This window comes from Sus scrofa, chromosome 15 (assembly GCF_054392235.1).
Source record: "Sus scrofa isolate SSC_HxYL_T2T_F1_AM1 chromosome 15, Sscrofa_HxYL_maternal_Yorkshire_Landrace_v2.0, whole genome shotgun sequence".
Taxonomy (NCBI): Eukaryota; Metazoa; Chordata; class Mammalia; order Artiodactyla; family Suidae; genus Sus; species Sus scrofa.
The window spans coordinates 19,318,247-19,390,335 of NC_139397.1; positions in this window are offsets into that span (position 1 = coordinate 19,318,247).

A 72,089-nucleotide genomic window follows, 5' to 3' on the forward strand; every position below is an offset into this window, starting at 1 on the left:
GATTAGCAATGAGATCCTCCTGTGTGGCACTGGGAACTATGTCTAGTCACTTATGATGGAGCATGATAATGTGTGAAAATAGAATATGTACATATGTATGTAACTGGGTCACCATGCTGTACAGTAGAAAAAAATTGTACTGGGGAAATAATTTTAAAAAAAGATTTAAAAAAATAAATAAAGTTACCCAACTGTAATTTATAAGATGCCTTTTATTTTATTTTAGTATTTTATTTTTTGGTCTATTTAGGACTGCACCTGCAGCATATGGAGGTTCCCAGGCCAGGGGTCGAATTGGACCTGCAGCCTGCCAGCCTACACCACAGCCACAGCAATGCCAGATCCGAGCCTCGTCTGCAACCTATACCATAGCTCATGGTAACACCAGATCCTTAAACCACTGATCTGAGTGAGGCCAGGAATTGAAACTTAGTCCTCATGGATCCTAATCAGACTCATTTCCACTGAGCCAGTACAGGAACTAACTATGATGTCCTTTAAATTATTAACTGTTATAAGATTTTAACAGAGCTATTGTTTTGAAACAAGATAGAGTTTTGTTTTTTAAACTCCACTGTATTGTTAACATTCCAACATATTGTTTTCACTAGCCATGATGCTTCTGTTGTATTGCCAAATAGTCTATGGTCAGAATTATTTGTTTAAAGGTAACACTATCATCTTAGAATTTTGAAGGTGACTTTGGTGTTTTTGAATTTCCAGAACAACTTTTAAATTAAAGTATTTGTGTAGTCACTTCTCAGTTTCTTCATTTTTAGTAAGAGAATATTAATTTTTTTTTTAACTGGAACACTAGCCATGTGTTTTCTTCAACATGAGCCCCTCAAAGGATTAAACATATCCTCAAAGGAAAATCTGGGAAAATTTAAATTGTGAAGGTACAGTGGCCTATGTCCCACTTCTTTGTCTATTTAGTTTTTACTTGCTGTCACAAAGGGTGCCCACTAGATGGTGTTAAAATCACAAGCTACCTACTTTGATTTTATTTAAAAAAAAAAAAAAAAAAAAAAGTTAAAAGGAGAGTGCTTAGGAGGTTTCAGAGGTTGTATGTTGCCAATTTTTTATTCACCAGAGAAGAAGCAAGACAAACTAGAACAGTATTTTCCATGCAACTTAATTGTATGTAGTTATGAAGCAAAATACCTTTTGGCCTTGAATTATTTTCCAATGAGCTGCCTTCAAAATTAAGCTGTTTTGTCAGGATAAATATCGAGTAAAATGATTATGAATCATCGTGGCAAGTTTTAATACAAATCAGAAAGTAAATTAATCCAACTCTGTCTGACTCATCATGCTTTTTTTTTTCCTTCAAATACAAATGAAGAGTAAACAATGTTTTGGTAATTTTTAGGTTAATCATGTAGAACTGATTACTCAAGAAGAATGCTATTAACATTTAGTCAATTTATACCCTACAATATGACAAATTAAAATTAATGTTCCTTTTTTTAAGATATCAAATGGGTCATGATTTTAAGAAAAATGAGAATTGCTACAGAAAGCTGGTAATGTTGTCTCTGGGCCCAGTGAATTGAGTTACTTGTGAAAAACCCACTGAAAAAAGTCAAATAATTAGAGTAAATACAACTCTAATTTAGGTAAAATATGTCTATACTTTAAACAGCTCATCTTTTAAAATGTAACAAGGAATAATAGTCAATTCTCAATTCTCAATAATTCCCTGTGGAATATCTATGGTAAAATCTTAACATTAGCTTAATAACAAAAGAAAGATTTTCTTTTTAGATTGAGTATATTCTCCTGATAAAGCTCTGTTTGATAATTTCTTCAATGTTTATAATTAGTTCCCTTTAGTGTTCACTTAATTAGTTCATTTCAATACATTTCCTGATGGCATATGCATGTAAAATATATAACTTTTAACTTTTGAATCTGATCTAAAAAATGCATACTATATATTATAATGTAAATTTAATATCTTTGATGAATATAGACACAAAAATTCTCAACAAAGTTTTAGCCATCCGAATTGCCCATCAAACCTCTCTGTAACTATCGACTTGACATCTTTCTACACCTATGTATACCAAATGCTTAAAAGGTCCCTCTGAACCCCTTTCCTTTAAAATACATTTAATAATAATGATGACTATCATCTAAGAGTCATATACTGACAGCCAGTGACTTTCTCTGCATTGTCAATACTGTCTAGAGATAATTTTTTATGATCTCCTGCCCGTAAATCATTTTGACAAATCTTCCTTTTATATTATCATATGTATTTCCCATGATGTCTGCTTGAGCATTTTCTATATGTTGTCACTTTTAGTGGTAAATTTGTCCATCTCTGGTGGCATGACTACTCCTCCATAATTTGATTGATGTAGGTATAACTTTAAAGCCCTTTGATTATCTACATTTTATTCTAGAACTTAACAGGGATAAATCTGGGAAGTCTCTTTTTGATATAGGAGTAAAGCTCTTTAGGCAAAACTTCTGTTGGTATACAGACCTACCAACTCTGGACATATCTCCTCAAAAATCTCTGCTCAAGCTCTGTTACTTCTAAGTAGATTAGCAACATCCTAGATACTGGGCCTCAACAGTTTTACCTTAGAGGATGGACTCTGCTCTCTGTTCTGACTTGACATTGCAGTAATACTCACAATTTTTTAATAGCTTTATTATGATGTACTTTTAAAAATATACAATCTGTACTTTTAAAGTAGCTAATTTAATTTTTTATCATATTCACAGTTGTACAGACATTACTACAATTTCAGAACATTTTTACCACCCCCAAAATAAATCCCACACCTATTAGTAGTCAATCCCCACCCCTGTAGACTTGGTCAAATTCTTATACAGTATCTGTTTCTATACATTTGCCTTGACATTTGATATACATGGCATCATATAATCCATAGTTCTTTGTGACTGGCTTCTTTCAATTAATATAATGTTATAAAGGTTTACCCATATTATAGAATGTAGCAGTACTTCATTCTTTTTCCTAGCAGAATAATATTGTTATATGGGTATATGAAATTTTATTTGTATACTTATCTGTTTGAAGATATTTGGATTGTTCATAGTATTTGTCTATTATAAATAATGTTTCTATAAACACCTGTGTACAAGATTCTGTATAACTGTACACATCCTCATCTTCTCATTTCTTGGTTGTATGCTGGGGAGTAGAATTTTTGGATCATATGATAACTTTGTATTTAACATTTTTCAAGAACTGCCAAATTGTTTTTCTAAATAGCTGAAACATTTTACATTTCCATCAATGTTAGAAGATTCCAGTTTCTCCACATCTTTTCCAACACCTGTTGTTATCTGTGTTTTTGATTATAGCCATCCTAGTGCATGCAAAGTGGTACCTCAATGTGGTTTTGATTTATATCTCCCTGATAGGTAAAGAGTCATCATCTTTTCATGTATCTATTGTCCATTTATATATCTTAGAGAATATCTATTCAAATTGCCCATTTTCAACTGAGTTGTCATTTTTATTGTTGAATTTTAAGAGTTCTTTATATATTCTTGGCACAAGTCCATTTTAAGATAATGAGATGCAAAAATTTCTCCTTATTCTGTTCTTTTCACTTTCTGATGGTGTCCTTTTAAGCACAAAAGTTTTTCATTTTGATGAGTTGTTATTGATTTTTTTTTCCATGAAGACTGACCAATCCTAGGTCGTGAAGATTTACTCCTTTGTTTAGACCAATGATACATTTTGAGTGAAGTTTTCTGTCTAATCCTCTTATTATAACTTCTTTTTTTATAAGATAAAGAGATGTCCTTTCCTAAAAAAAAAAATGTGTTATAATGAATTGGTCAGTGGAGATATAGATTTTAAACCTGGTAATATCTGCATTACTTTCTTTTCATTCTAGGCCAGTAGCTTTATAAGTTGTCTAATTATATATATTATTTTTAATCTATGGATTGCAGAAACCAACTGAAACCTTTCTAATATTGCCTAGAGATTTCTGAAATATGAAATACAATATAGTTTTATTATTTTTTTTGAGGATACTGGATGTTTGAATGGATATGATTGGATTCAGTTCAAGACTTTGCCAGGGCTGAGGGGGAGGTGCTATAGGTCACAAGATGCCAAGTTTCCACAAAAAGATAGTAATACCACCTTATAAAAATACAGGATAGATAATTCCAAATTATAGGAAAAGTTTGCTCATAGACTCACTCTTCCAATGTCTTCTCATAAACTCTTGCTTCTTATAAGATATGGATTATTTTAGCAGTTTGCGTAGGGCCTGGAATGTAAAAGAACTTTGAAATGTGGTGTAACTTTTTGTCAACGTTTCTGCTTTGAGTAGTAATTGAAATATAGCATTGTCACTCCTCCGATATCGCCAGGTATTATTAGGTCATACTGACTTCCAAGATAGTGAAAATAAATATGATTCCTATCATTTCCAAGTTATACCTGAACCCCAAATGAACTTAAGCAATTGGTCAGAGATCCTGGCCATGATCATGTACAGCTTGTTCATCCCCAACTGCCAAAGCAGAGTACTTGCTACTTATTGCTGTTACCAAGGGACCCTGAGATTCACTACAAAAATCAGGCATTTCTTTTTCTCAAAAATTAAAATATTGAATATTTTTCTATATAGAATGTATTAACACCTTTAGTACACATTGTAAATCTTATTATCTAAATGTTTTCAGTTGTTGAGTAAAGAAGCCATGCCTTATATGTGTTTGTATGGTAGAGTCAGCCGAAGCAAATATCACAATGCCATATAATATGGGTAAGCAACTGGCTTTATTGGAGAAATATATATATTTTTTGTCTTTTTAGGGCTGCACCCCCAGCATATGTAGGTTCCCAGGCTAGGGGTCAAATCACAGCTGCAACTGCCAAGCTATGCTACAGCCAGAGCAGGGCAGGATCTAAGCCACATCGTCATAGATACTAGTTGGGTTCGTTACCACTGAGCCGTAATGGGAATTCCTGGAGAAATATAATGTAAAGTTAACTTAAAAGGAGGCAAATAGTCTTTGGTTGACTCTTAATCCCAAAGAAAGAAAAATTGGGGCTACGCCATTGTTGGATGCTCAGTGGAGTGGTCCTCCAGGAGAGAAATCCAACTCCATTCTCATTCTCATTCTTTTTTTTTTCTTTGTCTGTTTGCCATTTCTTGGGCCGCTCCTGCGGCATATAGAGGTTCCCAGGCTAGGGGTCCAATGAGAGCTGTAGCTGCCAGCCTACGCCAGAGCCACAGCAACGAGGGATCCGAGCCAAGTCTGCAACCTACACCATAGCTCACGGCAAAGCCAGATCCTTAACCCATTGAGCAAGGCTAGGGATCAAACCCGCAACCTCGTGGTTCCCAGTCAGATTCATTAATCACTGAGCCACGACGGGAACCCCCATACTCATTCTTGTGGAACAAGAGTAAGAAGACCTTGGATGTGGGTCTTTAGCTAGCAGTTACATTTTTTATAAGAACTCCAGCTGTACAGGGAATTATCTGAGGATGCTGGTGGCTAGCCCCTGGTGATCCCAGGATAAATTTCACTCAGACTTTTGGGGAAAGGAGGTCCTTGCTCCAGTCAGGCAACCTTAACTATTGGGATATTTTACTAGAAAACACTTTGTATTGAGCCCTGGTATAAAACTCATTGCCAGTAAGAAAGTAGTTTGTCAGCAAATTCTTGCTGAATACAATATGCAACATCCACATATGTAAAATAAGGTAACTGTATTCCTTTGCATCTACCCAAATGAAAGACTAGAAATCTTTTTTATATATTTCCTATATAACAGTGAATTTGCTGTACTAAACTTCACTATACTTTATTATTTAGATGTTATTATCCACATATCATGAGGTTCAATTTGAGGTTAAATAAATTGTCCAATATCAGCTGGTTTAATTTAGAAGATCTGTAACTTAAACCTAGATATGCCTCATTCCAAAGCCCACATACCCTCATTTTGATTTGTCAAAATAATTTCATAGACTCTATGTAGCTTCTTTCAGTTTTGAACAGCAAATCCTTCATTTTTGCTCTACCATTTCTTCACCATCACTTGAACACAGGTTTCCTATTTCTTTGTTACCAAATTCAGGATTATAGGATTGGTAGAGTGGCAAGAAGAGCTATAAAATGAATAGGGATAAAATGGCTTTCTGTTCTGTTTTATCTGGAGCAAGTTTGGAATCTAAATGTAGGTTTCAGTGAGTATGGAGTGCAGAATACCATACATAGGTAATATCTCTTAAGTTTTGAAAAATTGTTTCAGGAAACCCTATAAGCCAGAGTGCTGGGACATGTTTATGTGAAAGAAACTCATAGGCATAGAAAGGAGGAGAGATTGTCTTAGTTACTGTATATTAATCTGTATATTGTGAATCATTACAGTCTGTACTCTGTTTAGCCAATATCTTTTTGGTTCAAGCCAAATATTGCTTAGATGCATAATGAAATAACAAACAAAACATAACTGTTCTACTTTCTGTTATTTGGTTGAGAACTATACTCAATGTTTCACATTCATGTCTTTCTTACTCGCACATCTTAATAATTTTGTACATCTCTACATAATACTGATTAAGATTGATAGTTACTTTCAAATTAAATTTTATGACCCTTTAGATCTAAGGGCATATTTTGACCTTCTCCATGACTTCTCCTTTGGATTCAGTGCCCAAAAAACACGATCATGTATTTAATAACTACTGACAATTTTGGCCAAAAGATATAGGCTGATCATCTGCTCAGAGGAGAAGAGTATACAATACCTGTGTGCTTTAATTCTGCATCTAATATCAACCTCTAGCCTCATTAGGCAGTTGACTTATCTATTATTTTATCTGTAGTACCTGTTTGGAACCTGAAATCTAGCATACTCACATAAATGTGTTGAGTGATTGGACTTTGCAAGTCTACAACTATAAATTGGTTCCTACTGGGTTTTGAAATGATTTTTATGGCATTTGGTATAGTTCGGCATCCTATAAAGTGCTTGACATGGAGCCTGGTAACGCATATGTCTTAGTGCCTTCAATTTTAACTTGTTTAATCATCATACCAACCCTATGAAGTAAGTATAGTCAATATGCTATTTCATAAATGAGGAAACTGAGACAAAATAGGTTTTACATGCAAGGCCACAGAGTCAGTAAAGGGCAGAGGATCACAACCCAAGGGGTCTGGCTCTAGAGTGTATTCCCTAAACAAAATATATCCTGTGGAATAAATTTTAACTTTTACATTCTTTGACCCTTCAGACCAGGTTGTTTTAACTTTTGGCTAAAGAACAGTCTTTATCTTGTTTGGAAATCTGTGAAGTTTCTAACTTGGCCAAATATCTTCTTAGTTTCAGACTCTCTGAGCTTTCTTGATGGCTTACATGCTTGTCTGAGTTACTGATACGCTGCCTTCACTTGACCTCTGGAGGATGTATATTTCTTACTCTGACTTAAACAACTGAAGATTTATGTCTGGCCTTTTATTCTCAAGGTATCCATCAATATTTTTCTTACTGTAGACCCCCTAAATACTCTTTGGCTATTAATATTCTGTCTCTGCATCCATCCATCCCACCGACAAACCATCCATCTATCCATCTGTTGTGGAATATCATCCTCTCTACCCTTTTTCTGGAGTCCTGTAACATTACAGTTATTCACAGGTTCAGTAGTACAGACCAAGATAGTGTGACTCGTTTTTGGTACCAGCATGAGTTATCCATATGTGCCTCAGGATAATGTCCTTTAGCCTCTAGCTCTAAAGAATATGGGGAGACTAAAGAAAAAGGATATTTCCTTTTTTTTTTTTTTTTTTTTTTTTTTTTTAATGGCTAAACCTCTGGCATCTGGAAGTTCCCAGGCTAGGGGTTGAATCAGAGCTGCAGCAGCTAGCCTACACCACAGAGACAGCCACAGCAATGCCAGATCTGAGGTTCCTCTGTGACATATGTGGCACCTCTTGGCTATGCTGGATCCTTAGCCCATCGAGTGAGGCCAGGGATTGAATTTGCATCCTCATGGATGCTAGTCGGATTCTTAACCTACTGAGCCACAACGGGAACTACATTTCTTTTAAAGAAGGTCATGTTAAAATGCAGAGGCCAAGGTACCCATTAAAACAAAACTTTTGACTCTTCTATCAATAATAAGATTTCACATTTGAATAAAGTTTTCAGTTTATAATTTAACAAAACCTTCAAAATTATTTTTGGCAACAAGCCCTGTGAATAGCATGATTATTGTCATCAGTGATTAGAACTAAAGGTGGGGTATCTCTTAAGAAACTGAAAATAAGGAAAGTATTTTTCTCTCCAAGTACAAGTTTTTAAAATCAACATGCAGAATCACCCATAAGATTCAACTCAAACTTGTTAGAATACATTTCCATTTTTAAAAATGTAGTGCCAAAATGGGCATCAGTGAGCCATGAAGATCAAATAATTATTCAGAATTCTAGAATGCTAGAAATAAGTATCATTCCAAGTATCATTCAGAAGAGAGAGACATTAAAATATGGGCTTAGATTATTACAGTCTCAATTTAACTAACTTATTTGTGCCATTCCCACATTCACCAAAAAAAGCTAATTTTGATTTGGCTTACATGTTGGTCTGCCTATAGGAGAGTAAGGACTCATCGATCTGCTTCAAGCCTGCTGGATTATGAGAGAGTTATTATATAATTGGATATTTGGGGGTGTAAGTAACAGAAATCTTCTTGTGCCAGCTTAAACAAAGAAACAAACAAACTAAATGTGAATATATGAGTTAATAATGAAGATGTGCTGCAGGAAAAATGTGTGTCTTTGAATTTGTGGGGATGCATGCAGACAGGTCTCAGAAGTGGCCTAAAATGAGAAACTAGAAAGCCGCATAGTACCCATAAAACCCTTTCTCTTCAGCTCTTATTTTTCTTCACCACATGGATTCTTCCTTTTCAATTTCTATAAGCAATTACTTCTGTTTTTCTAGGCTACATGGGAATTACAAGATGACTGTATTTCCCTGGCATACATAGTTTTACAGTTCACCATACATCTCAAAACTAATCTGTTTCTTTTCATTTTATCATTGAGGTGTAATTGACTTTTTACTCAAAGGTCCATGGACTGAGGGTCTTCCTCTTGTGCCCCTTAGATAAGGCTCTGTGTAGCTTACCGAAGACCCTTTCTTTTTGGTTTAAAATGACCAATCTGGCCTTAGCCTGGGACACCAAAGCAACCCAGTCCTGAACCCTAATAAAGACATGTGCACCAAGTCCTGCCACTCTCTTTGCCTGCACCCTGCTTTGATCTCTCCATGTGGGTGGCATGTTCCTGTATATCTGGGACCTATGAATAACAAACTCCTCTATTTCAGTTTCTTGCAGTCTTTTGTTGAATCCTGGCTCACCGTCTGACACCCTAGAGCTTTACTTAACAAGTAATTAATTTAACAAAGTCACAATGGGTATGAAATTTAAGATCAGCTTGTCAAATTTCTATAGCAAAGGACTTCTTGAATATTTATTGGAATATGTAGAAATTCTATATCATTTTGGGGAAACTTAACATGTTAAAAATTTTATGTCTCCTGGCCAATGAGTATATGTCCCTCCATTTTTGGGGGCCTTCTAAAAAAATTCTTTCAGTATGAGTGTGTAGTTTTTAGTGTACAAACTTGTACACTTCCAGCCACATTTATCCCTGCATATTTTATAGTTTTTAATCTATCATGTATTTTCTATTCTAATTTTTAATTCTTTGTTGCTAGCACATAGAAATTCAATTATTTTGTATATTGATCTTATATCCTGCAATGGTACAAATTTCATGTAAACGTTACTATAGCTTTTTGGTGTTTCGCTTACATTTTCTTCATAGTTTTGTTACCTGTGAATAGAGACCGCTTTAATTCTAACTTTCCTATCTAAATACTGCCTATTTCTCTTACTTTCAGTATTTTCATTGGTGAGAAATTTCATTAAAGTGTTGAAAAGGAGTAGTGAGAGTGGACATACTTTTCTTCCTGATGTTAGAAGGAACATATTCAGTCTTTCAATATGAAGCATGATGACAGCTGTAAGTTTTCTGTAAGTGTTCTCTATCAGGGTTGGGATACTTTCTTCTATTTCAAATTTGCTCAGAATTTTTTTTTCAGGAATAGATGATAAATTTTGTCAAAAGCTTGTTCTGATAAGGAGAGTATGTTTTTGTTAATGTTTGTGTTCTGTGGGTGGTGGTTTTAGCTTGGTAATATATTTAATGATAATGATTTGTTTTCTAATGTTAAATTAACCTTATATCTCAGAGATAAACCCCATTTGACCTTGATGTATTATCCTTTTTATATATTGGTGGATCTGATTTGCAAATATTTTCCTAAAGATTTATGCATCTTTGTCCACAAGGCCTACTATATTACTCTATGGTTTTCTTTCTTGTAATACCTTTGTTTTCCATATCAGAGTAATGCTGGCCTCTTCTCTTTCTTCATCATGGGGGGAGGGGATCTCTCATTTATTCACTACTATGTATACTGTTATTTGAGTTTTCATAAATTCTTTTTATCATGTTGAAGAAGTTTCTTCTGTCTTTAGTTTTCTGAATATTTTTATTATGAAAGGTGTTGGTTTTTGTCAAATGCTTTTTTTGCATTAATTGATTTGATCATTTTTTTCCTTCATTCTATTTATGTGGTATATTTCTGAGATAAATTCTACTTTTTAATGGTCTATACACCTTTCATTATGCTGTTAGATTCAGTTTGTTAGCATTTTGTGAGGGTTTTTCCATCTATATTTATTTCTTGTTATGTCTTTATCTGACTTTGATGCTAAGGTAACGCTGGTCTTGTAGAGTGAATTAGAAAATCTTCCCCCCACTTTTTCTATTTTTTGGGAGAGTTTCAATAGAATTGTCCTTAATTCTTTAAATATTTGGTGGAATTTGCCATTGAATCCGTCTGGTTCTGGGCTTTTCTTTGTTAGAATTTTTTTTTGTAAAAATTATTGTTATTGATTAAATCTCTGTTTATTATACATGTATTCATATTTTCAATTTCTTCTTGAAATCCGTGTTTGTGGCTTGAGTATTTCTAGGAATTTGTCCATTTCATATAGGTCATCTCAATTATTGCAAATAATTGTTCATGGTATTCTCCTATAATCTTTTTTTCTTTCTGTAAAGTCAGTAGTAATGAACTCATTTGCATTTCTAATTTTAGTTATTTGCATATTTTTCTTTTTATTAATTAGTCTAGCTAAAGATTTGTCAATTTTTTGATCTTTGAAAAGAACAAACTTTTAGTTTTATTGATTTTTTTATGGTTTTCCTACTTTTTGTTTATGTCTGCTCTAACCTTTATTAGAAAGATTGGAAAAAGCCATTTTGAGTTTCTGTCTAGTCATTTTACGTAGAGCCACACTGCTCACACCCAGAGTCTGTATATTTAGAAAAGGATCTAAGCTTAGGATTCCCTGATCAAGTTCCCTTTTTGTTTTTCCTGAGACACCTTTTAAAATAACCACTTGGATTTGAGCCCGCGAAAAATTAGTTATTGCTGCCCCAATCACCTTATAGTAATAGGTGCTTGCTATCCTGCTCCCTTATCTCCTTCTTGCTAGTGGCCTTGGTCAGAGGACTGCCCTTCTTCTGGCTCATTGTGCCTCTGTTCTGGTGTCTGTAAATAATAAAACAGTGATTTTATTTCCTTTGTGTGAATGTATTGAAACTATAACTTTAGTCAAATGACTCCTGAGTTTCACTTCCCTAAGGCTTAGAGGCTGAGGGAACTACTTGCCACCCCCATGTGGATAGCTTATGCTTCCTCATTCAATAGGTCATAATTTGCACATTCTTAACAACATACCAGCTCCAGGTTTTCCATTATAATCCTTCCTTCTGATCACTCTGGGTTTAGTTTGCTCTTCTTTTTCTATATCAGTTAGATGTAAAGTTTTGCTATTGATTTGAGATTTTCTTTTCTATATGTTGGCATATAGAACTATGCATTTTCTTCCAAGCACTTTTTTTCTGCAACTAATAAATTTTGTTATATTCAATCTTCATTTTTGTCTGTTATGAAGTATTTTCTAATCTTCCTTGTAATTTCTTATTTGACCCATTGGTTGTTTAGGAATGTGTTTAATTTCCACACATTTTATAATATTTCAATTTTCTATCTGTTATTGCTTTATAGTTTAATTTTATGATTAGAAGAGATATGTTTATAATTTCAATGTTTTCATATAGAAATATTTTTGTAGCCTAACATATTCTCTCTCTTAAATAATGTCTCTCATGTGTTTGAGAAAAATGTATATTCTGCTGTTGTTGTGTAGAGTATTGTCATTACAACTGTAGATCTAGTTCATTTATGATGTTGCTATATTGTTTTATTGATCTTTCTCTAGATATTCCAAGCATTGTTCAAAATAGAGTGCTGATTTCTTCGACTTCTATTGTATAGCTGCCTATTATCCCCTTGAATTCTATCAATTTTTGTAAGTTGTTTTATCAATTAGAGTGTTAAAGTCCCCAACCGTAATTGTGTATTTCTCCATCTTGTCTTATCATTTTTTGCCTCACACATTTTGAAGCTGTACAGAAAAGTACTTGCACATTTAGAATTAATTTTTCTTAGATTATTGACCCCTTTATTACCTTATGATGTTTCTCTTTCTCTGGTAATATTCCTTTTTCTTAATGCTATTTTACCTAATATTAATATAACTCTTCTAGTTTCTTTTTGGTTTTTTTTTTGCACAATTTTATTTTCCACCCTTTTTTCTTTCAATTTATATACATTCTTTTTTAAAGAATGCTTCCTACAGAAGGCATGCAGTTGTGTCTCAGTTTTTTATACAATCTGACAATCTCTATATTTTTACTGATGTGTTTAGACTATTTATATTTAGTGCTCTTATTGATATGGCTGTATTAAAATCTACCGTCTTGTTAGTTGTTGTTTGTTCATTAACTCAGAGTTCCCATCATGGCTCAGTGGTTAATGAATCCAACTAGGAACCATGAAGTTGCGGGTTCGATCCCTGGCCTCGCTCAGTGGGTTAAGGATCTGGCTTGCCATGAGCTGTGGTGTAGGTTGCAGACATGGCTTGGATCCCGTGTTGCTGTGGCCCTGGCGTAGGCCAGCAGCTACTGCTCAGATTAGACACCTAGCCTGGGAACATCCATATGCTATGGGAGTGGCCCTAGAAAAGACAAAAAAAAAAAATTATTACCCATATGCTTTCTTTTTTTCTTTTTTTTTTCTACTTTCTTTTTAAAATTAATTTTGTATTTTTATTATTCCATTGTATCTCCAATATGGCTTTATTTAAATTCACATGATTTTAAAAAATTTTAAGTGTTTGCCATACAGTTTAAAATATTGTTTTTAACTAATCATATTGTATATGTGTATACATTATATTGCCTCATGAGTTGTGTACAAACTTCACAATACTATTCATTTCTCCTTCCATCCCTTATAATATTTTGTCACGCATCTAACTTTGCAATATATTTAAAATGACTATATATATAAATTATGCAGTTAGCTTTTTAAAACAATTAAAATAAGAAAAAATCTTTTTATATTAATTTCCACCATTCCTTTCCCCATATTTTCCTTTTTTTTTTTTTGCATCTGGTTACAAATTTCTGCCTTGTATCATACTTTTTCCTGTAAAATCTGCTTTTAAAATTTTCATGATTCATGTCTTCTAGCAATGAACTTTCTCTCTCTCTTCCTCTCTTTCTTTTTCCTTCTGAGTAGGTCTTTATCTCTCTCTTATTTTTTAAAGATAATTTTGCTGGCCATAGATTTTACTGTTGATTGTTTAAATTTTTTTTCTTTAATATTTTGAAGATGTTATTCCATTGTCTTTTGGCTTCCATAGACTTCATTTCTACTAATAGCAAATAATGCTAAAATCAGCACTTATAGTGCTCACTATGTTTAGGTACAGTTCTAATAGGTTTCAAATGTTAATGACTTTATTTTCAATGTAATTTAAGCATGTGTTTAACAAAGTGAATGTAAATGTCTTGTATACTTTTTTTTTTTTTTTTTTTGTCATTTTGCAATTTCTTGGGCCACTCCCACAGCATATGGACATTCCCAGGCTAGGGGTCGAATCGGAGCTGTAGCCACTGGCCTACACCACAGCCACAGCCACAGCCACAGCCACACGGGATCCAAGCTGCATCAGCAACACCAGATCCTTAACCCACTGAGCAAGGCCAGGGATCAAACCTGCGACCTCATTGTTCCTAGTCGGATTTGTTAACCACTGCGCCACGACGGGAACTCCAAATGTCTTGTATACTTCTTAAAGGAAGAAACATGTACACATATACATGCAAACATACATATGTACATGTTAAAAAGAAAGATACAAATTTACAACAAAATTACATGTAATAGTGGAAGACTAAACACTAATTCCATAAAAGTTGAGAACAAAATAATATGTCTATTAAACATAATGTTGGGGGTCTTATTAGTGTGATTTGGCGAATAAAGGAAATATAAGACAAATTGGAAAAACAGAATTAAATCTGTGCTTATTCACAGAAAATGTAATCATCTATGTATTAAATCCTATAACATATGCAGAAAATACAGGAACTACGAAGCAGAACAAACTGCTACTAATAAGTTAGTTTAGCAAGATCACAGGATATTAGGTCAATGTATAAAAACCAATTGCAGGAGTTCCCATTGTGGTTTAGTGGGTTATGAACCTGACTAGTATCCATGAGGATGGGGGTTTGATCCCTGGCTTAACTCAGTGGGTTAAGGATCTTACATTGTTATGAGCTGCAGTGTAGGTCACAGGTATAGCTCAGATCCTGCATTGCTATCTGTGGCATAGGCTGGCAGCTGTAGCTCTGATTCAGCCCCTAGCCTGGGAACTTCCATATCCCACAGATGCAGCTGCACCCAGAAAAAATAAAAATAAAAATAAAAACTAATTGCAGTTCAATATAGTAGCAGCAATTAATCAAAAAAGTTAAACACTAATTTAAAATAGCAAGTAAAATCATAAGATTGATTTTTAAAAGTATATACATAAGACATTGGCATCTATAAAACAGTGCTAGAAGAAATTAAAGAATTCTAGATGAGAAATAAACAGTATTCATGGATTGGAAATCTTAACTTATTAACCACGAAATCTTACCACATGGATATGTAGATTTGATGTGTTGCCTACCAGATTTGCAGCACATTTTCTTATAGAAGTTGACAAGCTGATTCTAAAATTTATATGGAAATGAGAAGTCCTAGGATAGCCAAAACAGTTTTGAAAAAGAATAAAATTGGAAAATAAAAGGAAATGAGAGATAAATGACTAATGTAAAAAATAGCCAAGATATCTACTGTTAAAACTAAAGATTACTTATTAATTTAGAAAATGAGCGGTTGTTGATCTCAGTGAAATTATCTTTTGTAAAATATTTGTAGGGCTGAAATCAGATTATAGTGGGTTGCAGATTTAAAGGCAATTGAAAGGAAGATAGAGTGATTTTTTTTTTGAAAAATTTATGTGGAAAGTGGAGATGTGTTCAAAATAACAATGAGTATAACTGTAAAATTTATTATGATAAAGTTATGAATATAGAATGTTTCATTATTTACTTTTTATGCTGAGGACTGCGTAAAATATTTTAATTTTCAGTCAATACAATATTTTGAGGCAGACTACATTAATTATTTAATTTTTACAAATAAGAAAATTGAGGCATAGGAGTTCCCGTTGTGGCGCAGTGGTTAACAAATCCAACTAGGAACCATGAGGTTGCGGGTTCGATCCCTGCCCTTGCTCAGTGGGTTAACGATCCGGCGTTGCCGTGAGCTGTGGTGTAGGTTGCAGACGCGGCTCGGATCCCGCGTTGCTGTGGCTCTGGCATAGGCCGGTGGCTACAGCTCTGATTCAACCCCTAGCCTGGGAACCTCCATATGTCGCGGGAGCGGCCCAAGAAATAGCAACAATAACAACAACAACAACAACAACAAAAAAGACAAAAGACAAAAAAAAAAAAAAAAAAAGAAAATTGAGGCATAAAAATACTAAGTAGCTTATCTGTATTTTGAGAGCTTTGTTTAAAAAAATAATAGTCTTCCTCCATTCTTTTTCTCTCCCTCTGTCATAACTCAGGGATATGCTAATTAATTGAATAAAAATTCTTCTTTTTTCTTTTTTGGTTAAGATAGATGGAGCATGGCATCTTTTATTCAAAAACATTTTTAACATCAAGTAAAAATGTTTACCTACTTATAAATGCCATTTGAAGCATAAATGCTAAAGCCAATTTGGAGGAAATATTGGTATTATCTTCTGAAATTTAAATGCTCATTTTCTTTTATTTTTTAAAAATTATAGTTGATTTACAATGTTGTGCCAATTTCTGCTGTACAGCAAATTTGCCCAATCATATATACATATGTATACACACACACACACACATTCTTTTTCTAGTATCATTCCCCATCATGTTCTACACCAAGAGACTGGACACAGTTCCATATGCTATATAGTAGCATGAATGCTCATTTTCTTTTATCACATAGAATATTTCCCCAAAATGGTTGCCCCAATGTAATGATGGCGTTTCTCCATCCAAAGTAAAATCTATATTTCATTCCCTAGCAACTAGACAGCTGAAGCCTTAAAAATCATACTGCAAACACAAGCCGTCCCTGTTGTACCTTGTTTGAATTCTGACTCAGAGAAATCATGAACGATAATAATTATTGTGTTTAGCCATGATGTTTTGAAATATTTTTTTTTACTTGACTGTATATAGTTAATTGCCTTTGTTTCAGCAATCCTACATTTGTTACGTACTCAAGAAGAACTCATAAAAATAAGGTATGTATGAAATATTTGCTGTATCATGATTTATAAGAGCACAAAACTTGTGTGCCAATATATTAGAGAGTGGCTAAATAACCTTAGAATATCAAACACTGACATAGTTGAAAAACAGCAAACATATGTGAAAAGATTTTCAATTCATGTGGTTGGATAAAAACAGAAAGGTAAGGAAGGGAACATAACATTTATATAAAACATATATATATATTATATATATATATAATATATATATATCCAAAATAACATTACATATTTTCAACTATAATGTAAAAGTAAGTGAAAAGTGATATATGGTGTACACATATCTAACGTGTAAAAGAGGTGTGTAGTATCATAAATTCAACCAAACATATGGTAAGTAGAAAGAGAAGTCATTGGGACCTGTTTTATGCTCATTATTGAACTATGAGTCTCTGATATTATTTTGTGTATCTCATTATAATCTATTATGAATCTATTATAATCTATTATAATGTATTATCATGTTTTTTAAAGAAGATAAATTTGGAGTTCCTTGTGATGGTGCAGGGGAAACAAATCCAACTAGGAATGATGAGTTTGTGGGTTCATTCCCTGGCCTCGCTCAGTGGGTTAAGGATCCTGCGTTGCCGTGTGCTGTGGTGTAGGTTGCAGACATAGCTCAGATCTGGCGTTGCTACAGCTCTGGCATAGGCTGGCAGCTACAGCTCCAATTAGACCCCAGCTTGGGAAACTCCATATGCTTCAGTTGTGGCCCTAAAAAGCAATAAAATAAAATAAAAATAAAAAATAAAATAAGATAAACTGGGTTAAGGGTATTTAATATGTGGCACAAAGACTAACCACAGTTGATATAATTGTTTCTTGAGTCTAATTTGTATCTGCTTAGTATGCATAGACTCCTTCAAAGGTACTTACTGCTTTTGAAATGTATCTTTTTCTTTTTCTTTCTTTTTTTTTTTTTTTTTGTCTTTTTGCCTTTTCTAGGGCCGCTTCCTGCGGCATATGGAGGTTCCCAGGCTAGGGGTCCAGTCGAAGCTGTAGCCGCTGGCCTATGCCACAGCCACAGCAGTTCGGATCCAAGCCGCGTCTGCAGCTCACACCACAGCTCACGGGCTACACCAGAGCCTCAACCCAGTGAGCAAGACCAGGGATGGATGAAATGTATCTTTAATGAAGTAATTTACTAAACCCACCTACCCTTTGTTTCCTCATATGCAGTGTCAAGAAGCTAACCAGATGTATTACATGATATCTTTAACTCTGAAATTCTAGAAGCACATTGTAATTTGAATCAAACCAAATAGACATGTTAGTGGTCTCCAGTTATTCATTGATTTTTAAAATATTTAGTAGATATTTCTAGTATGCCAGTAGCTGGCCACATTCAAATCAAGGACATTTGGAGTACCTTTAGACTTCTCTTTGAGGATTATGAACAATGATGAAAGTTTCCATGCCTGTTCTGAAAAGAATTTCCAAATGCTACTTGTGTAAAGCTTGTTTATTCATTGATGCCACCTCCTGAGGTAGATGGAATAGGTCAACCAGCTGAGTATATGCAGAGTTTGGATGAGGCTTGATTCGAATCTTATTACCATTTGTTAGGGAACTAGAGCTTCCTCTGTGACAAACTGGTCAAAACTGTGACCTAGTCATTTGACACTTGTGGTTCCACAAAAAGTGGCCTTAGCACATGTGGCATCCACATTTTGGCTTAAGTTTCCAGTTCAATTTCTTTTTAACTGCAACCCAACTATTTATGGAAGAGCCAGATTTACTCTGGTCCTAAGATAGCAGGACAAGGAGTAAAGGGAGGGAAATGGTTTTAAGAATAGGGTACTAGAACAACAAATCCTGGTTATGTACAAGGGCTCAGAGCCATCAAGGAACTGTGGGAGGTCAGGTTGGCTGGTTACAGTGTGTCCTTGTCTGTGTCTGCTATGTGTATAGCACACATATGGAAAGGTATGAAGCAGGGGAATAAGAAGGGGAATGGGCAAAGGAACAAGCTTCAAATGGTGAGATTTTCTCTTGGGACAGGAACCAGGTAATGCTGGCCTAAGGCATTAAGAATTTGTTATATTCAGATTTTTTTTTTGTAATGTATTGGTTCTCCTTAATTCTCAACTGCACTTTTCTTAACCAAATACAATTTAAATCCTCATGAACATTCAGGTACACCAGTTTATCATCTTATGGCAGTGCTATCCATCTTGTGAATGTACTGCCATGCTTTGTCACTTGGCCATTATTCTACCCACTTAGTTTTCTCAAACATATTCTTTCCTATAATAACAAGACAGTGTCAAGAAATCTTATGGTAAAATCTTGATGCATTTTTAAATGGAGGACTCCTTTAAAAAATGAGTCAATGATGAAGGATTATCTTGTACTGAAGGAAAAAAAAAAGTAGAAAGGTAATGAATTTGGACTTTGACATACCATATATCTTATGCAGGGACACTCAAGAATTGTTGGAGAATGTAGGACAGAGGCCAGAAATCATTGTGGTGGGAAGGTAGCCAGGTTGATGATGATGCATTGTCATTTTACTTTTGGAAAATCCTGTGAGGCTCACTATGGAGTCTGGCAATAGCAATTACAATTACTGTACTTCATTTTATTCACTTGGGCAAAATAATGTCATTCCACTTAAAACATACAAAATTACAAACTAATAATAAAGCTCTCTTAATAGCCCTTAGAGTGAGGAGTTAACCTTGATGATAAAGTGATGTAAGGCTTAATAAACCTTATTTCTGGCTAAGTCCCAGAGAGAAGGAATTCTGTGTGATTCAGTTGTATGGAATTAATAACAACTGACTGCTGCCTGGCACTGGTTGAGCATGAGGTACAAGCAACATACTCAGACAGGTATGGAGATCACCCAGGCATTCTTTGCCAACTTCACAAAACTTCCTTTTTGCTTTGGTTGTCATCGGATGACTCTCCTCTGCGGTTTGAGCCTCAACTGCTCGGGGTGAGTGTTTGACTGTTTCCCCAATAAGTACAGTCTTACTTATGGAAACAAGTTAAGGACAGTTAAATATTTTAGACATTTATGTGCTAAATAAGAATAAATTGGGTAAATATTGGTAAACAGCCAATAGTAAGCTTTGTAGTAAATTGGGTAAATACAGCAGAGTTATAAGCAAAGATGCTTTATAAAAGAAAGTTGAGCAACTCCACTTTGTGCTGTCACTGAAATTTTTTTTTTTTTTTTTTTTTTTTTTTACAAAACCTGGATGTTAGTGGAATATTATGGACTAGGAACATGCATATTGTATAAATTTGAGTAAAGGACATTGGGACCTCATTTAAGAAGGAATTTGCCTAAATAAATTCACTATATCTTCTGACTTATAGACTCAGAAAAAAAAAACAAAAACTTCTTTTGTATATTCTGACATACGCTAGAACTGAAAATATGGAATTATGTAAGACTCTTGAGTGCATGATAAATAAAATATGTGTTCATAATAAAATGTATGGATGCCCACCAGTACATTTCCTGTACAATTTAAGAAGATAGCTTGTCAAAATATCTTTTTAGTCTAAAATCAGTAAAGGGAAAATTAGTTTTGTGGTCCAAATATGCAATGGCCTTATGCTGTAATATTCGAGGCAGATGACATTTTTGGGTTAACTCTACTGGTGTGCGTATTTGTGGCCAGCCCTGGGCAAAATCTCCACTTGCGAGCTGACCCATCAGGACTCTTTTACTCCTTTGGTTTGACCAATTTGATTCGTTTTTCACTGGATATGTTCTGTTTTACATAAATAGTAACAAAGAGTAATAACAAAAGTATGTTTATTACATAAATAATGACAATGGTTGGAATACGGTGAAATCTAAGAACCAGTTTAACTGCTGAGAATTTACACGTTTAGAAGGATGGTCTCTGAAGAGGGGCTCTATGCTCAGAATTCCAGGCTGAATTTGGGGTGTAATAAAACACCATGGTTGTTTTGTGGATTGTGGGAACACAAAGGGCTATGCAGTCCACTTCCTATGTAGAACACTGGAATAGAAGACTAGAGAATTTTTCCATTACCCACAAAGTAGAGAAGAATAACTTTTTCAGGAGATGAGAAGGAGTTTAAGTGAGCTACCTAGGGCCCTAGAAAATACCAGATTTGGCCATGTAATTGGAGGCCAGTGGAGACTGTGTCTAGAACAGCAGTTGCCAGTGTGCAAGAGCCATGACAGCTGGGAAGTAGAGAGGAGTTTACAAAACTCATCAGGGTAATTGTAGATAGAAAGCAACCTCTAAGCAAACATTTTCTCTTGAGGGTATGATCAATTTCAGTGTGGATACTTCAGTTATCCAATCCATGGGAAAAGAAGGAAAAAAAATGAGAAAATTTAATTGGCTAAATTTAAATTTTAAATGGCTTAAAAAATACTAGAGTGATTAAGTTTATCTGTGTTAACTAGACTGATTTTTCTGCGACTAGTGAGAAAAGCATGTCAAAGTAAATAAGAAATTAATATAAAAAATCAAGTTATATTTTGCCAATCAGAATTTTTGGCTTGAAAATCCACATTGGCTTTTTGTTTGCCTGTATGTGTAAATGGTTATAGAGTTTATACTTGGACTTAAGGCACTTAGAACATTAGCAAAAGATGAGTTGTTGAGGGCTTTTCTGAGGAATAGAGAATTTGGGTAGTTGTAATTTAAACAACTGTTCACAAATATTTCAGTACTATTGGTTTAATGACAACAGATATGCTGTCTTGATACAATTTTATGATGAGATTTGTAATTCAGAATTAATGTTATTGACTTTGCTGTTAGGTTTCTTAAAAAATTCTGTTCAGTAAGCGTGTAACATTTTAATAATAACATGTGGAGTGGAGGAATTGGGACATTCCTGACCAAATTTTGAGCTATAGTGGCCTCAAGATAGCTTTAACTTCTTTATTTCTCTTATACAGCAATTTATACTAATTACAACAATTCATTTTAGCTAACACATGTGGAAACAAATAAAAATGTGTGGCTATACATAATGAAATTGAAACTGATCATAAAATTTTAAAATAAATTTTTATATGAGTAGTTCCATGCAGCTGCACATTCAGACTTTCCTTCTTCCTATTTAGTTCCCCAAATAGTTTATTAGTTTTTGCTGTTTCATGATCAATGTGAATGCCATAGCCCAAACAATTCTGAGCAATAAAAAAAATAGGAGAAATTCATTATCACAAACTTCTTAGAGATAATATTGAGTTTCAGACTATTGGAAAATGTAATAACCAAATTGGCTATTATGAGACTTTACTAATACAAAATATATATTTACACAGCCTATTACTTGAATACTTGAACAATTAGATGCCACCAGCAATGTTAGATTTGGTTAAGGGATTTAGGCATAGTACTTAACAAGCTTAGCTATGAATATTAGCTAACTATCTTTTAGATCTAGGAAAAATAATGAGTATTACAAATGAGTTTGATTTCTTTCAATCTTATTTGATTACATGATAGCAGAAATTAGATTGAAAATACTAATAGTAGCAGAAATAAATTTGCTTAATCCAGTAATTAAATAAAATGTACTCTTATTTTGTTCCTGCCATGTGCCAGGTAAAATTCAAGACTCTGAGATAACACAATTATCAGGGCATTATTTGTCCTCACAGTGAATTAGGAATCTATTTGGGGAGAAAAACATGGAAAAAAAAGAATACAGAGTGTAATTTAGCACAATAGATAATATAAAAGAAGTGATGTACAAGGGGCACGGAGGGCTCAAGAGAGTTAGGTACCAAGGGAAGAAGAGAGAACTTACCACTGAGAGTTGTTAGAATAGATGTTTTCCCACCAAAGGGTCATATTTTCCAGGACTTCTTACATCAATGTGCTTTCTCTTCTCTTTCTTAAACATTTGCCTGTATCTATAAGGAATGTAGCACCTCTAGAGGGAAGGATCCGAGATCCATGAATTATCATTGATCAAGAACGTTCTAACTGGACTAATTTGTGAAAATATCAGTTCACAATAATGAAGCAACAAAAGCTACCCTGATTAATCTACCAATTTCAAAATCAAAGGATTAGGAAATGCTTCAAAGCTTATCCCTTGGGAGTTCCCTAGTAGCCTGGCAATTAAGGATTTGATATTGTCACTGCTGGGGCTCATTGTCTCCACTGCGGCTCATTGTCTTTGCTGTGATTCAGGTTGGATCCCTGGCCTGGAAACTTTTGCATGCTGCAGGCACAGCCAAAAAAAAAAAGAAAAAAAAACCCAAAACAAACATCCACCCCTCAGATAATTCCTTAGTCATTTATATGTTTTTAAAGGGTATATATGAAAGAGATAGCGTAGGGTGGGGTGAGGTGGACCAATTTAATGACACAATTAGTCCACCTTACCCAAAGGCATAGGAATCTGAGAAATGTTCATATGAAATATTCCATTTGTTCAGTAGGTCTGACATATCTGATAGGAGGAGAGAGGTATGGAATGGGCTGGAGCCATATTAGGGAGAATCTTGCAATTCCATGCATAAATTCAGGACTTCCAACAATTTAGGAATACCTATAGAAGCACTCTATCTCTTTTATTTTCTCTCTTTTCACTATCCATATATGAATTAATGTCTGTTATATATAATAACTTACTAACAATTCTCTTCATTTTCAATTTCAATCACTAAGGAACAAAATTTAAAAAGAAATTTAAGAGTTCCCATCACGACTAGCATCCATGAGGACATGGGCTCGATCCCTGGCCTTGCTCAGTGTGTTAAGGATCCAGCGTTGCCATGAGCTCTGGTGTAGGTCATAGACATGGCTCAGATCCTGCATTGCTGTGGCTATAGCATAGGCCAGTGGCTTCAGCTCCAACTCGACCCTTAGCCTGGAAACCTCCATATGCTGCAGGTGCAGCCCTTAAAAAAAAAAGACAAAAAAATATTTAAGAATAGGCCAAATTTAAGAACATGCAGGCAAATAACCATTGATAGATTTTTGGATAAACGTCGTTTTACTTGGCATCTTTTTCATACTAAATACTTATTATACTAGACAGTCATATTTTCAGTTATACTGAAAATCAAAGAAATTCTGAAATTATGTTTATCTATTCATTATCAAATGAAATTTTAGAAAGATTTTTACAAATAACTTTTATTTGAAACAAAACCATTGTGTTATATATGGCATTGAAAAGAGAAAATGTTCTATTTTCTATATTCATTTACATTCAAAACATTATATTTATTTGTACATTTAAAGAATTTTGACTTACAAGAATGGTGCTAAGAGGTAGCTACACTGAGCAGCGTTAGGTCTGTTTTGACTTCTTCTCAACAATCCCCATCTTAATAAATTTTCTACATAATAATCTGAGTAGAGTGGCTTATATGAATGAAGTCAAATAAAGATATCAGTAAAGGAAGAACATGACAAAAGTAATTCCATTTGAAAAGTATTTTAATGATACAAAGGATTCTAAGACTAGGAGAAAACAGTATAATAATTGCAAAACATCTAAGGAGGGGCATAAAAAATCAGTTAAAAGTTTGCATTTTGATTTGACAATTAAAAATACAGTTAAAAATACTACAAATAATTACAATGTTACAAAAATTTATTAGGATTACAGAAGGAAGGTGATATTTTTGGTTTAAATCCAGGAACAATTCCATCTTCTATACTGTCACTGAAAGTGCACGGAAACAAGTTTTTTCCACCCAGAAATTATGATCACCACAGAGAATAATACTGGTAGTAACAATGATTAAAGAGAATGATCTATTAAAGAATAAAGCAAATGAATATTTAACAAACATTACAGAGTGGTTAATGTAACTTCTGAAAGTCATTTATTCAATGCCGCACTGTACATTTGTCATGGGATGGTAAAAGAACAAGGTCAGGTATATGGGCTATTGTGATGTCTTCCCTCTCCTAAGAGTTCTTGGTTGTCACCTACTATTGCAGAAAACAGCTTTCCTCAAGTCTGACAGTTTAGAACTCTCCATGGCCTCTGAGAGCATTCAATCTGTGTTCATTCCTGCTCCCTTCCATACCAGTCATACACTGATTCATGAGGCTGTGATTTGACTGTTTTCTAGATGCTTAGAATTTTGTCCCTAAAGTAGATTAATAACAGCAAGTCACTATAAACCTTACCTCTTAGAACCCTTATCATTTTGCTTCAACAGAGGCAGGGTTTTAGACTGCTCAGATAGGTCAGAGAAAGGTGAAATGTAAATGATGATTAGGTGAAGATTAGAATACTGTGCCCTTTAAGTGATGTGGTAAACCAACATGTGGTTATGATCTGAATCCTGAAATGTCAATCCAATTTATTTAGTTTTGTTTATGAAACACAAAAATTTGACAAGCCTACTTAGAGGATGATAATTACTTTATTTTTCATGTATTTCCAGCCATATAACAGCAATAAAACAGTACTTTCAAATTGACTTTTTGGAGATTTAAAATGTTAATACATAATATTGACTGACTACTTCATATCATTCACTCTCATCTCCAAGACATTTTCAATTCCTCTAAAATAGTCTAGAAATATGGGTGAAAGAGTAACATTAATAGCTTATGTTTATTGAGTATTTATTGTATGCTAGACTCTAAGTTCTCTGTACCAATTAAATAATTGGTCTTCTCAACTCCTTATGGGGGTTAGCACTATTCTTATTTCCATTTTACTGATGGGAAAACTGAGGCAGAACAAAGGTATGTGACTTTCTGTCAGTCATGTATATAAAGTGCTTTAAGCCAAGAAGCAAACTTAAGAGTCAACTCGCAAAGACCACCTGGCACTGGTCTACAGTAGAATTATCTTCTTGCCATATACCTGACTTGGACCTTTTTATTGGTAATAAATAACACAAAGAGAAGAAGCCTTATGCAATTTCAACTTCCCAGATTTCATATTCATCAATAGTGGAGACTCCATTAAAACAATTCCTCGAACCCCATCCCCAGAGACTTAGACTCCCTGAGCTGGGGCCTGCACATTTGCCTTCCGACAAGTTTCCAGGGTCCTGCTGGTACTACTGATATATAGACTACACTTTGAGTTTCACAGCATTAGCTTATATTTAATTTAAGTCATTATATATTCCCTACTTACAGTATATATAAAATGTGTATCACTGAGAATCTAAGAATGTGGCTGTTTTTCTAACTAGTTCCTGAGTTAAGAACGTACAAGCCAGGCTCTTTAGGGGAACCAAGGAGCACTTAGACTCAGCAGTGCCACTTATGTTATTTTTCTTAGTTGTGGGGAAATCATTCCTATGAATATATGGGAGTGACAGACATATGGGTTAATGTCTAGCAGGGATTTTCTAGAATATTTTTTTCATGTCATAAAATCAAGTTATGAGAAGAATTGAAGTTTATTTTTGGTATCAGGATTTTGAACTTTCTATTTAGCTCTGTATATTTTGTTGGATTAAGAGGAAACTTTACATTGAATCAATTATTGATGAAATCACTTTTTAATTTCTAATCTATGTATTTCATCACATAAAATTCACCAGCCACCTGAACTAGTAAACTGAAGCATAAATGGGAAGAGTTGGAAAAGCACTGGAAGGAAGATAGTACGATCATGCTTTCAGACTAATTATTTGTTATTTTAACATTGTCTTTTTTTTTCCCTGCAGCATTTTGGCCCATAACATTGAGTTTACTAAAATATTTCCTGAAGGTATAAACTTAGAAGTGAACCAGTTAAAAGAAAGAATTTTTTTTTCTGCTGTCTCATTCCACTCAGGCCTAAATAATTTTCCCCCTTTGGAAAGAGACATTTTAATATGTCACGTTTCAGTTCCAGCTCAATAAGCAGCCATTTATTTACAATTTTAAAGCAATCTTTAGCCTAGTCAGGTAAGAATTATTTCAAAAGAATAAAAATATTTTCATTTCCCATCACTGCCAAAAAAGAAAAGAACATGAGTTATGAGTCTTGCTATGTTGTCTTAAGTTGATTACTATGGAATGATTAAAAAACTAGCTCTGCTGTCAGTGCAGAGGAGTACATTATAAGTGTAATAACAGCTTAGGGATACAATCCATCAATGCCGCACTTGGAAGAAGAAAAAAGTTGATCTATTTTTTTGGTCATCATTTTCAGCATATTAGATGACAAATAATTGTACATTCATCAATAACAATAGATTAAAGTTGAAATGATTTATTGCTATTACACTGCTGTTATGATGGAGCACCGGGTCAGTCAAGCATCAGCAGGGTCTGTATTTAATTTTCACGGGTCTCTTAGCAGAAATAATAGACAGAGAGTAAACCACCTGAAACAAGGTGGATCAAAGTTGTTGACAAGTGATTTGTAGGTTGGTTCTTCATGGATGGAAGGGAGGCAATAGGACCTCTTTGGTGGACTTGTTGAACCACTAAATCAAACAGACCTTGTGGAGCTCAGACTAACATCCAGCCAGGCAGCACATGGAAATAAGAAAGCTACGCCCCTATGAACTTCATTTAATATCACTCGATTGTAATGAAATGCAGTAGATGTTCTTGGGACCTAACCAGGAGGTTTAAATTGTCTGCAAATCTCAGGTAGGCTAATGAGAATCTACCCCTCAGGAAGTAGTTTAATTGTTCTTATATCCACTGATGGTCAGTCCACAGGTTAGTATAATCATGGGAAATTATGTCATATATTCATCTTAATATAGTTTATTACGGCTTCCTTCTTAAGCAGGGTGAAATTTATTTATATTCAATATGTCTGAGCACTTAAATTCAACAAGAATTTATTCAGTACCAAAAAGATGATGTTTTATCAAAATGTGATCTGTGGACTATTTATGTCAGAATCACCTGTGATTCTTGGAAAAACACAAGTTACTAGGCCCCAACCAGATATACCTAATGAAGATTTCTAGGATTAGTGCTGGGAATATGCATTTCTACAAAATTTCCTGGGTGATTCTGATGGAATCTAAACTTTATGAACTGATGTATTAGGCACAGATATTGTAGAAAACAAAAACAACTGTATTGTGTCAGTGGATTTCAGGAAAGCTGCCCATCTTGGGGTTCAGGCACAACCCAAGACCTGTCAGTGCTGTTTATGAAGATCTAACTGTACATAAAACTTCATTATCTTTATACTGAGCTTATGAGTGATTTCTCTACATGTTAAAGAGCCTATTTGGATTTCTCATGTGAAGCGTGCCAACATAATCCTTTTTATAACAGATGTATATTTTATTACAGTCTCCTCTCAGAGGACTCTGGTTTGCTAGTCTATAATAATTTTGTGCACGATGTCACCCAAAATGCATTGTCTTATTGATTTATTTTATATTTACTTATCTTTGTGGGTTTTTAAATATATTGTCCATTTTATGTTTCAGCATAATCTCAAATATACAATACATATTGTATATTTGTATTTAACAAAAGTAGGTAAACAGCATATTATAATTAATAAGAGATATAAAAGTATTTAACAAAAGCAGGTAAACAGCTTGTTATAATTAATAAGAGAAAATATTTGATGTTGAACTTTGCAATGACTGTCTCCATTTAAATAGAATTTCTCATTATTTTAATACATAGTTGTCAGTTTTGGAATTCAAGAATAAATAAAAGTTTTCCTCTTTAAAGCAATAGAAAATTTGTCATTCTGAAAACTTACCCTCTGAGGTGTGTTTTAATTAGGGTCTTGCCACGAAAAGCAGGATGAAAATCTGTTTATAATGTATCTTTCTTCTAATTCTCAAGTAGAAGACCTTGGATTGTGCCAAGCCAAAAGAAAAGCTTCCAGATAGTTTTATCTTGTAATAAATTATGGAGACATGACCAGTTCAGAGTGGAAATAAACCTATAAGGCAATGCTTGGTTTATTGCTGCTACAGCAGAAATTGGAATATAATGTTGCCAATACCCACTGCTGGACTGATAAGAGAATTCCCATCTCATAGGCAACAGAGATGATTGGTAGTATCTGCCCAGAGTGCTATGTTGAGAAATCGCACCAAAAGTAGAACTAGAGGTTAGTACCTTATTTGCTAGACGAAGTGAGAACATGAAAGGAGTAAAGCTAATAGCATCGAAGTTAATGTGAAGTTACTGCTGCGGGCCGCTGGGACTCAATCCTCCTGTAGACCCCTTAAAACACTGTGTAGAATATGGCTCAGGTCAGTTGTTATGGGGGTGAGGGGTTTGAGTGTCAAAAGCAACTTTCATCACTCAGTGAGTTAGGGTTGCTTCTCTGGCATGCTCTTGGGTTTTAACACTTGGACCTTCTGACTATTCCAAGCACTGGTCAGACTGACTCCTTAGGGAAAAATAGGTGCTTGATGTAGAAAGTTACTGAGAAGTACCAGAACTGTCCACATCAGTGCAAGTTGACCTCTGAAGTGAGTCAGGGAGATTAGGGTAGGGGTAAAACAGTATCTGCTCAAAGAAGATCCTCTGGTCAAATCTGAATTTAACAAATGAAGTTGTGTCCATAGACTTTTTAGGTGTACCTGCTGGTATTTGTCATCCCTCAAATTGTAAACATCATGATTTGCAATTCATGAACTAAGCCTCATTCAAACTTTCCTTGCTGTATATATGTGTGTGTATTTATATATTAATATATATCAACATGTATAGGTATATATACATATAAGGGAATATATATATATATATATATATATATCTGTCTGCATGGTTGACATAAAAAGAGAAGGAGCAGGGCCACATAGATGCTCATAGGGTCTTTAATTAGAAGTATCACTAGGGGCATAGACATGACTTATACAGTGGAGGAATAAAAACCAACAGTGTTTCTATGGTTTAATGGCATTTTTTTGGAGTGCTGAAGGCTGTTCTCAGATTTAGTTTGGTAAACATAATTTTGTCCAAGATGGTTGTCAGAATACTCCAAATATTTGAAATCATGTCATTACATTCCCCAAATTAAGGCTTTAAAGCAAAAGACATATTTAATAATCTTAGCTTTGAAAGTGACAATGTCTAACAAGAAATTTGTCTACTGATATTTATAATTTGTAAGTATCGCTGTACTTAGCAGTGTACTTAGAGTCTTAGATAGTATAAATTACTCCTCCAGTTTAAGAAAATAATGAGAAGTGCTTAGTAGTCAATCTCAGGTTTATTAGGAGCTGAATTCCATTGAAGTTGAGAGACAGTTTGCAGTAAGAATGCTCAAAGAGCACATCCAGTGGCCCAGAGCCTTACTGAAATGAGAGTCATTAAAAAACAATGTGTGAGGACTCAGCAAACTAGATGACTACCTTGCTGAATTTAGCTTTGAAAAATCCCACACCTGTCAATAGTTATCACCAGCAAAAGAGTACATATAGTTTTAAAAAAGCTTTAATTTTCTGTCCAGTCAAATCTAAGTGTATCACACTCAATTTTCCCTCTTTAGTCATCTAAATAATTTCCCACCTTGCTCATGATGAATGTCTTGCCAGTTCCTACTCAGTTCCTCCACTTTACCCGACCTAATTAAAGAAAACATTCCATGATTGCCTATTTTTTCTCATGCATGACAACCTATTATTTTTTTTACCACCTGATTAGGGTTTTATTACCCTTGGATTTAGATTGATTTGCTGATCACTTTAATAAAACACTACTTAGTTTGATTTAAAGGGCTACAGGTTCCTTTCATTCATATAATTATTCTTATAGCCACCTCAGATTCCAAGTATACACGACCCCTCAGAAAAGCAGTTTTAAATTGCCACTGGACACGGTTATAAAATAAGAATCACAGGTGACATTCCTGTTGAGTACGGCTATGCGGTTTCCATTGTGGGCAGTCATGAGAGGACATTTTGCAATATAATTTGTCAGGAGTGATAAATCTATTTCATCATATCTGTCAGGAATGGCTCCTGTGTATTAAAACCACTATAAAGTTTGCTCAAGATAAACTAAAACTTTCATATGATTAAATAATAATACGTTTATTATGACAAATTACATTTACTGTTATCTACAGTGCGAGCCAAAATTAGATATAGTTCAAATGGATGATGATGCATTTGATTTCATATCTAGTGAATTTTTATTAAATAAATGAATGTGCAACATTTATAAAACTGTCTTTTATTTTGGACCTTTTATTAGAAAGTTGTATTCTACTTAGAAAAAAATAAAGGGACACCCATATCCATATTGAATTACTAATTGAATAAATTGGCAATAGAGAGATAAAGAAAAAATACTTAAAATTAACTGAAGAATGCATTGCTTTTTGGAGGATAAGCAGTCACAGATGGAAAGAAATTCTTGTCCTGAGAGTAGTTATAAATTCCCATTCTTTAATAGAAAAATACAGGTGTTCAGCATTAGACAGGGAAAGATAGCCTAGTGAACCTCACTGAAGCCAGAGAGTAAGGATATATTGACAGAAAGTTCAATTCCACTCATCTAATCAAAGATTCAATCAGTTACTTACATATTTATTAAATACATGTTATGTGCAAGGATCAGAGAAAAATGATTTTCAGGATTTTAAAAGAACCTCAAAGAGCTTGCAATCTCTGGAATAACTGGATTTCTCAAAGAGAAATTAAGGAGGACGGGCTTGGAATACACCCTAAAACTGTTAAGATACCTTGCAAGTCCCAACTATTCAATTTTAGGATTCTTTACTCAAGAAACTCAAAGAATGCAAATGTGAAATGATGTTTCAAGTGGAAATTTCTGTGACTGTCCAACACCACACACATATGCATGTACACACTCTTCCCTTAAGCTTTTTAAAGTCAAAAAAGAGCACTATGTAAACTTCATAGCATTTGTGAATTATATCATGACATTTTAAAGTAAGTTTCCAGCACTTTCTTCAGGTTTACTGAATTGGAATGCCTCAACAGGGATTCTTGTGCAGCAACCACTTCTATACCAGTTAGCCTATGGAAATGTGGGAGTTACTGGTAGTCTGTTCTTTTTTTTTTGGTCAGTGAAAGAATTCAGTGCAAACACATTCTCCTGTCTAAATAGCCAGGATAGAGGAATATGAGTGTTGGAAAGAGTTTTGATTTCTGTCAAGCATGAAATAAAGATAAATCTAGACAAGTATTTTGGGAACATAGAAAGATTGAAAATGTGGTAGATGTAGAGTGATCAAATAATATATTGTCCAATTTGGAACAGTTTTGAAAGTAACAGTGGATTCTGGTAATACTCATGCTATGTTAAGAGGCACGACCCTGCATAGACCCAGGCTAACAAGATATAAGCTCACCCTACGTACGTAACTCCATGTTCCCATTGACTTTGTCTCCTGATTTCTCCTCAAACACCACAAAACTTGGATCAAGAACAGCAACTTCAGTTTTATTGATACTCATATCATCTCTACCACCTCTCTTTTATGGCTGCCATTTTCTTCTTCATGTTAGTCTCTTCCATCATTGAAATTTAGCTGCCATGACAGTTTTTTTATATTCCATTCCTATTCTTTGTCATTCTTCTCAACATCCAATTGATGCCTCATCCAGTTATCTGGCCTCTTGGCTTCTGAATTTCCTTGTCTGTAAAACCACACTGGTTATTTCAACCACCCTAAGCTATTCACTCTGGATTCCATGCCTTCTTTACTTTCAGTGGTCCTTTATTTCTTCCATTATCAAGTTCTTTCTTGCTCTCCCCTCAACCACCACCTACCTTGCCAAGAAAGTTTTTATGCATATATAATTGTTCCCTAGCACTGCCCATAATAAAAGTAAAATATTGAACCTTGAATCCTTTTACAACTACTACCTCATGTCTCAATTCCTTCCATGGTAAAACATGTTGAAATGATCACTTACTCTCACAGCCTTCATTTACTTGCTTCCCATTCACTAACCAATTCTTTTCAGTCCTTCTCATTTTTTTTTTCCTTTGTAGGGCTGCACCCACAGCATATGCAGGTTTCCAGGCTAGGGGTTGAATTGGAGTTACAGCTGCTGGCCTACACCACAGCAACGCCAGGTTTGAGGCATGTCTACAACTTACACTACAGCTCATGGAAACACCGGATCCTTAACCCACTGAGCAAGGCCAGGGATCGAACCCACAATATCATGGTTCCTAGTTGGATTCCTTTTCCTCTGCGCCATGAGAACTCATCAGTCTTGTTTCAAAACCATCACTATTTGGAAATTATTTCTTAAAGAGGCATCAACAAATTTCTTGTGATCAAATAATTCATCACTAACTTTCATGTAGTTAAACCCAATGGATACTTTTATCTCCTCAACTTGCTTCTTTTGAGTATTTGATACAGTTGAACCCATGAATTCTCATTGTAGTGTACCTGCCACCCATTTAGCTATATCCTTTAAGTCCCATAATATAGTTGTCACTTCCTACTAACCCCTAATTTTAGAATTTCCCAGGGTTTAGTCCTTGTCTTTTTTCTCTGTCTACACTATAAGCCTTAGTGAACTAGTACATGTTTATGGCCTTAAATGACCTTTATATGTCATTTAAACATACACCATTCTATCTCAACCTTCCCTTCTGAGCTCCAAAGTTCTGTTTTCAACTGATAACAGTTGATATTATGCTTTATTTCTGTTATGTATTTAGAACAAAAATTTTGATCCATTAACCCCAAGCTCCCAATCCATCCCCCAAAAAATTGTATTGGGGAAACAACAATAAAAAAAATTTTTTTGATCCTCATCCACCAAAACCTGTTACTCTTCCAGTCTTGTCCATCTAAATAAGTAGTGCTAATAATTCAGCCAGTCTCTTGGCATGGAAATATCCAAGATATTCCAATGTATTTGTGGTTTCCAAACATACTCCTCACTCTTCCTCATAACTGTTATATAGTTGCTACTGAACCCTCATGGTAATCATAGCTACTTACTTCAGCTAGTACAGTAGAATTTTATTTGCCCACTTGTCAAATTGTATTAAGAGCTTAAGAGTTATAGCTTCCAGTTCATATCAATTTTTTGATGTCCCACAACAGAAATATTTATCAACTACCTCCAACCTTGTGGAAGCTAGACCCTCCAACACAGAGCTTAATGTTGTTTTAACAATATAAACTCCACAAATGTTTCCCTAGAGAGGTGATGGAAAGAGGCATTCTAACCTCTCATTGTTCCTATAGATTCTAACTATTGATTATTGGCTATTGATTAAGTGCATAGGTCTCATCATACTGGACTGCCAGTCAGTCTTGAAAGGTTTTGTTTTTGAGCTGGTATATTAGCTGAGGCTTCAATATATAATTTTATTATTTTATCAAGGCATCTGTGTAAGTAGAGCAGAGAATCTCACAATTATATGCTTGTGTAGTAGTACGGGCTCTGTAGTCTAAGGAAATGGTGTACCTAATTCCATGGCAATGGATTAAACCCTTCAATTGGGCATTTGAGCAGGGAAACTGAACTTAAACACGTAATTTTGTATTCTGTTGCTTTCTTATGTCAGGTAGCTGCTTCTGGGTGATAGAATGCATAGTTAGGGACTGAGGTGGGTGTGATTACCCACTGAAATCAATAGGAGATGGACACAGTCCAACAATTATGTAGCTCCAGATAAAAAGACTTTGATAATATTTCAGGTCCTCTTGTACCAGCTCAGATCCTGTGTCTCATAGTCCTTAAAAAGCCTGAATATTCCTTTTTCTGTAGTACACAATTTTCCTGTTAAATAGATTCAGATAACTTGGGGAAATAGTAAAGTACTATATTATTCTATATCCTTGCATTGCAGAATCTCCTCAAAGGAGATTTAATCAGTGGGTTTAGGATATGAGAGGTGACTTAGATCTGAGAAATGAATGAAGACCATGAATTTCCTTTGAGATGAGCCTTCTCTTCACCAGCTTTTCTATTATAATTAATTAAGACGATGTGTGTTATTATTCAAATCAAAAGCATCCTAGTTGGCATTCCATCTATATTGCCCTTCAGAACATAATGATGTACTAGCATTGTCATAGATCTCTTAGAATACTCTGATTTCTTATATTTATTAAGATGAGTGATGACTTGCTATTTATTTAAATAGTTTCATTTACCTCTCCCTTGTTGAAATTCTATATTCCAATTCCATGGAGGCATCTCCTACTATCAACCATGGGTTGGGAATTGACAATTAGGTATTACCATATTTCTCAAGGATGTCTGTACTCCTCCTCATAGACAAATTCCTTATTGACCTAGCAAGACAGAGTCCTCTGGCTTCTGGGAGAAAATAGGTTGCAGGTTATCAGGCTTTACATATAGCATAATAAATGACACCACATTTTTCACCTCTCGGCTAACAAATCACAACTAACCCCATGAAAAAATTCTTCTCCACTGCTTCTTTATCATATCACTCAATTTATTTCCTTGAGCACAATTAAGATCTGGAAATTACCATATTTGGGTAGGTGATTACCTGATTATTTGGTGGCTCCTCAATGGAATGTGAACATCTCAGTGACAGGAACATTGCCTGTTCTACCTTAAATTTAACTCTTTGGAACGCAAAAAAAAAAAAAAAAAATATTTTCAGGAAAAATGAATTTGTTTTTACATTTAATGGTCCCTAGAAAGCTCTCACAGCTGCTGCTTATGTGCAGAAAGTATTTTAACACAGAGAATGTAGAAAAGTGTCTGCCAGGGCCTTAGCAAATTACACAAATTTTTCTGGTTCACAGTACCCAACAGAACAAACCTCCATGTGTTAATAAAAGGTATTCTTCTCTTTTTTTTTTTTTTTTTTTGCTTTTGAGTGCCACACTTGCAGCATATGGAAGTTCTTAGGCTAGGGGTTGAATCTGAGTTACAGCTGCTGGCATACATCACAGCCACAGCAGCTTAGGATCCCAGCCGTGTCTGCAGCCTATACCACAGCTCATGGCAACGCCAGATCCCCAGCCCACTGAGACAAGGCTAGGGATCGAACCTGCATCCTCATGTCCACATGGATACCAGTTGGATTTGTTCCTGATGTGCCACAACAGGAACTCCCAATAAATGTTACTTTTTTTTTTTTTTTTTTTTTTGTCTTTTTGCTATTTCTTGGGCCGCTCTCACGGCATATGGAGGTTCCCAGGCTAGGGGTCGAATCGGAGCTGTAGCCACTGGCCTACGCCAGAAGCACAGCAACGCGGGATCCGAGCCGTGTCTGCAACCTACACCGCAGCTCACGGCAACGCCGGATCCTTAACCCACTGAGCAAGGGCAGGGACCGAACCCGCAACCTCATGGTTCCTAATCGGATTCGTTAACCACTGCGCCACGACGGGAACTCCTATAAATGTTACTTTTATTCTTTCAATGTACCTCAAATGTTATTACTGTTACATTATACTCTTTTATACTATGTAAGAAAAGCAGAGGACCAATGGATTACATCTTATACTAAATAACAGTTTCATAGCAGTAGATATTATACTATGTAAGTAAAGAGAATACCGTCATCTAAATTTTGTAAAAGAATAAAATAGCAATATCTGGAGACTTCAAGTCTTCTATATTATGACCTGAAACAGTGACAAAAATGAGTCCCCTTTAAAATATCTACATGTTATGTGTTATTTTTTTGTTGTTAACTTCTAATACTCTTAATTCAAAATTATAAAAACCATACGTGCATTAATCAGGCGTGGGAAAAGAGGGAAATGACATACACCAGTAAAAATTCTGGGATGAGAAATGTGAAATTTTACTGTGGTCAGAATATTCACACTGTTCCGTTTAACATGCAAAGACCATAGAATAATTTTTGTTCTTAAATAGGAAAACCCACTTGTCAAGGAAACATACCAATAGAATGGAAAATTTTAGTAATGATTTGGTGAAATACTTTTCTCTTTTCTACAAGTAAAATAGTCAAGTAATATTATGTCCTTAGAAAAAATAAACTAGGCCATGATTTGAGGTTATTTTGTATCACATCCTATATTCAAATAGTTTTCATTTTTTTCTTTTATTTTAAAGGAATTATATTGCAAAGTAAATCTCAATACATATATCACTCACTGTGCATGGAAATGGCCAAATTACTGATTTTCAGGAAGTACTTCTTTTTTTACAATCTTTTGTAATGAACATCTTCCCCCTTGGCAATATGAAACCATGCTTTGTCAAGGGTAAATGAATTACAGCTTTCAGTCCATTTAAGTCTGGTTAAGTTAGCTTCAAAGCACAGAATCCGGGAATTTAAACTGGGGCCACATAAAATCTTTCTTTTTTTGTACTTAGTTAAATGATAAGAAATTGGTGTGTGCTTTGTTAAATTCCAGAAGCAATAGATAGATAGACAGATAGATAGGTAGATAGATATTCTACAAAATATCTACAAAAGCTCAGGCTGATAGTCTTGAAGAAGATAAGAAAATACAGTATTCATAAAAGGATAAGAGCAGGCAATTTTATTAGTATGGAACAGAACTTTTTTCAAATAATAGTTTAATTGCTAATAATGGCAACTGCATATAGCAAAAGTTTTGAAATGATAAGTTTACATAAATACTTTTTTTAAAATTGAAATATAATTGACATACAATTTTATATTAATTTCAAGTGTACAACATAGTGATTCAATATTTTTACACATTATGACTTGACCAGTATAAGACTAGTTACCATGTGTAGAAAATATGGAGTTATTACAATATTATTGATGCTTCCTGTGCTGTATATTATATCCCTGTGACTTATTTATTTTATAATTAGAAGTTTGCATCTCTTAATCCCCTTCACCTATTCACCCATCCCCTTACCCACCTTCCCCCTGCCCCGGCAACCACCAGTGTGTTCTATATATCTACAAGTCTGTTTCTGATTTTTTTGTTTTTAGATTCCACATATAAGTAAAATCGTATGGTATTTGTCTTTCTTGGTCTCACTTACTTCATTTGGGATAATACCTATAGGGGTCCAATCATGCAAGTGGCAAGATTTTCTTTTTATGGCTGAGAAATATTCTATTATATAAATACACACCACATCTCTTCAAATTACTATTTTTGTTTTATTTCCAGCTAAATATCCAGAAGTGGAATTGCTGTATTGTGTGGTAGTTTAATTTTTAATATTTTGAGGAAACTCCATAATGTTTTCCATAGTGGCCGTGCCAATTTACATTCCAACCAAAATTGCACAAGGATCCCCTTTTTCCACACACTTCTCATCACTTTTTACTTACGGTCTTTTTGATATAGCCACTATGATAGGTATGAGGTGATGATTTGTAATTTTGGTTTGCATTTCCCTGATTATTAGTGCTATTGAGTATCTTTTCCATGTACCTTTTTTGGCCATCTATAGAAGTACTTCTGAAAAAAATCAGTGCCATAATTTTTTTTTTTAATTTTTAAGAAGCTTAAGTCTAAGTTAGTGCACTCATAAGAATCTTTAAAATAAGTATAATGATAAGAAATATGTATATTATTTTACTCCTGAAATTCTTGAACCAGAATAGAGCCAAATTTCATTTATTTATTTTATTTCTGAGATCTCTCCTATATTATGATAGATGAATAGGAGATCACTGGTCATAGGCAGTCAAGAGAAGAGCATTTCAGGCAGATTGTAGAGTATGGACAGTAGCTTTATTGTTGAGTGATGTGTACTTGGGCTATTTAATTTTAGTCCAAGTGTTTCAATTCATACATTTAATTTTCATATTCTTGAAGCCTTGATCACAGTTATTGAGAATGGAAGATGCTTACCATGAATTTTTAGTACCCCCAGAAGAGGGTGTTCTTGAATGAGGTGTGGAAAGGAGGCACGAGGGCAAGGACAGTGTTGCCAGCTGTGTTCGTCTTTGTGTGGTGACAGAAATTAGTGGTGGTTGTGGAATCCATCTGCCTTGGAGACCTACTAAACTGAAGATTTCCAAGGTAAGAAGTTATACTGGATAAAGAACACTAACTTACAGATCTAAAACCTAAAAATAAGGGAAAAGAAATAGAATGAAATGATCGACTCAGTGGCACAGATAGCAACCAGAATTTCTTCCAGTGTTGGTAACTCTCATAACAAGGTTGTTCTCTATGCCTGGCCCTGTGGTGCAGATAATCCAATCTTCAGAAAGGAACTGGAGACATTTTCATACATATGTTCCATTGGTCAAGTACAACATACAAGTAAGTATTGCTATTCATTATGGTATTATTTCAATGGTAGTTGATTTTTCTCATTTTATGAAATGAAAATCCCATGAGCAATACACAAAAGTTGAGTATCAGTGCAGGATAAAGTGCAAAAATTTTTACTAATTGATCTTTTTTTGTGCATCATTTTGCTCTTTTTGGATAAATGGCGAAGTCTAGTGCACTTTCATTTCCAACACACTATTTGAAAAGTTAGCCTTTGTTGGCAAATGGAACTTCCAAGAAAGAGTTGTTGGGTGATGAGATTGTAGGTTTGCATAATTTTCTTGATTTATGACTTAAGAAAGTCATACTTACTTACTTACCATCCCAGGTTGTTCTGTATTCATCAAGGAGAATGAAGAAACTGTCATGTGGGAAATACACTATTTCAGTTCCAGACACCCTGACATATTTTAAAGCTTAATAGATGGGGTTATTCAAATGCAAAACAACTACATTCAAGTCACTACATGAAAACATGTTGAAATTTTCCTTTTATCAAAATATGAGGCAAGGCCTGCCTAGATTCAAACAATTATTTTGGGGGCATAGATAATATAAAAATAATTTTCTGCATTTGCTGCTGTTAGAATAAGGGGCTTTATTAGTGTAATAGTTGAGAATGATATGCTCTAGCAGTATTTTGATGAATTACATGATTATAGTTAAAATGAACAATTTCATCATGCTTGAATTAATAATGGTACTATGATTTGGCAAGTACTCTTGCAACATTCTCTAGCTCATCACTTCAGAAGACAGACTTCTACAGTCCATCCATTGTTTTAGAAAATATGGGCTGATATATAGTTTCAAAAAAAAAGGGCAAGAGAAACATGTCAGCTATGGAAAGTAATGCATGCCCAGATTTTTACAACATCATTCCTTGATTACATTACTTCTTACTGATCATTTTAATCTCTAGCATAACTAACAGTAAGTCAGAGAATAAAGAGGCGTTTTTTAATATTATTTTGTTTATCAAATTTAATTGAAAATATTACACACACCAAGGTACTTCTGAGACATAGAAATTGTATGTGTATAAGTGTTATTTTACATTTAGATTTAAGAGGATTAGGAAGGATAATATATAATCAATGTAACATTCATTTGGGTATCAATCAAGTTAAACACACACACACAGAGCTGAACATTACATAATTTCAGTCATAAAGAGTACAAATTGTGAATTGATTTAATATATTCATAACTAAGTACTCTCCTTTAACTCGCAATTTGTTCACAAAATCATTCTCTTCATTTACTTTAAAACCTTACATGCCTGGATACATTCTCATAAAAGATACTTATAAAGGCACTATTTTAAGGATTTATACTTATACTCTACATCATAGATGAGAGGTAGTCAAAATGAACTTTTAAATATCTTTTTTTATAGATATATGAATGTAAAGCTACATCACAAATATTCTTTTCATTTGACATTAATGTATAGATATTTTAATAAAGATTACTATAATGCAAATACACACATGCATTCAAAACCAATCTACACTTATCTCTACACACCATTTATGTGTCCTTCGTTGCTTTCCTGCCACTTTTAATTACCAAAGCATATGTCCTTAAAATTTTGTATAGAGATTTCTCCTTCCCAAAGTGGAAAAATAGGTAAAAAATGAGTAACTTTCTCACAGAAGACACTACAACTGGTTTGAGGGGCTAGTTGTTAGAAGCATCTACTTAAAGGCATCAGAAAGATAAATGGTGTAAAGCATTTTCAGCTTAAGATCCGAAAGGAGATGAAAGACCATAGAATTAGATTGCTTTTCCCCTAGGGACCTTTGCAAATTCCCAAAGAGGTGATTGAAGACTGAGTAGGTTTTTTTAATTTGTTTTGGTTTTTAGTTTTGATTCTTTCGTGGCCAGGAGCAATAATTTAGAAAGCAGGCTCACAGTGATAGTGCCTCTAGTATATCCTCTTAAAATGGGACATAAGACGGCTCCTCCCATAAGTAAAAGAGAACTGGAAGCAAATCTGGTGTGATACAGATTTTAGCCCATGCCCTAGTCATTTAAGTGGCCCATAAAATTACTGCTCAAGTTGGATGAAGATAGTCTGGATGTCAGTTTCTCTCAGGATTCTAACCAAAGGAATACAGAGCCTAGACTTCAAATTATACAAGGTCAAGCACTAAATCAGAGTGATAAAAAATATTACTGAGAACCTATACAAAAAAGGAAAAAATTCAAAGAGAGTTGTTGTAGGGGCTCTTGATGTTGGAGCTATCAAACAGTAAACTTAAAAGCCAATGATTACTAAAAATATGAGGTTAATAATCTTAGAGAATTGAAAATGATAAATACTAGAAGGCTTAACATACATGAATTCTAGAACTAAACTGCAAAAGATGGAATAAAGAAATTTGTGGATATTTCAACAGCAAAGTAGATGTGAACAATAAAAGACAACTGGCAATATCTAAAAGAGATCAGAAGAAATATCGAGTAAATTATGGAGAGACCGAAAAGATAGACAATATGGAAAAAAGATTAAGAAACGGAGATGGCATAATCATTAAACTTAACATACTTTTATTTGGAGTCCACATTCAAGTGATCTTAGCTGAGAATTTTTCAAAACTCATTAAAAATTGATGAATTCAAGGGGTCATGCTAAGTCCTAAGAAAGGTCCTAACAGAAACTCACAGATAATCTACTGAAAACCAAAGACAAAAAGAAAATCTTAAAACCATTCAGAGGATAAAAAAGAGGAACAAAGAGATTACTTAAGCAGACTAAAATGAATTATAGATGACTTCTAAACAGAATCATAAGAAATAAGAATAAACCAGTTTTTTATGTGATGAAGGATAATAATAGCTAATCCAAAGTTTTTAAGGCCACTAAATATTTATATCTACAATAAAAATGAAATAATTTTTAGACAAAGTTAAGGAAGAGGGAAAGGAATGATAAACTGAATATTTAGGTCCCTTATTAAGATTTTAAAAGGTATAAATAGTATTAAAGAAATTATTGGCTGTTTTTAATTCAACCTTAAATCTGTAGTAGATTTTTAACACACACACACACACACACACACACACACACGTATTTATTTTATATGGATCCAGTTATGGTCACATATTAGAGTATGATAGAGAAACAGAATTTAGAGCCAGATATCTGCTACATAAAAAAATATTTTGTTGGATCCCTAACCTACTCTACTCACAAAAATTTACTTGAAATGCAATAACAACTTAAACATAAAACCTGAAGCCAGGAGTTCCCGTCGTGGCTCAGTGGTTAACAAATCCGACTAGGAACAATGAGGTTGTGGGTTCGATCCCTGGCCTTGCTCAGTGGGTTAAGGATCCGGCGTTGCCGATGTGGCTCGGATCCCGCGTTGCTGTGGTTCTGGTGTGGGCCAGCAGCTACAGCTCCGATTCGACCCCTACCCTGGGAACCTCCATATGCCGCAGGAGCAGCCCAAGAAATGTCAAAAAGACAAAAGACAAACAAACAAACAAACAAAACCCTGAAGCCGTAAACCTCTTAGAAGAAAGCAGAGGGGAAAAAGTTCCTGAAATTGTTGTGACAAGGATTTTTGGATATGACACAAAAGCACAAGCAACAGAAGCAAAGGTTAATGAGTTGAACTACATCAAACTAAAAAGCTTCTGCACAAGAAAATAATCATTTATCAAAATGAAAAGGCAACCTACAGAATATGAGAAAATATCTATAAACTGCACATCTGATAAGAGTTTAATATCCAAAATACATAAGGGACTCATACAACTCAATAGAAGAAAATATAATTGAATTAAAAAGTGGGCAAACAACCTGAATAAATATTTTTTCCAAAGAAGACATGCAAATGGCCAACAGGTACATGAAAAAGTGCTCAGAATTACTAATGCTCATGGAAATGCAAAACAAAACCACAGTAAGATATCACTTCACACCTGCCAGATGGCTATTATCAAAAAGAGAAGAGATAACAAGTGTTGTCAAGGATATGGAGAAAAGGGAATCTGTATGCACTGTTGATGGGTATGTAAATTGGTATAACCACTGTAGAAAACAGTATGGAGGTTCCTCAAAGAATTAAAAATGTAGCTAACATATGATCTAGCATTCCCACTTCTGAGTATATATCCAAAGGAAGTGAAATCACTACCTTAAGGAGCTGTTTGCACTCTGGTGTTCATTGCAGCATATTCACAATAGCCAAGACATGGTAAAAACCTACCTCTCTGTCGGTAGATAAAAGCATAAAGAAATCAGCATAAAGAAATCCTATCATTGCTGAGTATATGGATGGACCTTGAGGGCATTGTTCTAAGTGAATTAAACCAGACACAGAAAGACAAATACTGTATGATCTCCTTTATATGTGAAATGTAAGGAAAAAAAAATCTGAATTCAAAGAAGATTGATTGATGGTTGCCAGATCCTGGGAAGTAGGGGAATGGAGAGGGGTGGTGGTAAGGAAACGCTGGTCAGATGGTATAAACTTCTAGTTATAAGGGGAATAAATTCTGGTATCTAAAGTACAGCATGGTGACTATAGCTGACGATACTCTATTTCAATACTTGAAAGTTGCAATGAGAATAAATTTTAAATGTTCTCACCATAACAATTACAACAAAGTGATAATTATGTGAGGTGAAGGATATGTTAACTAACCTTATTGTATAAACATTTCAGAGTTTACTAGCGTATCAAACCATCATATTCCACACCTTAAACTTGCACGTCTTATGTCAGTTGTCTCAATATAGCAAAAGAACATTTTTAAAACTTTCTAATAAAAATTTACATATATTTGTATTTTAGCTGAAATTTGAAGAATGAGATTTGCTAAGTGAATGACATGAAACAGAGCTTTAATGTTGGCATATTAGGAGGCGGGATCAATGTATTGTGTTCCTGAGTCCCATTTTGGCACATTCATATATTATATATTACAAAAAAGGCAGCCTAAATCCTCCACAGAATCTGTTACTACTTATTTAGTGCCCATTGTCAGACAGGAGCCTGCTAGACATTAAATGGAATGTGAAGAGAGCAAAGATGTTTACAGCAAGTCTTTCTCCTCTAAAGTGTCTATCTAGTGAGAGTGGAGTTGGTTGGGTATTCAGGTATGAATAAGACTCAGGAGTGAAGTTCTGAGCTGGATGTGGACTGAAAATGGGAGTCTTGTCGTTGAGGGCTTTGAGGTGATGCCCCTCATTTTTAAATATTTCATATCTGGTCAGAATGCAGAAACTTTAGCATGTGAGTCTAGGCCCTCTCTGAAACTTTGGATTATTTATCATCTTTAGAACCTCAGAGCATTTAGAGGATACCCTTGATGAAATCATACCTCCTTCTTGGAGACTCCCTGATCCAACATCTCAGAACTTCAATAATGTACTTTTACAGAACTTTATATTTTATCCTCATATTATAATAAATTTCATGGGGTAATTTCTTTATTCACTAAGTTTTTAAAAAATGTTTGATTTTCAAGGATATTTTTAGGTGCTTGTGAGTGGTAGAAGATGAATGATATAGATCTTGCTTAAAAGTTTGGCTCCTCTTGCTTAATAGTCTCTCTGCTCCTCTTTGATTAATTTTACATTGAGTTGTTTAAATAAAGACTGTTATCTTTTGTTAGTAGAAAATTGATGTCATGTTTTTCTTGTTATCACATATAATACATGTCCTGTAGTTCGAACCATCGATCAGTGGAGTGAACCATCTGTGGACACCTTATGTCAGTGTACCTAAATTAAATGATCAAGTTATGACTTTAATTAATTGCTTGAAAGTAATGTTTGTAGTTTTCAGAATCAACATTTTAGAAAAAACTTACTTTTGTAAATGGTAGAAGCATTATAAAATCTACTTTTACAAACATCAAAATAATCTTAAAACTATGTAACTACTAGGTTATAAAGTATCCTTGGTTTTATAATCTTCATGTGTCTTAAATTTATAAATTAATTTGTTCACTGTCTGTGGTAAATAATTGTGGTTTGATCATACATATAAAATTTCTAAATGCTTAATTAGTATTTAACTTTTTACTTTCAGAATATTAATATATATTTGCCAGGTGGAGAAATAGAAAATATTCAAAGCAAAAAGAGGTTAACTTAAAAATACTAATTATCTTATTAATTGATATCAAATTTTGTGTATATTTTTTCCTGTCAATATATGTGTGAGTGTATTTATGAAAATGAGTTTATAATGTAATGGAGATAATATCTCATAGGGCTTCCAGTAGGATTAAATGAGAGCATGTGATAGAGTGTCTAATAAAACACAAGTTCTCAATAGTGTATCTCTTATAAGGCAGTATTTGTAATTTTTAAACCTGCCTTTATCACTAGGCTGCATATAATGAACATTTGGTGATAGGTGTTCATTTACAGTTCCTGTTTTTTGGGGTTTTTAACTGATAGGACTATGTTCAGTTGTATGAGTAAATCCAATTAATGTTTCATTATAACTTGAAATAAATTATTTATTTTATTGTAGTAAACAACAGTGAGACAAATATTCTTGTTATTAGTTGATCTTTTAAAATTTTTCCTTAGTTATACATTCTTTAGGTATTTTAGCCTAACAGTATGTACCTCTGATTTGTTTCAGTCCAATTTAATTTAAAATTTTACCATTTCTACAAAAAAACAAGTACCTCACACAAATTTGCTGTCCCCTCCATTCTTTATGCTATTAACTCATGTATTTTACATCCTATAGAATGTTGTTATATAGTATGCCAGTTATAAATTTGTCATCTCGTAGCTACAAGTCTACCCTGCATTGCCCACCTTGGTGATACTGGAGATGGGTGGACCCTGAAAATATTTCTCCTTTGCCAGTTATCTCAATATTAGGTTTTGCAGTAGAGGTGCACACACTGAAGCACTGAGAAAGGGACTGGGGGCTTAGCTTCCTGAATCAGCCTGTGTTTTTCTTTTTGCTACCTATGGCAATGCTTTGAGCACATGGGATAATGCCCAATGGTTTTCAAACTTCATACTTTGATCAGTAATCAAATGACTTCCTGCTAACCAACCCCAGTCCAATGCACATGGGCCAATTCTTTCCCATAACACTCAGTTCACTTCTTTAACTTCCAGTTGGCTATAGTATTTCTCTCTCCAGTAAAGTCTGAATCTCAGCTTGATGGTTGTGGCGGTCTGCAAACAGAGGGTCTTCCAAGTGCATTGTTTCCTTTGGTAGCCTTCCTCAGTCTTCAAGGTAGGAGATGCCCCATTTGCTATTTCCATATTTTTTAAAGTTCTCTTAAATGTTTTTAGTAGTTAATTGTCTCTTGCTAATTACTAATTCTTTACATTAATATAACTGAATTTATAGCCATATTATTCCTATTCAAATTATTGAGTGTTTTCTGTTTTCTAACAGAACCTGAGCCACATTGTAATTTTTAAAAAGTTAATATTCATTTACACTTACGTATTTTTCATTTCTGATCATTTCATTCCAAACTAAAGCTTTAAGCTTCCACTTACTGCATGTTTCTTCATTGTGATGAAATATGTTTAGTATTTCATAGAAGGGAATTGTGAGGGCTGCAAAATCTTTTGTTGATTTGTTTTGGTCTGAAAAATTCTTTATTTCACCATTATCTTAAAGTTATATTTCTGGTGAACATATATTCCTAGATGAATAGCTCACCTCCTGTTTTAGTACTTTAAATATTTCAGTCTATTGTCTTATATACGCCAAAGTTTGTTGACATTCAGTCATTAGGATGTGGCTTCAGTGAAAGTAATACGTTTTGCTTTTGGCTGCTTGCCAAATTTTATCTTTGTGTTTGTTTCTGAGCAATTGTATGAGTTTTCTTTGTATTTATCCTGAGAGTCACTGAGATTCTTGAGTGTATGTATTTATTCATTAGATCATTCAAAAAAAAATTTTTTTTCCTGTGTCATTCTCCTTTTCCTCTCTTTTTGGGGATCTAATAAAGTTTTGTCTGATCAATCTTTTGGTTAGGCTCACCAACTCTTCTCATCTATTCTGACTTTTTTTCTTTGCTGTTCATTTATTTTCCTCTCTGTATGACAGTTTTGACATGTACTGTTGACATTTCTTTGAGTTCACTAATCTATTTTCTTCTATGTTTTTAAACCCATCCCAAAAGATCACCACCAAACTAGAAACAAGATTCTTAGTATTTTTATTATTAAGACTGGATCTTTGTATGGTGTTCGATTCAATGACTATTGGCAGATGCATACACCTTGGTACAACAACAAGAAAAATACATCTAATTTTCATCACCTCAGAAATTTCCTTTATATCTCCTTTCAGTTCAAACACCTCATAAATAAGAATTATTCTCATTTCCAAAACTATAGGTTGATTATTCCTGTTCTTGAAATTCATGTAAACATGTACTCTTCTCTGTGTGCCTGCTTTCATTCAAAAACATGTTTTTGAGATTTACTCATGTAATTGTTTTACTACTGCTACTACTATAGGGTATTTTTCATTGTATGGATATATCACAGTTTGATTATCCAAAACTTGGATTGTTTCCAATTTGTGGACACAAGGAATAAAATTGCCACTCAGATATTCTTGCATAAGCTTCCTTCTTATGTATATATAAGTTTTTCATTTATCTTGGGAAAATAACCTGGAATAGGGCAACTAAGTCATTTTGGTAAGTTTATGTTTAAATGTATATGAAACTCAGTTTTTCAAAGTGGTTGAACCATTTTATACTCCCACAGCAGCTAATGAGAATTCCAATGGTTTCACATTTTCACCAATATTTGGTATTGCCGTCATTTTCTTTTTTAACCATTTTAGGGATGTGTAGTGGTATCTCATTGCATTTATTTTATTTTATTTTCCCACTGTACAGCAAGGGGATCAAGTTATCCTTACATGTATACATTACATTTTTTTTTCCCCACCCTTTGTTCTGTTGCAGCATGAGTATCTGGACATGGTTCTCAGTGCTACTCAGCAGGATCTCCTTGTAAATCTATTCTAAGTTGTGTCTGATAAGCCCAAGCTCCCGATCCCTCCCACTCCATCCCTCTCCCATCAGGCAGCCACAAGTCTGTTTTCCAAGTCCATGATTTTCTTTTCTGAGGAGATGTTCATTTGTGCTGGACATTAGATTCCAGTTATAAGTGATATCATATGGTATTTGTCTTTGTCTTTCTGGCTCATTTCACTCAGGATGAGAGTCTCTAGTTCCATCCATGTTGCTGCAAATGGCATTATGTCGCTCTTTTTTATGGCTGAGTAGTATTCCATTGTGTATATATACCACCTCTTCTGAATCCAATCATCTGTTGATGGACATTTGGGTTGTTTCCATGTCCTGGCTATTGTGAATAGTGCTGCAATGAACATGCGGGTGCACGTTTCTCTTTTAAGTAGAGTTTTGTCCGGATAGATGCCCAAGAGTGGGATTGCAGGGTCATATGGACGTTCTATGTAGAGATTTCTAAGGTATCTCCAAAGTGTTCTCCATAGTGGCTGTACCAGTTTACATTCCCACCAACAGTGCAGGAGGGTTCCCTTTTCTCCACAACCCCTCCAACATTTGTTATTTGTGGACTTATTAATGATGGCCATTCTGACTGGTGTGAGGTGGTATCATGTGGTAGTTTTGATTTGCATTTCTCTTATAATCAGCGACGTTGAGCATTTTCTCATGTGTTTGCTGGCCATCTGTATATCTTTCCTGGAGAAGAGTCTATTCAGGTCTTTTTCCCATTTTTCATGGATTGATTGGCTTTTTTGCTGTTGGGTTGTATAAGTTGCTTATATATTCTAGAGATTAAGCCCTTGTGGGTTGCATCATTTGAAACTATTTTCTCCCATTCTGAAAGCTGTCTTTTGGGTTTCTTTTGGGTTTCCTTTGCTGTGCAAAAGCTTTTCAGTTTGATTAGGTCCCATGGGTTTATTTTTGCTCTAGTTTCTATTGCTTTGGGAGACTGACCTGAGACAATATTCATGATGTTGATGTCAGAGAGTGTTTTGCCTATGTTTTCTTCTAGGAGTTTGATGGTGTCCTGTCTTATATTTAAGTCTTTCAGCCATTTGGAGTTTATTTTTGTGCATGGTGTGAGGGTGTGTTCTAGTTTCATTGCTTTGCATGCAGCTGTCCAGGTTTCCCAGCAATGCTTGCTGAATAGGCATTCTTTTTCCCATTTGATGTTCTTGCCCCTCTTGTCAAAGATTAATTGACCATAGGTGTAAGGGTTTATTTCCAGGTTCTCTGTTCTGTTCCCTTGGTCTGTCTGTCTGTTTTGATACCAGTACCACACTGTTTTGATGACTGTGGCTTTGTAGTATTTCTTGAAGTCTGGGAGAGTTATGCCTCCTGCTTGGTTTTTGTTTCTCAGGATTGCTTTGGCGATTCTGGGTCTTTTGTTGTTCCATATAAATGTTTGGATTGTTTGTTTTAGTTCTGTGAAAAATGTCATGGGTAATTTGATAGGGATTGCATTGACTCTGTAGATTGCTTTGGGTAGTATGGCCATTTTTACAATATTGATTTTCCCAATCCAGGAACATGGACTATCTTTCCATTTCTTTACATCTTCTCTGATTTCTTTGATTAAAGTTTTATAGTTCGCAGCATATAGGTCGTTTACCTTTTTGGTCAGGTGTATTCTGAGGTATTTGATTTTTTAAGGTGCATTTTAAAAGGTATCGTATTTTTGTATTCCTTTTCTAATATTTCATTGCTGGTATACAGAAATGCGACTGACTTCTGAATGTTAATCTTATAGCCTGCTACTTTGCTGAATTTATTAACCAGTTCAAGTAGTTTTTGGGTTGAGTCCTTAGGGTTTTCTCTGTATAGCATCATGTCACCTGCATACAGTGACATTTTTATCTCTTCTCTTCCTATATGGATGCCTTTTATTTCTTTTGTTTGTCTAATTGCTGTGGCTAGGACTTCCAAAACTATGTTGAGAGTGGCATTCATGATCAAAACCCTCGCCAAAGTGGGTACAGAGGGAACATTCCTGAATATAATCAAAGCCATTTATGATAAACCCACAGCAAATATAATACTCAGTGGGGAAAAACTGAAAGCCTTCTCACTCAAATCTGGAACAAGGCAGGGATGCTCACTCTCATTGCATTTAAATCTACATTTCTCTGATGACTAAAATGTTGAGCACTTCTTGTGCTTTTTAGCCAATAATTTATCTTCCATTCGGAAGTTCCTATGGGCTTTTGCACATTTTTTGGGGGGTTACTGTTTTTGTTACTTATCATAAGTAGTTGTCTACATAGTCTAAATATAAGTTCTTTTCCAGATATACATGTATCACGGATATTTTCTCCCAATGTGTGACTTGCCTTTTTCTTTTCTTTTCTTTCTTTTTTTTTTTTTTTGTCTTTTTGTCTTTGTTGTTGTTGTTGTTGCTATTTCTTGGGCCGCTCCCGCGGCGTATGGAGATTCCCAGGCTAGGGGTTGAATCGGTGCTGTAGCCACCGGCCTACGCCAGAGCCACAGCAATGCGGGATCCGAGCCGCGTCTGCGACCTACACCACAGCTCACCGCAACGCCGGATCGTTAACCCACTGAGCAAGGGCAGGGACCGAACCCGCAACCTCATGGTTCCTAGTCGGATTCGTTAACCACTGCGCCACGACGGGAACTCCCCTTTTTATTTTCATAATGGTGTCTGTTCATGGGGAGAAGTCTTTAATTTTGATAAAGTCCAGTCTATCCATATTTTTCGCTTTTCATTTTAGGGCCGTACCCACAGCATATGGAGGTTCCCAGACTAGGGGTCCAATCAGAGCTACAACTGCCAGCCTATGCCACAGCCACAGTAATGCAGGATCTGAGCCGCATCTGTTGAGCTACACCGCAGCTCACAGCAATGCCTGCTCCTCAACCCACCAAGAGAGGCCAGGGAACATACCTGCAACCTCATAGTTCCTAGTCAGATTCGTTTCCACTGAGCTGCAATGGGAACGCCATATCATTAATTTAAAAATGCTTCCTTTCTTTTACCTTTTTTTTTTTTTTATTTTTAGGACATGAAACTTAACTCTTCCACATTTATCCTTATTCTTTTATCACCTCACTCTCTTTTCTAATTGTTCAGAATCAGTTTCATGTTCTGTTCCATTTCACTAATTCCTCAATTGTAGCTATTTGAACTATTTAATGAATTGTCTATTTTAACCGATATTTGCATATCCCCAAATCCCTACTAGTGATGGTTGTTATATTTTATCATTTTTTGTTTGCAGTTTATTATATTTTTCATATTAGTTGCACTGTCAAGATGTCTTTTTTAATTTTCCTTGTAAATGCATATTCAGTTCAGGGATTAGTCACCTTTACTGGGTTACATTCTTGGGTATGTGGCAAAAATCCATTCCTAATCTTGCTGACTTTAAGATAATATACTGAAGATCCATCATGAGATAATTTATATATTTACCCAGACACTGTTATTTTTAAAAAGATATTCCCCCCTCCCACTGTTAGCCAGCACAGTACCTGTTTTCTTTCCCTTTGCTGAAAAACTAAATCGATACTATTTAGCCCGTTTCTACTCCAAGTTCTTCTGCCTTTTATTCTCTCTACCTCCACCTCTCTGTCACTCTCCCACACCCACACAGCATTATCTTCTTTTGCTCCAACTTGTCCACAAAACTATGACAGATTGGATGACAGATCTATCAACTCTCTTTCTGGAGCATCTTTGCATCATGGCATAGCTGGGTTTTATAGCAGGAGCCATAAGACCATATTATTTCACCATATTTTCAGGAACTACAACTTGGAATAGTCCCTAAAAGGATACATCTAGATAAATATAAATTAGCTCCTTAAATTATTCTCACCACTGTAGAATCTCAGAAGTTAGATGTCATGCCAAAATTAAGTGAGAGAGAGTTCCCACTATGGCATAGCTGTAATGACATGGTCATTAATGTGGCTGCTGGTTCACTAAGCCTTACTCAGTGGCTTAAGAATCCAGTGTTGCCGTGAGCTATGGTGTAGGTCACAGATGCAACTCATATTTGGTGTTGCTGTGGTGTAGGCCAGCACTTGTAGCTCTGATTTGTCCCCTAGCCTGGGACCCCTAGCAAAAATAAGTAAATAAATAAATAAATAAGAAATATATTTTTAAGAGATCAAGGGCAGATAATGGAATACATCCTTCCCTATATCACGATTTAACTCAAAACAGGGGGCCTATAAATGTTGTCACCTGAAAATAAATTTCCATACAATTTATTATTAAATATAAAATATCTTTTGACCAAATTGATGGGAGTAATTAGGAAAAATAAAACAGAAATAGTGTAATCCATAAGAGTTAATTCCAGAATAGCTCAAGGTGCTGAAAATGTGTTAATCTACAGTCACCCTATGGCTATATATTATACATCTTTCATTGGTAAATATAGCATACAGCCAAGACTTTAATATGTACCACCACACATACAAAGACCTGATGTTGTAGTTGTTTTTTAAATACTTATTTTTGTACTTATTAACCTGATATGATTCTGTAAGTCATTAATAGTTAATGCCAAAAAAATAAGAAATGTGAGATGTGAAGATTTCTATAAAATTGGCCAACAGTTTTAAAAAGAAATATAACTTGAGAGTTTATTTTCTCCTTTTGTATTTGGTTACAAAAGGAGAGGGTTGATTCAATGGGAAGAGATGGGATTCACCCATCCATTTAAAATCAGTGCCGTATTTCCAAGAGCTGAAAGAGTTACAGTTGCATTGTTCATTACTTTGGAAGTGTCACATTTCCTAGTATAAAATGTATTATGGATGGGGGGTTGTACAGATGTGGAGAAATCTCTTCCCAAGTTTTTTATTTGATTTTCTCCCCTTCTGCCTCTTTGTACTTTAGCAGCCAAACTTGGGATAATGGGATTACTTTTTGCCTTCCACATCAGGCTCTGGATGAATGCACAGAGGCCAGTGGCAAAAGAAATAGGATGGCTGTAAAAATGCAAACATTGAAAGTTAAAAAAGGTGCACCCAATAACTTGCCCTTAAATTTAAAGGGAACTAAATGAGGAACTTCTGGACAATTTATCTTGCTGTTTACTGATAACAAGTCACTTTGTTTTTATGTGCTCAGTCTAGTATTCCATAATTTATTTGAAAGAAGATGAGAAATAATGTAGATAAATGATGAAGTGTCAGGGTCTGACGCTCTTAAATGAAGCTATTATGGTCAAAGAGAAAACGTAAAACCTGCGGCTCATTATGAGAGTGTTCTACTTGTCAGTTAAGTGAAAAGGCCTGGAATGATTTCCAGTTTATTTGTCATTGCAGTTATTAAAGCTGTCTTTTTGGTGCCATGAAAATGAATTGAAGACTTTATTTGAAGTAAATTTGTACTAAAGCTTTCAGATGTATCTTATGTGAGCTCAGTGAGGCAGGGAAGCAGCTTAAAAGCTGAAATATTACAAGGAGACAGCTACCAAAGTCTTTGAAACATGCAAGAATATATAAGTGCCTATAAATAAAATATTTTCTTGACGAGGGAACAAACTTTTTGACTGACATCATGGATGAGATTGGTAACCAGATATAGCAACTAATTGTTGGTCGACATTTTATTCCATTAAGAATTAAATTGCCTACATATTTGAGTAACAGTTCTACTGGAATCTTTCCTAAGATTGATTTTTAAGAAAAGTGAAAGGATGCATCATTTTAAATAAGATATACTTATACAATGTAATAGGAATTAATAGAACAGCTATATCATAGAAGCAGAAAATGTTTTGCCCTTTTTAAATAACAATAACTACTAGGTTCTAACAAGTTCTTATAATGTTTAGAAGATAAGTTCAGACATCTTAGGTTGCATAATCAGATTTCCTGTTTGAATTATTGGACTGCAAAAGGCTGAATCTTACTTCAAGGAATGAATATATTATTGACATCATCTCACATCTCTGTTCTTAAATTACATTGCATCCTTGCTCAGGTGTGAGAATAACTTTCATTTTATGTTAGAACGAGATCAACTTAGATTTTGATATGGTTGAGGTGGGTTTTCATTTTTTTGAAACACCAAAAAAAATTAACTTTTTTCCCTCTTATTTCACGATTGAGAGGGAGGCTTTTGGTGTTTCATTGTACTAGTCTGGCTGTTAAAGTACTTTTTATGAATAGTTTAGCTGTATGTTTTCATAATTTAAAAGTGGCAGTAGGTACAAATAAAGGAAATTTGAGATACTCTTGCTCTAAATTTGTTCCAACCCCATCACATGAAATAAGAATCGCTAAACTGAATGTTTTATTTCAAGCATGAGAAATCTAGCTATGCCTTTTACTCTTTGTTGTAGATATAAATGTTTTGACACATCTTCAGGGTCAGTTTAAAAACAAAATGGATTCTGCATCCTCCTCAGAGGTAATCTTTCAGTGTTTCTGTCAGACTTTATAGACTTTTTCAGTGATACTGTCAAAATAAAAGGTCTACCAGGCTCTTTATTATATGCCTTATTTTCAGGCATTTAAATGTGCAACAAAACTTTCCTTTGAAATAAAACTCAGTGTTATATTTGGGATATTTTAAATATTTCTTTTATGTCCCAATGATTTAAAAATAAATGCTTTACAAAATCATAGCTGTGATATGACAATGAAGAAAGCTACATCATAGTAATTTCTGGTTATAGGTGTAGAGTTTAGATTAGATTCAGACTGATTCACATAAAAACTATTTATACTCCCAATAAGACTTGAAAACAAAACCAAAAAATATGGTTGAATTCTCTTTGATAGGCAGTTATTTAGGGGAAAAATAATGCATGTGTTAATGTTTGTATTTATAGATCTGCTTTTTGTGTGTAGATACTTTCCAAAAGGTCCTTTCATTTTCTTTCTTTTTTTTTTTTTTTTTTTTTTTTTTTTTTTTGTCCTTTTGCTATTTCTTTGGGCCGCTCCTGCGGCATATGGAGGTTCCCAGGCTAGGGGTTGAATCGGAGCTGTAGCCACCGGCCTATGCGAGAGCCACAGCAACGCCGGATCCAAGCCGCGTCTGCAACCTACACCACAGCTCATGGCAACGCCAGATCGTTAACCCACTGAGCAAGGGCAGGGACCGAACCCGCAACCTCATGGTTCCTAGTCGGATTCCTTAACCACTGCACCACGATGGGAACTCCAGATCCTTTCATTTTCGAGCACACTCAAGCTTTGTTTTTATTTTTGTTTTTTCCCAAGTTAATTAATTCATTTTGGCTGGTCAATCAAATATCTTTTAATCCATTTTACTTATTTAATATACAGATGTCAAACACTTGGTTGAATTACAAATATAATCTCTTTATTGAGTTCATGGACTAGAGGCAACAGGATCATAAAATAAGATATATAGTATATGAAATTAAGTGCAATTAAAGGATGGCATAGGGATTCAGAGGCATCTAATTCAGCTTAAATTCAGATTTAAGGAAGACTACCCAAGAGGAAAGTTTTCTGACCTTGATTATTTAAGAAGCAGAAAAATTGACGTAGTAGAACTGGGTCAAAGGCATCCCACACACATGATTGTATGACCCCCCCAACAACCAACTGGCTAATTCCTTTGCTGCCATATTAAGCTAAATTTCTTTAGGTAAAAACACTGTGTTCTTTCTCCCTTCAAAAATACCTAGAGTTAATCTGGAACTCTAGGTTAGCCAGTGGAGCCTAAACTTAGTTTTCTTTTCTATAAATTTCCGTAGATTAAAATCATACTTATTCTCCTACATTATTTCTGTATATATATATTCACAATATCCACACAGAGAATTAACATGTATTTATTAAATATTAACAGTGGAAAAAAATGAAGAAATTCAGGAATGTGCATAATCTTTTCCTAAATAAATTTACATCACAAATTTAGAAATGAAAGAAAAGATTTTTTAAATGCTCCAGCTGCTTTTCTTGATATTCTAATACTCTAAAAATATAATTTTAAAATTAAACAACAAATAATTTGATATTTCAGTCTATTAAGGATTTGGTTTTCAGATTAGATTATTATAATATGACAGTGTAAAATGTTAATGAATATATGTTTATTGGTTATGTTTAAGTATTACTTTCAGGAAGGTAGATTTATATCTCCAAGACACTTATCAAATGGACGTTTGTCAAAGACTCTATTTAATCCATTAATTAATGAATGAACCAGTCACGTTAAAACAAGTTCAAAGGACATTTGATGATGTAGGTAGAGTTAATTTTGAAAGGAAATATTAATAAGATTATTCGGTTAGATGTAAAAGTGAGTAATGTCTGACAAGGCAATAAGTTATAACTTTTGGGGTTATTTCTTTCATATGAGAGAAATTATTTATATCTCTACCTGACAAAAATCTACAAATTAATCTCTATTCCTTTATTTGTAAAACTGACAAATAAATAGAAAACCAAGCAATAAAAGAATACCTAGTAATCTATTGCCTATTTCTGAATTTCAAGAAATTTTTCTGATATGTAGGCATATGTAGGCATCATGTACGCATTATGTATTTGTATGTAGGCATTATGATCTTTTCCTTCAAAGATGTTGCCTTAAAATAAAATTGCTACACTGGCATGTTAAGGTGGCTTGATTGGACTGGTGAGGCATTTCTAAAATGTACCAAAATAGGCAGTGTTCTTGGTTTTCATATTAAAGCATCTACTTAAAACCAGTCTCAATCAACATATTATTTGGAATTAAACTTTTTTTTCTAATATATTTTCTAAAAATGCCCTGATAAATACAGTTACATTAATTCCATTAAAAGGGAAGTTTAAACAAAACTTAGTGATGCCTCTGTTAAACAAATGGATGAATGAGAAGCAAAGAATCCCTTCATAATAAGGGAATACATAAAACATTTCTTACAGTTGCCACGTGCTTATTATGGACTGAACTCTGTCCCAAGAAAATTCATATGTATTTTGGGAAACAGTCTTTAGTGAAATGAATAAGGACAAATGAAGTCATAAGTGTGAGGCCCTAATCTGATAGGTCTAGTGTCCTTTTGAGAAGAGGAAGAAGATTTGAGGATGTATGTGTATACAGGAAAGGTCATGTGTGGAGAGTGAGAAGGCAGACAAGGAGAGGGGTTTCAAGAGAAATCAACCCGTCTAGCACCTTGATTTTGAACTCAGCCTCCAAAACTGTGAGAAGTAAATTTTTGTTGTGTAAGCCATCCACTCTGTAGTGTTTTGTTATGGCAGCCCAGCAGACTAATACAATGTTTTTTTTTGTTTTGTTTTGTTTTGTTTTTCACTAGAGTAGTTAAACATCACCTATTTTTCTATGTGAGGCAAAGCTGATATTTTATAGTTTATATAAATTCAAATCCAATGGGTAATCATCACTTCATTGCTGGAAGTACAGATAGGCTGGGAGAAATTGAAAAATAACTGAATGAAACTACATAATAAAATATTACCAAAATATTTACTGTAAAATGTTTTATAAGGCTCTCAGATTATTCCCCTGCCCTTACAAGAATCTCTTCTATTTTTTTTAAACCAAGTCATCTTCTTTTCTCACTTCTCAGTATGCATTTTCTCCATCCCTTGAGCTGAAGTAAGGATAAATTTATTGTTTATTTCAATTACTTCTCAGAGAAAATAACACTAGTTTCAATGAGTCTGACTCCATTGGACAGCTGGTCATGTTTCTTAATCCCAGCTTGCATTGCTTCTGGCTAGTTCTACTCACAAGAAGGTGTTGAATAAAATGGACAGTTTGAATCACAGTTTCATCTTGCTAAGGCTTTGTTCAGCAATATCTACTTGTATTTCTACAACAAGTTTAGAAATAGATGAAATGTGAAAAGCCTGCAACAATTTCCAGGCTCAAATACTATTGAGAAAGCCAGATTCTGGCTTTTGGTCAGTGATAGTTTATTTTTCCATGAAAGATGGTGGACCATGTAAATGAAAAAAGAACAAGTAAATATGAGCAAAAATGTCTTTAATTTTATCCTATTAGTACTCTAAGCAAAATTTTTATTCTTTATGCTTCCAACATGTTGCACAGTAACTCTAGAAGGTATTACTTCCCTTTTACTTTGCTTCCTTACCTATATTCTTCCTTATTTCCCTTTCTCATTTTCTGTGCACTTTATTTTTTAAGGAATAATATATCTTAGTTTCCTCCTACACATTGACAGTCTGATTTCAAACCTCCTCTGGCAGCTTTCCACATGAGAAAAATGGAAAGACTGGTTGTATAAATTTCTTAGGGAAGCAGTGTAAAATCTCTTGTAGCACAGGCAGGAGAGTCAGCCACTTCCATAGTTAATGCTTGTTAAATGAAATAAAACAGGGGCATGTGCTCTTCACTTGGTTTGTTTCTTTGTACCACTTTCCCCACTTCTAAATCATCAAAAAAAATCACATGTAAATTAAATGATTTATTCTAGTAAACGGGAGTAGCAAGTTATTTGGTGTGTTTGTTTTTTCTTTTGAATGGATAAAATCAACTTTCACTCTTAATTGCACTCGTCTCACTGAGGTAGTTAGAATATACAGTTTCCATGGCCCCATATGTTGGATGCCTACACTGAGCTAGGGGAATATAAATAACTTTCATAAAATCACTCAAGAACCCTTGGAGGAGTTTTGCTCCCAGAACAATGATTTTTCCACGACCTTATAAACCCTAGCTATACTTGATCTTAAAGTGTATTTCTCTAAATAAGGGTAATCAACTGTCAGACATGTGACTAGAATTATTAGGGTGTTACTGTTACTCTGGTGTGCCATTATTTGAGGCTTATGAATAGGAAATGTAAAGTAATCTCCAAAGGAATTTTATTCTATGTTCTTTCAACGAATGAAAGCTTTTCTTTGAAAGGAGTTAGGATGACAAAAACCTAAGATTACTGGAAACCTGGTAGCAGATCTTTCTTTAGCAAGATTAGTGTGAGTTATTACTGTTAAGTGGCAAACGGAGTTCATTCATTTTCCTTTTGTAAGTTGAACTTCAGGGGAACAGTTGCCAAAGGCATTGTGGCATATCATTCAGTCACAATGCATCATGTTGAAGAAATATGGTACCTTTTTAATCTTTTCTTCTAGTATCCTACAACTAGTCTATATACCTGGACTGAACATTAGATATTTTAATTGTTAAATTTCTAACATAGCCACATTACAGAGAATCTTAAAGCTTCCTATTTTTCATCATTTCACTAGCCTGTTTTCCAAGAAACCACTGGGCATTAAAATGTGACTTCTATTCATAACATCAGAATTCTTAATATACAATACAATTTATATGCATCCATGTTAAGCATTTTCTTTCATGGAATGATAAACTTAGGGACTGTGTGTGAAGCCTATCTTTTATTTCTAAATGCCAATTTCAGTAACTCTATTTAAGAAACCAAAACAGTAAGGGTTTAATAAGTAGACTCACAAACAAATGGTTTCTACTCTTTCTGGCTTCTTTATGGGTAAAGAATTTTTTCTACCCTGTGGATTCCATGTGCTTTTCACAGACAGAAATAGTCTCTCATGACAGACGTTCTCCCTCAAAGTATCTTCATTGCCATACCTCAAAGGTATCATTTGACTGCCTAATGATTTTTTTTCCTATTTACTAGTGGGATAATGGAGGCTTCATCTTTAAATATATAATTTATGGAAGTATATGCAATAAATCTTACGGGGCATTGACTTTGCTTAATCAAAGTATATTTCATAATATATCATAGAAAGTGCAATGAAGAATTTAGGGATGATAAAATCACTTCCTAAAGACAGCTTTTTTTGATGTTTGTGTAAGAATTATGGCTAAGAAAAGAAAACTTTCATATCTGCCCTGAGATAAAATGAAAGAAGAGTGAATCAAGTGTGAAGGGGATTTTTCAAATATATTTTAATAGGCTGAATATTTTGATTAAATGCATGTAGTAAAATGATGCAATTCATATTCAAAGATGTTTTCTATCTTTTATTGACATGATTTTGGTCATAGGATATTTATATATAGCAAAGTATTTTTATTCATTTAGGAAAGGAATTCAGTAAGTTTTTTTTTTCTTTTAAAATTGTTTGTAAAAAGCATGTTCCTTATTTCAAAGACAAGATTCTAAACTTGGGCGCCTTTTTTGATGCTGAAGATGTGGATGTGGTGTTGAATGTACCAGTTAAGTTTCTTAAAATTAGTAAGTAACTGAAAATTAACTAAATACAAAGAAGTAACTCCAGCTACTTGTAGATCATAAAAGTAGATGAACAACCAAAAATCCAGATCCAGGAACATGAACTAGCAGCTTTCATGGATGTTCTGCTTAAAATAATGTACTCAAATTGACTCAGGTTCAAATATTTTTAGAAACTGCCCCTCAGTACAATGCCCAGTTTCTAATGATATAGAAGAGATTATCAGGGTCCCCTGTGCAAGGATGACATACAACGTCCTGTGTGTTCCATATTTTTCTAATGACAAGTTTTTCTCTGCCTACAAGCAGAAAGACTCAGATTAGGAGCAGGAAAGAAAAAGGAAAAGGAAAAAAGAAGGAACCCAAGTAGCTTTGCGGCTTAGTGCCCAACCTTCTTGCCCTTTACATGTGTACCTGTGGGCTTCCAAGTGGGGTAAAGCTGTGTGTGTATGTTTTATTTTATTTGTGAACGTGTAACATGAAAAAGTGGATTCAGGAAAACTGTTTACCTCCTTAAGATTCATTTATAAATTGTTTTTTCATGGGGCATTAAAAATGAACTTGGATACTGATGATGGGAATTTGATCACAAAAATAATGAGCTTAATTTTTTAATTATGTTTGTATAGTGGTAGAGATATGTTCTCTCAATTTTTGTCACTTCGCCCAAGTTAAATAAAGTATCTATATGGTATTGCTTTCTTCAAATATTTGTGTGCATTTTTCTCTATAATAGGCATCTTTTCACACTGGGTTGTTGTTTCATATGATATGTGATATTTCCTGAAATATTTACTTACTTAAGGTGTTAATAGAAGTAGCTAACATTTTTCCAGGCAATGCATGTTTAGATGAGGATTCATAATTCTGCCCTAACAAAGCAACTTATTCTGTATCAGGCATTGTGCTAAGCTGTCATCTGCAAAGTAATAGATCTTATGTAGTTCTGAAATTATATGTGTAGAGACTCATTACCAAATGAAGAAAATATAATGTGTCCTCTGATAAAATGTTTGAACTACTCCCACAAATACCTGAATAGGCTCAAATCAACTATGAATATTAAAGATAAAGATGCATCTTAACTTTACACAATAATGATAATTAATGAAATATTTTTAAAACATACATTTTATTTTAGAAATTAGAAAAGAGCATACATTTTAAAACTTTTAAGTGTACTACTAAAGGACTTATAAAAACTGCTTTTTATGAAACAAGCCAATAGCATTTCCAGAGAAGTACTTGAAAACATGTTTACATTTTGTGAAAGTTTTGGTATGAGGACAGGAATCCTGATAGGTAATAAATTCTGTCTAGACTAGTATACCTAGTAGAGTGGACATAACCCACGATGGGCAGTACAAATGAGCACCATATGGGGGCATACTAGAGTTATTGCATAGACTTTATCAACTAATATTTTAACATGTCACCTTCTCCATTCTAACAAAAAAGCTTTTATTTTATCAGCTGATAATTTAAAGAATTTACAAAAAAAAAAAAAGATTACCTAGTATGACTGAATAGATTATGTTTATACTTATACACTTCTTTGTTGTGGAAAAAATATTTGAATTTTTTATTGTGATTTAGTGCAAGCAAATGACTGAGGTTTACTTTATCCCCTGAATGGCATTCTTTAATTCCATAATTGAAGGTGTATCACCAAGTTTCATAAACCTTGTTATTAAGACTTTCTCTATAAAGGCAAACCTATAGTCCCTTTAGAGCAATGAGTCAACAAATACTTAAACTATTATGTTACAGCATGAATTTCTTCCCCCTGAGTAAATTACTTGTGTTTTATCATTTTCAAAAGAAACACAATCCCTGAGCACAACTCAAAGCTAGGCAAGGTTTACCCTGGGATTCTCTGAGCCCTTGTTCTCCACCTCTGGACACTTCTTTCTGACTGTGATTATGTCAGTATCCTTTTGGCAGCTCTCTATGGAGACTATTATCAAGGAAGGGTAGAAATCTCTTTCCAAGGACAGTAAATGACTGTTAGAAATTTCAAGTACTGCCTTTCTGGTAATGATTACGTATAGCCACCATAATAGATATCAAAGCCTCAAGTATATAAACTTGGGTCTTAACACCTTTGAGAATATAACATAATAATGCAATCAGGCATTTTCCAAGGAAGAAAAAAAAATACAATTTCCCACAAAATTTTAGAGAAAGTCACTATCTGAGAAAGCTATCTAAGGAATATGCTTTAAAAACCACACAATATAATAAATAAACATGATAGAATATAATTTTGGATATCATGAGGTGAGATTTTCTTAGATCTAGAATTATCCCTTCCCCCAAGTACAGGTGAGCCTGGTTTAAAGCATGTTGTTTTCTAAATACATGTATATATATATATTCTAAATACTTTATATATATATATATATATAATTTAAATCTCAAAACTCTTTTTCATTTGTCCATAATTCTCATTAAACAGAACTCTAAGATGGTTATAGCACTCCAAATTAGAATACTGTACAATAACTGCTTTCCAGTTTTGAGATGTTGTATCCTTTAATTTGTCTTGCATTTATTCTGTAAACCATGCAAAGTCTACTTTTGTATTTTTTTCAACTGAAAAGTATACATTTCTGCATTTGTATGTCTAGTTGTGTAGCACACATTAGCAGTATCTGTGAAGTTCAATGTGATATTCTGTCTATTGCTAGCTATTGAACTACATAAAAATTTTAAATCAGTAAATAAACTTGAAGGCCCAGTGTTTGACTAAGCATTAGATTTTCTGTTCTTAGTCACTCTGAATCAAGAATGATTTCAGCATATTTACTAGTATGTCAACACTAAGATTTTCCTAAGAAGTTCTATGTATAATTAATAATACAATCAGTAAAAAACTCTACTACAGGGAACTCAGTCCTAAAGTTATACATGAATTAAAGATAAAATCTCTGATATTTTACTACTCTTTTTTTCCAGTCTGACCTATCTATAATTCAGATTGGCTAACTAAACTTAAATATAGATATGAGAATTAGGGTATTTGCAAAGTACTAAGCTGACAAACACAGAGTGCTGGCTCTTATTTCTTTTTGGAAGTCAGAGATTTGAGATATTCATTTTGTAGTCTGACAGTCATCACTACAATTCCTTGAATTCCCAAAGATTTTCATATGGCTTCCTCAAGGACGGCTATCATGTCTTAGCTACTGCAATGACAGATGGGATATAACATGTCATGTGATGGATAACTCTGGAGCCATAGTACTTAATCCTTCTAATACTAATAGCTGCATTATCATAGAGATTTATGGGAATGTCAGTTTCAAGTTCCCAGTTCCATTCATGGGTTTTTAAAACTTCAGCTGCAAAAAACATGCATCCATCCCATTAATTCTAATTATCATGGTTCATCTTCTCAGCAGTTTTGCACTCCGGAACCTTTCAGTGCAAATTAACGTACCAAAAAAGTGTATTAATTAATATTTGTAGCTTTTAATTTCTGCAAGAGTGTTGTCTGGAAGCAGCTGGCAGTACAGGGCCTCTGCTATTGAATCTTTGCCAAACAAGTGCAGATGTAATTTTGTTATCTCTTGCTTAGTCATTTACGCAAATTAATTTGAACAATTAGCCTTTTACTGGTCCTTCATGAATCATGCAAAAGGGATCTGCCAAAAATTGCTAGTTGACAGAAAAGAATTGGTTAATGCTGTGCATTTTGTGGGAAGGTAATGCAGAGTGAAACGCAATGTTATTTTAGACTGTAGACAATTATTGTCTAAATATTCTATTGTAAGGTTTACTTAGCACTCTAAAACAAATTGAGAATTCCCCTTAATGAAGAGTAAACCTGCATACTGGTGAAGGTTCAGTTCATAGGGGGACTCAAATTTTTCATGAAATATCCAACTTGATTATGTCTTTGTAATAATATATGCAAAATAAGAACGGAGCTTACATTATGAAATAGAAATTAAAGAACTAAACTTTAATGTCTTTCAGGTCACAGTTCTTCATTTCTTTTTACTTATTATTTGTGCTCATGTTTGTGTAGTTATTTATTTATTATATAAGGTAGATATAAAACAAATCTGTAGCCTCATTTTGTAGCTTCTAATAATCTTCTAACCTTCTAAGAAATTAGAAATGGAAAATATTTTTAAATAGTTAAATATCTAGTTATTAAATGTTGAAGAAAGACCTAGGTAAAAAAGACTTTAACTATAAGATACCTAATTAAATCACCTAAGAAATGGTAGAGATCTATATTTTGGTATTGATATGAAGTTACCAGTATCTTTAAGGAAAAAAAAATATATAAAATTTGTAATTATTTTCCTTGGAAGTAGTCCAAACTATCTGTGATTTTATGTTTTCAGTTTAGTTCCAATCTATTTTTTGACATTTTTAATCACTAGAGCTAAGGATTTTTCATCTAATATATGGGTGTTTGTACACGGTTATAAGGTCAAACAAAAGCTCACCAAAAAATTGTCTTTCTTTACTTTGTGTAGAATTAGTTAGAAAGGTCCAAACAATGTTTCATGGTGTTTCCTCAGTGTTAAGGAATATTGACAGCTCTACATTTAAATGTTTTAAATACATGCATATATTCTAAAATGAGCAGTGTATTTACATTTGGTTAAAATGTGCCACTGTTTTCTTCTTATCATATAAGTATGAAAGAAAATTATTAATCTCAGACTATAGCTTTGAAAGAGCAACAAAATTCCTTTACCTGTCCCAGACTAAATCTTGAAAGTAAGTCTATTTGAGATAAGACTAATGATTCATCTATTGCAGGATACTTTTAAAATCTAAGTTACTGATCACTACATGGCTAATAAATCATTGCAGTCATACAGATTAAAATCATTGTGAATGTCTAAATCTGTAAAACGATTTTTTCATTTTTTTGCTTCATAATTAAATGTTTCCAAATATAATTCTCATAAACCTAACATTAGTAGAAAAACTAAATCAAATATTTGAAATATTTTAAATGATCATTAACAGAAAATTTTACTTTAATGTTTTGTTGGTCTTGGTCATCTTGAAAGTAAATTGTTTTGGAGTGATAAATACAGTTTTAAAACACAAGTAGTTTTATGTTTCCTGTTTTTTAAAAAAACATTTTCTCACTGTTGAAAATCTAAAAACTATAACAAAGAAAAAATATTGTAAAACTCACCTTCAATATCACTTTGGCAGAATAACTAGAGTTAATATTATTTGTCTTATTCCATCTTTGCTCTACATATTTTTTAAAAATCCACATATTATAAATTATAAAATATTAGATAACACAAAAAGAACTTTCTATTAAAATTATTATTAATATAATTTTAGTAAGATTATGATTTAAATTTTTATTTGCTCATTTTGATGTTAATACATATTGAATTGTATCCTTTTCTTTTGGTTGTCACTAATAAAGCCTCAGACATCTTTACTCATCAACCCTTCTGGTATTTCAGCTGAATTCTTTAGGCCTGATTTTCAGAAAAGAGGTTATTAATTTAATGATGTGAATATATTGAAACTTGATATACTATGTGTCACTATTTTCCAAAATAGTTGTACTTTTCCCTAGATATGAGAGAAAACTTAGATTACCACATCTCTAAGATATCAGATACATGTTCTTGCTTGCTCACCTCTCATTATAAAGTTGAACATTTTCTATATACTCTCTGATGAACAATTTTCTCTTCTGTAAAATAGTCATTAATATAAAGTTCAGTGATTATTTTTGAGATTTATTAGCAATAATTTGTTAAAAAAAGGTTTGTAAAATCTTATGCAAGCATAACCTATCATCAGTAAGATATTAATGAATAAATAGCTGCTACCTATAAAGTCCTGGTTTTGTAATTACGTTACTGCTTTTCCTATTCAGCATAAAAAGAGTAGTGAAATCATATGCCTGCAGGATTAGGTGTTGCTCATTTCTTTGGCTAACACTCATCAGAAATTATATTTTTCTTATAGTATGGACCATTAGTCATTAACAAACTTTATAACAAAATATATTATATAGTTATCATTTTTTTCTAATTCAAGCTATGCAGGTTCAGCCAATTTTTATTTTCACTAGCAAATACTACAGTCAAGTAGTTACTATGCAGAGTTATCCTATATTTTATATGACATATAACAAACTTCCTTCATTTTAATTTTATTAAAAAATAGTAGTTCCATGTAGAAAATAAAAATTGGAAAAATAAATCAAGATTATTATTACTTTTTATTGAATTTGCCATAGTAACTTAATAATCATCTTCACTCACTAAACTACATGTACAAATAGTGTACATTATTGTCACAAACATCTACTATTATACAACAGCAATCCAGATCTTATTTTTGTAAAGAATTATGTGACTTGGTATAATGATCATCATGATACTATAGAAATACTGATTGTGGGAGGAGGGAAATAGGGCAAAATACTTTCATTTTTCCTTGGCGATACAGGTGCATTCTTAACTGTGAAATGAGACGAATTAATGTCATTTATCTGACTACAAAGCAATGTGCTTTGGATATTGAGAATAAAAAATTAAGGAAATAAATATGATTCATAATCATCAAAGGATAAGGACTTGTTATATTTAGATGATTATACTTACAGGATTTTTTGTTTTGTTTTGCTCTGTTTTTTTGGTACTTACATCTGTTTTAACAAAATAAACCTGTTTTTTCCATTTAATATAATAAAAATATTTCCTATGCTATTAAGAAAATTTTTAAAATATAATTTTATATTATTATGTTATTTTGAGGAGAATCCATAATTTATATAATCAATTTTCTATTTTAAATATTTATGTTGCTCTAAATTTTTGGTATTATGGACACTGAAACAGACATAAGTAAATCTTTTCATATATCTATCATAATTTTCTTGAAATAAGTTCCTTTGTTGATTTTTCTATTGTAAAGCATATTTTAGCATGTTTCTTAATTAGTACAAGTTTTAAAATACTAGTAACTCGTTAGCAATGAACATCAAAGGATCCAGATTTGTAGTCATTCTTAGAAATGATTAATAGCTTATAATGTTTTGGCTTGTTTTTAGCAAATCTACACCTAATGTCTTAGTAATGTGTGTCTAAACTAAGTTTGTGATTTATTTCATTGCTGGATAACTGACTAATCAGGAAAAAAAATTCCTTCATCCATATATACTGAAAGCGATGAAGCTAGTCTTTCTGTAATTGAAAGTATCAGTGGTAAACTTGGCTGGAGCTTGATTAATAGTATATTAAAATCAGAGTCTTCTTGGTGAGTGCTAGATAAGGAGTTTTGGGCAAATTACTTGGTTACTGGGAAGCCTTTAAATTTTAATCATGGAAGTACTTCAGTGTCATTAGAAATTGAAAGGACAATGGGGTCTGCTGGCAAGTCCTCTGAATTGTTGTGCTTTTCAGGTCCTCTTTCTGTCATACTATTGAGAGCCAAGCATGGGCTGCAATCGAAAATCCTTTTGCTCCCCATGACTTTGATTGCTATTATTGTAATTTAATATTACACAGTACCTTAGAATAAAATAGTCCATGGAAATGAGAAGAGAGAATGCAGGATGTGGGGGTGGAAACAACTGAGATTGAACTCAAAATTAGTCCTGAATATAGTTTCAAGCTTGTAAATCTTTCCTCAACTCACTGCAGTTGTAGTGAGAAAATCAAGATATTAAAGATATTTAAATTAAAATAAGCAATAGGCATAAAAGACAGAAAATTTTGAACCTATGCATACCATATATATTATTTAACTAGTTGCAAGGTGGGAAATGTAACAGGAAGCAGAGGAGGTTAGCTTACCCTCAGCATGTTTTGATATTTCACTATAATATTTAGATAAAACATGAAAGATATGTATAAATATTTATTTTTTTAATTTGACTATTTTTATTTGAAGAAGGAAATTCAGTTGGCTATTCCTTTTTACTATTAAAGTTATACCATGAGATTATTTGATGTCACAAAAGAAAATTCATATTTTTTTCCTGTGTATATGAATTTTAGTGAGTTTGAACACTTGTTGCATTCGAGTTTTGAACAAGATAAACAAGGGAAAGAACCATAAAAAGTAAACTAAGAATCTTAGAAATGACCAGTTAGCAAAAAGTAAAATAGAGTGGAAATAGTAACTGATTGGTATGGTACAAAGGAAACAAGCTTCTTAGAGAATTTTCAGCATAGTTTTCAAGCTGGGGGAGACTTCTATTATGTTTGATTTCTTTTTAAGAAACCATTTTAAATTATTTATTCAGCTATTTTCTAGAAAATATCAGAGAACTTGCAAGATTTGGAAAGAATTTTCTGCGTAAGTGAGTTGCTTTATGCTTATCTTCTTCAGTATATGTCAAAACTATTCCCTAAAAAAAAAATAAATAAAATAATAAAGGGAGTTCCCATTGTGGCTCAGGGAACATGAACCTATTATCCATGAGGATGTGGGTTCGATCCCTGGCCTTGCTCAGTGGGTTAAGGATCCTGCTTTGCATTGAGCTGCAGTGTAGGTTGTAGATGTGGCTGTGGGGTAGGCAGGCAGCCTTAGCTTCAATTCAACCCCTAGCCGCCCCCCCTAAAAAAAAAACCTTTTCCCTTTATTAAACAAAGTAGGTTATTTATAATCAACTATGAACAAAACACGATCTACTCAACCATAGCTATCAACTCTGTTAAGCAGTGGAGCTATAAATATATATCATAAAATAGATTTCAGGACAACTATTACTTACACACATTTTTTCAGTGCAGTGTGGGACACAGATTCAGAGCGGCACATAGGAAAATTGAGTAGTGCTAGAAAAATGATTAAATTATTGCTTGATTATATTCATTTACCTAATAGGATTTTTACTTCTTTTATTTTTCTATAATTATTTAACTTATTCATTCACAAACTTACAGAAGAGTTGAAATTGTGATACAAATAACTTTTTGGTTGTTCCTATGCCAATTGAGTGTACATTATTGCCCTGATGTCTCTTTACCCCTCATATTTTATTTTTTTAAATGATTTATATTTTTTCCATTATAGTTGGTTTTCAGTGTTCTGTCAATTTACCCCTACATATTTTAGTATTTGTTTCTTACTTGACCAGTACAACCATCAAAATCAGGAACTTAACACGGATATATCACTTTCATTTAATTCTCAGAGGATCAGGGTCAGAGATGACAGGCATAATTAGATATTACATTTCTTTAGTATCCTTCAGCCTAAAACAGTTCCTCAACCTTTGACCTTTATGACCTTTTAAAGACTATAGGTTAGTTATTTTGAAGTTGTCTTTCAATTTGAATTGGCTCTCATGATTATATCCAGGTCATATATCACTGAAAAGAATATCAAAGTATCAATGCTGTTTTCCCATTATATTCTACTGAGTAGCTCACAATTTTTTTTTTCCATTACTTAAGTTATTCCCTTTATGGCTTGACCAAAATAGTGTTGCCAGAATTTCTTAATTAGCACAAATAAGTAGGTGAGTGGATGAGTGTGCAGTGCTTTTATTCTTTTTCTTCTTTTCTATTCTCATTTCCTTTCCATTTCTTTCTTAGTTTTTCCCTTCTAAATTAGGCCTAAACTCTCTAGGTGCTGCAGAACAACATACTGGTGAGTGCATGGAGAGGGATGTGTGGGGTGAGTGGTAATTGTCCCAAACAGGATATTTTAGTATCACTCTAGCACACTGTTAATTATCTTTTGTTCATATTGAGAGCCATTATAAGAATTTCACTGACTCTGTGAGAATGTGCTAAGTATGTCAATGCCCTATTCGTGTAACGGGGTAATGTTTTAAAAGAAAATCATATCAAATAGGTTAGAGGAAGTCCATTGGAAGGAAAGGGATCAGGTAAGTCAAAACTATATTAGATATTGTCAGCTTAGGGAATAACTTGTGAAAATGTCCAGAGGTAAGCAAGACAGTGTTTGGATGAAGAACAAAAATATGGTCTGTATTTTTATAATAGCAAAGGAAGATAGTCATCTAAATAGCAACTAATAATTCAAGCCCCAGTTCCAGACTTTGGATTAGTTATGATAGTAGTGCATAATGACCCCCCCACACACCAGATGTCCAATTTGACAGCTATCTCAGCACTACATATTCTAAGTATCCATTAGCTGAATTAGACAGGATGTTTTGGACAGAATTTACTGACCCAGGAGATAAAACAGCCAGTTCCCAATTTCCTAGCCAAAGGATCTATCAAACTTGCCCTGTGTTAATATACGGCTACATGCAAAAGACACCTAGAAGAGACATCTAAATAATTATTAGACTATGAAAAGTTGCTATTGATTTAGAGAGACTCTCTCTCAAGTTCTTGTTTCCAAAGTTCAAAACTCAAATTGTATATGGATGGTCAGAAATTAGGTTGGCACTGTCAAGTAAGCATATTTGAGAGGGCAATAGCCATTGCCAACCTTAATTTGAAATATCCTATGTAACTAAGGATATAGGTTTTACTATTAAGTAATCAATAACAGACAGCTTGATTAAAGATGTAAATGTAATTTGTAACAGTTTTAATCCATAAACTGACACAGAGCACTACTAGGTTGTGATAATAAACAGACATATTGAACAAGTCTTCGATTTGGAAAGATATTCCTAGAGAAATAGCTCAAAGAGAAGCAGTGATCTCAATCCTTAATTCCTAGGAATGATACTTTGCTTGAACTGGTGATGCTGCTGTCATTCTGGTATCATATAATTTTACTTAATATGAAGAGTTCTCTATAGGATTGTAAGCTTAAGAATTTGAAATTGTCCAACAATAATTTATGGTGCTCTGATTCCTAATGCTGGAGCCATCAGTCTTTTTTGTTTCTCATTGTCTTTGGGAATATAACTGAACCATATATTTTTTTAATTTTATTTTTTACCTTTCTTCCTTTTTTCTTTTTTTTTTCCTTTCTTTTTAGAATGGGCCTGTAGCTATAATAGTACTTGCATGAATAAGCTTGTGTATGATTTCCTTTGAGGAAATTTGAAATTTTATCTTGTGAACATGCTTACCACTTGCTCCAAGCTGCCCATATTTTATTCTTATTAGTGCTGCACTCTGAATCCACATTCTGTCTTTGTTTCTTATTCTGTGATGCTACTCATGACTCAGTAGGATCTTAGGAAAAAACGTCAAGGGATGCTATCGTCTAATTTGACGATTGGTTGTACAATCCAATTGGGTGTGATTGCCAAATACAAAAAAAAAAAAAATGGATTTCAATATAATACTTATATTTTGAAATTGATAAATATTGAGGAAAAAGAGATAGGAAGGCAAACAAAGTTAAGATAAAACTGGGGGAGTTGATTACATCCTCAGGCTATTACAGGACATCCTCTTGGAAATGTCCAGCATGGCTATATAGGACTGAAATTTGAGATAAAAGTCAGAAAGCATCAGAAAGCGTTTGTTTAAAACTGTCTCACACTTAATAATGTATAGTGCTTAGAGGTTTTACATCTTGAGAAAAAAAAAAAAAAACAGCATCTTATTCTGTTCTTGTATCCTTCTAGATGAAGTTGGATTCTTTTGAAATGTTAACTTATGGTTTTCAATGGGCAATGTGAACATGACTACTAGTTCTCTTGAAGGTGATAAAGCTATACTTAATACTTTGAAAGTTTTCAGATTTAACTGACCATAGACAGTTGCAAACTTATTCCAATTATTTCAGTTAAGGGATGAAGTATAGACCACATTAAAAACAAAAATCAGGAAATGATTCTGATTAGGATGAAAGATCCATCACAAATTAAGAAATAAAAGTGTAATGCTAGTACTTCATGTTAGAACAGACCATTTAAAAAATCATGAAGTGAAACTTAAGAAGGCTAGAAAAGTTTGGAGTAGGCTAGATAAATTATTTAGAAGGCTCTGTGCTAATCTGCCATAAGTGTAAGAAACAATTTGGCTGATAGGCAATGAGTGACTTGTGTTTGATATCTGAATTTTTCAATCAGCATTTTCTGAACATGGTTTCTCATTATGATAAT